Source organism: Notothenia coriiceps, unplaced genomic scaffold (assembly GCF_000735185.1).
Source record: "Notothenia coriiceps isolate Sejong01 unplaced genomic scaffold, NC01 NC01_scaffold00003331, whole genome shotgun sequence".
Classification (NCBI taxonomy): domain Eukaryota; kingdom Metazoa; phylum Chordata; class Actinopteri; order Perciformes; family Nototheniidae; genus Notothenia; species Notothenia coriiceps.
The window spans coordinates 51,035-116,979 of record NW_011336032.1 but is presented as its reverse complement, the minus strand read 5'-3'; the positions used below and the strand labels follow the sequence as shown (position 1 = coordinate 116,979).

Sequence of the window (65,945 nt, the reverse complement as noted above, 5' to 3'; positions counted from 1 at the left end):
CACATGGGAGAGAGAGTGTGTATGTGTGTGTGTGTGTGTGTGTGTGTGTGTGCGTGTGTGAGAGTGTGCACATGGGAGAGAGAGTGTGTATGTGTGTGTGTGTGTGTGTGTGTGTGTGTGTGTGTGTGTGTGTGTGTGTGTGTGTGTGTGTGTGTGTGTGTGTGTGTGTGAGTGTGCACATGTGAGAGTGTGCACATGTGTGTGTGTGTGTGTGTGTGTGTGTGTGTGTGTGTGTGTGTGTGTGTGTGTGTGTGTGTGTGTGTGTGTGTGTGTGTGTGCACTGATTTGTGCAAAGGAAAAATACTGAATGTAAACACAAAGAAGCAACTACATGTTTGCTGTAAGGAGACCAAAGAAAAGCATGACAAATTGGCAACGTTTGTGGGTGGGTGTGTGTGTGTGTGTGTGTGTGTGTGTGTGTGTGTGTGTGTGTGTGTGTGTGTGTGTGTGTGTGTGTGTGTGTGTGTGTGTGTGTGTACTGTTGTCCAACTGATTGTGGTACATTTACGGTTGGTATAATCTTGCATTTTGCGACTGATGAAAGTAGATTTGCATGATCAGATGTGCTGTGACTTCCTTTTGCTCCGTTTTATAAACTGCCGGTAAAACCCATTTATCGCTGAGCTTTTGCTGCTGTCATGTGACGCATGCTTTTTCCAAATGTAAAGTCATTCAGGGTTTTGTGAGTCCGAAAATGTAAAACAGGAAGAGAATGGAACTCCAATAGAACTAAATAAAAAAACAATAATAGAAATGTAGGACTTTAACATTTATTATAAAAAGGTATACAAAAGAGAAGCTGTTGAAGCTAAGAGTCTTTTTGACAATGAAAAGAGACAATCTATTCTAAATGGTTATGAAAACCATGATGGAAATGAATCATGGGCTTTCGCAGCACAAGGAAACAAATGCAAAAAATAATGTAATTTAAAAACTATCCTTTATTATACAGCTTTAACGTACTTTTATTATTTTTTTGTCTCCAACACAACAATAATTAATTTCCCCCAATAAAGAAACTCCCAATATTTAAATTGCAATCCACTAATGAGCTCCTCAGACTCAAACCTGATCTCTGTTTTGTTGTCTCTATAAACCAAAATAAATTCAATGTATCCATACTGTTGTGCACCGTGACCCGTCACCGTTTTGCTGCCACACTAATCTTTTTTCTGATGAAACACAGAATCCAGGAGACATAGGGGGAGGAACAGACAGAGAGGAGGGAGGGAGGGAGGCAGACAGAAGATAGAGAAGCAAGGAGCCGAACGTCCCGTACCTGACAGACTGTCTGTCTACCTGCAGCATGGTAAACACTTGACCTCTGCAAGAGTTGTACTAATAATGGGAGGAGGATTGCACAGTTTGAACAACAACAGAAGTATTCTCTTTGTGTGTGCTGCCTGTGTGTATTGTATTTGTTGCTGGTTTGCATATTGCATATATGAATGCTTGTATATAAACAGGTAACGGGGGAGGGACAGCAGAGTGACTCCAGCACCTCTGCACCTTCCCTTCCTCCTCCTTATTTATTTGTCTGTATTAGTTAGCTCCTTCTCAGCACTTAAAATTAATGTCATCCAGCAGAAAATAGAGGCTGAAAGCTCAAATTCAGCACTTTCCCAACAGCCTGGTTATTTATCAAGCTAACAAGGAGAAGATGCATCCCGTTTCAGCCGGGCCCAGGAAATATGTGCCATTAAAGCCCAGAGCTGGTGTTTGAGAGCCAGGGAATACAAGTGAGGGTGTCAGGGAGAGGGGATGGACGGCGCCGCCAGCAATATGGATGCAGAGAGACCAGCAGACACATTTATATAAGGGACAATAGACACTCCAGTAGGAACATGAGAAGTGAGAGGAAACACACAATCTGTAGACCAACACACAAGCAACACAATACATATTCTGCGTGTGCTGCATGTGTGTGTATGAAGTGCTGATTCGCTCATGGCTATAAAAGACGATCCTTCGGGGGATACAGAAGACATAGTTTGGAGCTTTGAATAAATCATGTGCTGCCGGAGTGAGCTTAGCACTAATTTTCTCTTTAGGAGCCGGGTGTTGAAACACTTCCCGGGGACTGTTAGTATTGTGCCGTGTTAACATCTCTGTAGCATCAGGAGCTAACGCCGGAGTGTTGGGATTCAATTAGACACAGGGTGCAACGCTAAGCAGCTAGCATTGGGCAGTCACCACAGGGAAGAGAGAAGAGGGGATGCAAGGAAGGAGTGTGTGTTTGTGAGTGTGTTAAGGGGAAGGGGGCTGCGGGCGGGAGGAAGGCCCTGGGCTGCTGGCTGCGGTGATTCAGGGGAATACATTATATCACACTAACCTCCGGCTGATACCAAGTTCCTCTCTCAATCATGCTGTGAACACAGAGTCACAACCCGAGGACAGCAGTGGCTCTGAGGCTCTCACACAGTGTGGTTACAGCTTTACAACTAATTATGTTTGAATAAAACAACACAATCCAGGCTTAAACAACTGAAATCTCGTAGAGAAAATTGCATATTAACATAAGTTGAAAAGAGGAGCGCGTTGATGTTTAGAGGTTGGGCTCGAGGGTGTCTCTTTCACCTCAAGTATCATCAACTCTGTGGTTTAGAAGAAAGTAAAAACACATACCACATTTTTAAAAACAAGCCAAATCTAAACACAGTTGTTCTGTGTTCAGTGTGTTTGTCTTTACAACAGCAGTGAGGGAAATCTTTTTCCATTTTGTAATTTTTACCCAATTCTACTCCTCTCTTTTTAGACCATGCAGGCCTTATAATGAGCGTACATCCTGTTCATATCCTCCCTGTCATTTGGATTTTCTGGATCGAGGGAAAACGTCTGTGTCACTATCAAGAATGTATCAGCGTAACGAGTCTCACACTGAGCTGCTAGTAGTTATATATATCCCAGGCAGCAAATGGATAGTGAAGTGTGTCAAACTGTGGAAGGAGCCAATTCATGTCCATGCAGAATGCAAGAGAACCCAACCCAACACAGCTGCGCGTAATGCGTTACAATTCAATGTGCAAAGGTTGGGCGATACATTTATATTAATTGTTTATCATCTGAAATCATATTGAGGAATTTTGCTTCAATAACAGATATTATGACACAACGTTCTGTTACCTACATTGGTCGACTGATTTTTTTCCACAAGTTATTTTGTGAGAAATTGAATAATAATTCAGTTTGATTGCCGTTAGTTACCATGTGGTCTAATGGCTGCAGCCCACCATATTTGAGGCTTCGATATTTACTAGGCTACATTTAACAGCAAACATATGTTATGTGTTTTCATAATCAGCACACGTTTCCATACAAGCACTTGAAACGATGTTCTCTTTCTTCCTTCCTCTTCACACCTCGCTGTGCGCATGTGTCCTTCCTCCTCTGTCGTGTCTACAAAAACCTGACCTGCCTGCTGTCAGCCACAGAGGCACCTTGCGTCCCTGCGCCCCTCCCCCCGAGTGGCCGACTCACCCCGTCACCACGGGGGGAAGACGATCAGGAGGAGGGATGACGGGGGATAACGGGAGCGAGAGGAAAAAGTGGGGGTTGGGGTGGGATGAGGTGCAGGGGGAAGGATCTTGGAGGCGTGGTGGGTGGGTGGGGGCTCTGAAGCTGCCTCTAATGTGCCCTCTCCACTCCCTGCCTGTGACCTCAGAGCTCCTGACAGCCAGAAAGTGCTGAAGCATGCAGGTGTCCTAACGCTGCCACACAAACACACACACAAACACACACACACACACACACACACACACACACACACACACACACACACACACACACACACACACACACACACACACACACACACCAGCACGTGCTCCACGCTCACACGCGTAGAAGCAGGTGTCCTACCTTAGCAGCCTGCCGTTGTTATTAACTCTTACATTACCTTCATCCTCACTGTATCAGTACGTCGAGTATAAAATCGTGCATGATGTTCTCTATATATAATTGGCCAACAGCATAAATAAATTGGACAGTGATGGAGCGTACAGGAAAGGCAAAACAAGCATGTGCCTCACAATGCTGAGCACATGAGGAAAGTAGAGTACACTGTCTGCTGTACAGTAAAATTAGCCGATGCTGATGCTGTACTTTCCTCTGTCCAGCCTCTTCACTGTACAGTGTAAAACCTGAGGTGTCCAGAGAGTGTCCCGTGTCTGCGTGTGCGTGTGCGTCTGCGTGTGCGTGCGTGCGTGCGTGCGTGTGTGCGTGTGTGTGTGTGTGTGTGTGAGGGGGGGGGGGTTAGGGTTAGAGAGTTGTATTACAGTGGTGATGAGTTGCCTGGCTGCGAGGCTGATACCTCAGCAGCACCCTGCATTGACCAGGCCTTTAAATAAAGCCTTCGATCCTCCAGCAGCAGAGAAGGTCACTGCCTGCCTCTGGTTACCCTGCCTGTCTGTCTGCATCCACGGCCAGGAGCCCTCCTGCCATCCCTTCTTCCCTTCTTCCTTCTTCCCTTCCCCTTGCCTCCTGTTCTCTCAACCTGGCGTGCATGTCTGCATTGAAATCCAGGTGCCCTGCCCTCAATCCCTAACTCCTTCCTTACTTCGCCTCAATTCCTTAGATCCATCCTTCTATAAAAACTAACCCTCCTTCACTCACTTCATCATCCTCCTCTGTCCCACCATCTGTCCATCTACGTGTCAGCCAGAAATAAAATATATTGCACAGCGTTTGTCTCCGCAGAGAGAGCTGAGAGAGTGAAGGAGTTCAAGGGGTCAAGACAAAAGTTTTGGCCTCATCCCATGAGCACTGCGAATGTCACCCTCCTGTCAATCACACAGCACTGTCACAGCCCCAAAACAGAGGACTGCATAACAACGCACACAGAGAAGGATGAGAGCGCGTTTGATCATCTAAATATGAGGTGAGAAGAATATTTTAAAATGAAACCCTCCCTGGGGTATGCCATACCAAATAAGAAATGTCTTGTTAAATGAAATCAATATACTGGTTTTGATTTCACTAAGAGGAGAGATACCAAATCATATTCCATTTTGGATGGTACATACATGTTTGAATTGTTTTACCGTGTAAAGATTGACTGTAACCAAAAGCAGATTACAGAAAATTACATTGGTGAGACACCCTTAACTTTTGTAATTGTGAATACAATTAATAAAAGGCCTGAATTAATAGTATTATTTTAACTGATCAGTTTGTAGAAACAGTACTGTTAAAGGCGTAATGTAAACATTATGCGCAGCATTTTGATACACATGCAGCAGACATTTAGATGATCAGACTTCTGAAAACGTTTTGATGCGGTTTATATTCTTATATATCATAATATATATTTTATAAAAGAATGTAAGTATATAATTAATTTGAGTTTTACAGTAAAGGAGTACAAAGGCGTTAAAAACTGAGCATGACCAATTACCTCAAAATCCAGGGTGGTGGGACGGACACAGCTCTCTATCACAGATGGAGGAACTTTCTGGATGTCCTGCGAAGACAGAAAACAGAAATATATTATAAAACCTTCGCTGTGATCCAACAACACAGGACACTCTGCTGCACACAAAACACACTGAACATAAGGTTATGGTTGTTTGGTTTTTAAACCGACTACGAATTTAAAAAGAAAAGTGACACGATGGAGAGAGCACAAATGAAGTCACAAATTACCGGGACAGAGAACATGTTATATAAATATATAATTCTGAATTGCCATTAATGTACAAATGTGTACAAAAATAAAAAACACAAAAACAAAAGTTGTTTAAAATTCTGAGTCAGATTAATTAATATAGTTCTGTGATAATGTTGTCATGGTTGACTAAAACCATGACCATTTAAAAAAAATCCATTGCTTTATTAAAACACTTCGAAATGTAAGTGCATTGCTAAAAATATTTTCATTTAGATTCAATGTATTTGTTCATAAATTACTGAAACTAAGCAGGCAGGTCAGTCTGATTATGAGGACCATATGTGCACATACATTTGCATTCATTTCATCACACGTTTGTGTGAGAATATAACATACGCATACACGTGAGCTATACATGAAAATATATCAGGTACAACTGTGGATAAATAAACCTGCTTTAAAAACCTAATGACAAATTATACTGAAAGATTATCCTGAAAATTATCCTGGACTTCAGTAAAATGAAATGAGGCAACGCAACGACAAAGTATATTAATGCCCCCCAATCCATCTTTGAGCTACAATGAGAGCCATTCATTTCCCTGTAATCCGATTCACACTGGGGCCAAATGGACTCTGACCCATTCAGCTACATAGGAGCTCCCAGTAGCAGACCCACAGCAGACACAACAATGCTCTTAAACATCAACCTGGACGGACCAGCCTCTCAGATGTACCTATACTGTAGAAAATGTACAGTTTCAACCCCATAGAAATCAATGTGCACATAATTACAAACACCTATAGGTGAAGACCAACAAAGGGCCTGATCAACACAAAGAGCCAGACACAGAGGAACATTTCACATACACACAAACACACAAACACACACACAGACACACAGACACACACACACACACACACACACACACACACACAGGGTTTGAAACAGGGAAAGTGGAGGCCATGTGCAGAGAGCTGCTACATGGCAGCAGTGTGTGGGGTCAAGGCCTTTCCCAGGTACAAATGAAAGAGGGAGCAGAAACTTTGGAAGAGCTGAACAACGCTGTGGGTCACCTTGCCTCGCAAAGAGATCAATGTCTGTTTGACTGGCTGAGAGACGGAGAGAGAGAGAGAGAGGGACAGAGAGAAAGAAAGAGACGGAGAGAAGAAGAAAGAGAGAGAGAGAGAGAGAGTGGCTGACTGCAGTAGAAGGGTAAATCACCTCTCGCTTCATTGAGATGCAGGTAAAACACACAGGGGTCGGGCTTGGCTCCAGCTCCGCCCTGCATAACACAAACTTATGCACACGCAGACTTAAACACACACACATAGACAAACACACACACACACACACACACACACACACACACCCCACACACACACACACACACACACACATACACACAATGCACTCGGTTTCACCACGTTTGCTGCGGTCCAAAACACACCACTCCACTGACTCTGTGCCCTGCAACTCAACTCACTGTTGAAAACATCAACACAGCCTCGGCTATGTTTATCTGTGAGTCAGAATATTGTGATCACATATAATTAAATCATAATTAGCTTTCATCTATTGCCCTTTAGTAATGCATTCTGGTGTGAGCTTTTTATACAAGCAAATGCAAATCCAGTGTCTGAATTCCACTGCAACATACACAAGACACATTGCATCTGCCCATACGCGCGTTCTTTTACAGCTGAGCATTTACAGTAATCTCAATTCAACACAAGACTTTAGGATTGGATTCAGACAATCACATTACCGCCTCTCTACCCATGCTTCTATGTGCTGGAAAAAATCACTGTGTAAAGCCAATAAGATACACACAGAGGCAGCAGCACAAAGCTTCTTTACAGCTGCTGCATTCCCACCACATGCACAGGCGAGACAGGAGGGGAGGTTAAATTATTAGGGTTTCAAATAAATGACACATAACTCAGGACACTGCAAGACAGAGAGAGAGGGAGGGAGGCTCGGCATCACAGGTCTACGTGATGGACGGACCATAGAGGAACATAAACGCAGCTGATTTAAATCAATTTAAATGTAAATGTTTATCGCGTGGAGTGATGCAGATGCGTATTGAGTGTAAGAGATTGAAATTGTTTCCTCTTTTGAATGTGAATATGTTTTAACCCTTTAGGGGTTGGCTTTTCATGGGGAAGAAAAGAAAATGAAGGTACACAAAAACTGTTGTGTTACAAAATGAGACATGTCTCCAGTTGTTACAAAAATAATTAAATGAGTAATCGAAAAGCAAATTGTTTTTTATGTTGTGATAGCCTTTCTTTAAATGATAACATGGATTGGATAGAATATTATTACTGACACCTTACGGTAATAAATACTTTTTCAGGTAGTGTTTTAAGAACTCTTTATTTACTGCTCGGATGATTATTAACACTTATTAGTTAACCGTAATAAATCAAGTAAGTATTCAAGCTGTTCTTCTTTTGCGACTATGGCATTCTGACTTTTTCTCTGCTAAAGGAGACATCATTTATTTTCCTTACAATCATTTTGATAAAAATAAAACGCTACATGCCTCACAGTGTCCTGATAAAGCGACTTACTCATGCCTATAGATTTAATGCACTCAGTTGCAGCACATATACACCCTTCCTCCACAAGGTCAAATAAAAGACAATGTTGGCTGGTTATTGAGCACTCACACAAATAGACACTAAAAAGTGCTCACATCCTTTGTCCTATTAATTCTGAGGCATTAAAGCGAAGTACATGATGATGATTCAAATGTCAATACTGATAAATTTCAAAGTGATTTCCCATAGTTGACCTGAAAGAGAGAGTCCAATATTGTGACAGCAGACAACTACATTATCTTTAATAACCTAATCATTGGACAGACTGCAAATGATCACAGTGCAGAAGTCAATAGAGGGCCGGAGAATAGAATTACAGTTCATACTGATAAGATTAATAATGTGGTGTGTCTGTATTCTATATGTACACGCTTTTACATGATGTGCAAATGAAAGAGAGGAAGCAAAAGGCGGAGAAAGAAGCAGTGAATTTGGTTGAGCGCTGAGAAATGAGTAGGATGCGCTGAAATATTATTTCCTGTGCCTTCTGTCCTCCTTTAACACAGGAAGTGCTACTGAATCTTCCTGCCACTTGGTGTGTCTTCAAGTCAAAACACACAAACAAGATGAAAACGTCCCACACCATTTCCTCGCCTACAATGATCAGCACTTTCCTACTTTTCATTCTTACATATTGAGAAGTGGAGCACTGGAAACCTATGAACCTCCACACAAATCACAGCGCCTGTCTGTCACGTTACATTTAAGACCGTCCAGAGCTAAATCCTGAGCCTCCACAGAAAGCTAGCCCTATCTGCCTCACAGAAGAAAGGGGTGCCGTGAAAGAAGTATAGCATCTCTAGTTCCAGGTTATAACACAAATGTAATTAAATAGCACACTATATTGACCTAATCAGATAGGAAGGCCATAAATTAGGGGACACATGCTCACTAAAAGGCCCTCTCCTCTCAGCTAGGATGCATCTCTGATCGTTTATCATCTGAAAGGAGCAGGAAGGCAGCCAGCATCTCCCTCTCTCCCTCACTCTCTGTAATACTCTCTCTGTCCCGCTTGCTCTATCTCTGTCTCTCACTCACTTTTAATCACAGAGAGAATCATTCCTCCAGGCAGGAGAGGATCATACTCTGCCTTGTCCCTCACTCTGGGCTTTCATTGGAGCCAATGCCAGTGTGTGACACAGAGTTGTACAGGTGAGGCACAGCAAATACACAGTCTGTAAAGTCTTAAGCTCGATTCAGACTTGCTTGGAATGTGTTCAAGTTTCTATGATACAATTTGAAAAAACGTCTCCTTACATTCAAAACAGAAACACAAAACGTAAGCAAACGCACAGACACAGCGGTGGCAGTGATCTTGTATGCAGCCCAACCCAGACCATATATGCATCGTTTGTCTCGGCCATGCTGCTGCTCAGGATGCCCTGAGTTCAGCGGGCTGATTCAGGATCAGCAGTCCTCCGCAGGCCGGGAGCTGCTGAGCCGCTTGTCCCTCCCACAGGAAACAAACTCCGGGTGCCTGCTGTGGCTTTTCTCCTCCTCCTTTGATCAGCGTGACTAGGTCGGAGCCAAATTAACGATCTTTACATTGAAGCAAAATGGTGTGTTTTCTAAAAACCCTCGCATGTCATAACTATAGCGAAAAATGTTGTCAGGATACAAACTAAAGTAAGAAGCGTTTATTGTTATGGGAATTATTATTCCTGGTGATTATAAAGTGTTAGACTGCAGAAAGTGTATTTCTATTCGCACTTAGCCTATTTGGAGGATGTCAAAATTCATATTTTCAAAATTAGACATAATTGTATAATCGCATATTTAATCATTTTGTCATCTAGAGGTTTATCTACGATCGATTTTCTAAATGAAACACACCACGGACAATATTCAACAAGTGGACAGCTACCGAGTAAAAAGTGCAAGTTTACTCTAAAATCAATCATTAACTCTTAACGCTTTTTCCAGGACAGCTGCAGCACGATTAATAGGCCCTGAGGCAAAAGTAAAATTATATCATGAATATCCGAGCGTTTTTGTCTGATTAGCTTCACGTTTTTTGAGATACATTTTCCTGCCTTTAACTACGCAACAAGTGAAGATCGTCCTTTACATTTCTTGAGAAGCCAAAAGATAAAAAGAAAATACTTTGAAATATTTCGCCATGTGTTTTTCAAGGGAAAATAAATAATGAACACATTTGAGTCGACGTATTAAATAACGTATACACACATAAGAGCTGGAGTTGATCTTTGAGCTGTTATAATTACAAATCCTGTTCGCAACATCTGCATCGCGCTTCAAAAATAAACAGATGTGAACAGATGTTTACATTTTCTCAATGATATTTGCAATTGACTGTTTATATTTCAGTTAAGATCGAGAGGAGATTACAGGACTACCAGTGTGTGGGGTCGCCTCAGAGACACAGTGAGAAACAACATGCAAAACTAAAGAGAACAATAATAACAAACATTTTCAAGAGAATATATTTGTTCTCATTCATGAAGATTTATTGATGAATGGTATATTTATAAAATTTCTTTTTTTTAAATTGAACACGATGTCTGCCAGTTAACTTTACTGTCTAGACCCTTTAAAAAACATTACAAAAGATGTATGGCTTAATACTTTGCTGAATTCTTCTACAGCATCGCGAGAATATATAACTTTTTATAACAATTTCCAAACAGTTCACAGTTTATTTACCGAACAACACCCATAGGGTTCTGTGTAAACGTAATTAAGCTCCTTGAATGAAAGGAAAGCACATTAACAACGAATTGCAGGAAGAACAGATCATTTGTTGCAACAATTTGGCGTCACAAAGTGGCCTATTTCTCATTTATTTCAGGACATGCATCATTATCTGCTTCAGTTCTGTTCAAAGCATCTTGTCCCTTTTTATTTTCAGTCCCACTTGTTGATCGCAATAATCTATTCTTTGCATTTGTCAATAAATGATATAATTGTTTAGATATCTCAATGATGCTCACCTTGGCAGTGTTGTTTTTGAATATAAATCAATATTAAGAAAAAAGTAGCTTTTTTCCACAGTGTCTTTTTTCTTCTTCAGAGGGCTCCAAAATCAGCCTATAAAAAGGTGATGGGTCCATATTCGGGGGAACTTTTATAAAACCAAAACGACGGATGAATGCACCTGTTTACACTTTGAAACAAATAAATGGCAACATGTGATGAGGCTTAACAATGCAGTCATGGTTTCATACAATCATCAAACAAAAATTCACAAAACAAGTAAAAAGGAAAGAAAGTCAAAACACAATACGTACATGACCAGCATGCATGGCTTCACAAAACTGTTACAGTCTCACATCAATTCTCCAAACTTCTACCGAGTTTGGATGCTTTTTTCACAAGACAATGATGATATGAAAATGAGATCATTCATATAAAAAAATACATGTACTTTAAACAAAAATGCATTATAAATCCAAATAAAATAATACTGTTGTGTTTGGAGATTGTTGATTTTCATACAACCGATTTTGGGTAAAGGGAACAGGGTGGACTATAGGCGGACCTATGCTGAGGAAAGTGTCTTTCATGCAGTGTGTCCAAAGAAAAACGTCGCGAATTGTACAGAACTCTTTTCAAATATTTGTAGAAACCAAATTGTTATTCATTCATTTAAACAGGTCTTTTTTTATATCCTCTAAAATAAATAAAACATAAATAAAAACTAAAATCCTCAAACTGAAAGAAAATTATTTTGAAACACAGAAAAGTGTAAAACTATTTTTTCTTAACTATGCAGCTTTAACAAACGTTAACTTCACAAGCAGGAACACCCTATTTTTTTAAGTGCGTGCCAATTTAAAGTTTTTATTTTATGTTTTTTTATGCGGGGACGGTTATTAAAACTTTTGAGCGCCGAGACTCACATGAAAAACTCCGGGGACGAGGGGTTGTTGTCGCTTCCGGACCCTCCGTTTTCTCTGAAGCCGGTGCTGATCAGCTTCTCGTATTTCTCCTTGTAGGCATCCCTCTCCCTGGCCAGCCGGGAGATCTCCTGCTTGAGGTGGTCCACCTGCTGAATGAGTTGCGTCTTCTCGCCCTCCAAGACGTGCCGCTGCTGGACCCGCTTGTACCGGCAGGACTGGGCATAGCCTCTGTTCTTTAGCGTCCTCCTCTTCTGTTTCAGACGGATCACCTCTTCCTTGCTGACCCCCCGGAGCTGCCGGTTCAATTCCCGCACCGACATGGTCACCAGCTGCTCGTCCGAGAACCGGTCATCCAAGCGCAGGTGCTGGTGGTTTCCCCCCATGCCGCCGCTGGATTGCGACCCGGAGGAGGAATGATGTCCCCCTGGATGGTGGTGGTGATGATGGTGGTGGTGGTGGTGGGGATTCCCATTCTGAGCTGCGGCTGCAGCGATAACTGCCGATACCACGGCGGCCGCTGATCCCATCTCCTCCCCGGCCATGGAGCCCCCTGCCCCGGCTGCGCCGCCGAACTGCTGCCCCCTGGCATAGCCATCGAAGGTCTGGAGCTGGTGACTGCTGCTGATGAGCGCCTCTACGGCGTCCTCCGGGCTAAAACCCAGAGCCTCGGGGTTCAACTGCTGTTGGTACCCGTTCATCCAGTAGAAATCCTCCAAGTGTGCCTTCTGTTCGCTCCCTGATCCCGGACTGGGCGCCGAGAAGCTTGGCGAGGGGGGAACCGAGCTGCAAGGCGTGCTCATCGGGGTGGAAGACAGGGATCCCCCGGCGACCAGGCGGCTGCACTGGCTGATGCTGCGATCGGGCTCCACCGGCTCCTTTTTCACTTCAAACTTCATCAGATCGAAGTCATTAACATATTCCATGGCCAGGGGACTGGTGGGCAGGTCGGAGTTGCTCATTGCCAGCTCTGATGCCATCCTCTTGCTGTTGACAGTCCTCCAAAGGGGGTGAGGAGCACCTGTCAAAGTGGGCTGCTGAGACACGCACTGAGCCAGCTTGATTTATTTATTTATTTTCTTCAAAACCGGAGAAAAAGTGGATTTTCACGCACTAATTGCGCAGCGCAGGTTTTGAGTTTGTGTGTCGATAAGTTTTTTTTTTCTTCAGTCTGTGTTGCACAGACGCATTGGAGCAGCGCTGTTTCCTCCCTCTCTCCCAGCGTGCGGGTGTCTGAGCGCCGTTGTCTCTGTTTCTACCATTTAACACTTCATGGCTCCTTTTAGGATTAGTGCGCCAAATTGAGGAGGTTCACGCACGTGTCCCGGGCAAATAGTTGCTTTGTGGAAAGAAAAAAAAACTCCACCCTAGGATTGATAGATTTTTTTTCTAAGGCATCAGTCAGCCGACGAGTTAAAAAGCATTGCTTAGTTTTATAGGAGGGCTGACGTCAGAACTGAAATATGAAATTGACTGAGACCCAGCCAATGAGGAGCCCATCTGGGGACGTAATTAGCATAATAGTATAGAAAGCAAAGTTTTCTGAACTGTCCAAGACCATCAGCAGATTGACACATGGGATTTAATTGGCTATTCATTATTATTCACTTTGCATGGAGAAGAAGGAAACAAGTAAAACAGAACAGATTCCGATTATTGACAGAGGATGTCAAATGGTAAATATGTGTATGCTTTTCAAATACATAAATCGTTATAATTTCAACATACATTAAAGGTAACAAACAAAAGCAATCATATTAAATATAATTACATTAACTCATATTTATCAAATATATTTTATTTTTTAGAACAGGTTTTTTTTAAATTATTTTGTAGTTCCTTATCCAGATCTCATTAAGTGTTGATAAAACGAGCCTTTGTACAGGTGTATTTCATAGGCAGTTTATAATTAGAGAGTCAAATTGATTTCAAAACTCGTTTAAAACAACACTCGTTTTAGTCACTCCAACCGAACGTCTTAAATTGAAATCCATCAAAAATGCCTTTCAGTGTTTCTTACTGAACGTTAGATTAACGGTCTATGTTTAACATAAAATTGCAAAAAAAGGCTAAACAGACTACAGACAAAGCGGATCGCTGTGTGGGGAGGTGAAAGTGTTTAGAAAGAGCATGGCAGGGTCCGATTCTTTGACATTGTTTTGAAACCCAATGTCGCCACCTTTCGGTATAAAATAGAACTGCATGTGGATTCAATTGCTGAGTGCAAATTATTTGCTGCTTTGAATGTTGTCTTTTGTGCGAATTACTTTTCTTTTGTAAGGCAAGACAGCTCTGTTTGTCTTACTGCTGGATGTGAAGATATGTGAAGGTTATTTGACAGGAAAAACTTCCATGACTCCTAAGGACAAAAAATACATTTTTGGATTCAAAACAAAGGACAGAACCACATGGAAAATACAAATTAAGTCTATAAATGTCTTTTTTGTCAGCAAATTGAAAGGCATTTTAAAGGAGAAAATGCAATTTTTACATGTGTCTTATGGTAATTCACAAAAGGCGAGTCCTTTAAAATAAAATCCCCTTTCTAATGGAATACTCAGAAGTAAAAAGCCCTCCATCTAAATCCTTCTATAGTCTACAGTCTCAATCCCATGTAATGATCACAGCATCAGTGTTCTCCTCTCTTCTCTATGAGTCTCTCTTTCCTGGAGCATATTCCTCAGGAGTGGCACATAAGAACAAACAATAAGGAGGGCTATACACAGAGGACCAGAGAGTAAATAAGAGAACTCTCCCTGGAACATGTCACACGGGGAAGCTTCAGAAAACTACAAAGCCGCCAGCAGATAATCCAACTCCCCGGTGTCCCGACGCAAGTAAATATTCTCTTGGTCCCTGTGACTGTTCATGGGGACTTAACGTTAAACAGGAAGGATAAACATCGTGTTTTATTCATTAGAACACACAACAGAGGCCCCTCTGATGCTTTTGAATAAATATGAAACAGATGAAGTGTCCCATCTGATGCGACTATATGTTCTTGCCGTTGTAGTGTAAATGCAGACTGGCACAGCAGGGAAATTACATCAGATTAACAGTGATCATTTTCATACAAAATGTGTCTTAACACGTATGATGTGACAGAAGATCATGTCATGACATAGGGAGATGAAAAAAACTGGAAAGTGAAGAAAAAGGCTGATGGCGTATGCAAAATGTTTTAAAATCTTGTTAGCAGAAAAATCCTCAAAATTAGAATGATTTTTATTTTATATGTAAAGTTGCTTGGCACACAAGTGAACAAGAGAAACAGAGAGAAGTTAAAGTTGCGCATGTGTTCACTCCACACAGGTCCATATTTAAAGCAGGAGGGGACACTAGCTGCTTTGTGAGCTCTGGGTTTGCCAGATCTCTTAAAACAGGATTTATCGGGCCGGGAGTCTCAAGGGTTAACAAGCAGAGTCCAGAGCCAATGCATCAGCTGTGTTACTCAGGGCTAATAGTCCTGTATGCACCCCATCCAGTCTCCCTCTGGAGTTTCCCATAGGCAGCCCGCTACCATGAAGTTTACAACTGTCTTTATTTTATCGGGGGGATTTTTTTCCTACATTATACAGGGGTTGCACTCAGGCATATATCATAAACAAGCTTATAGAGCATGAGGAGGACCACTTATACAGCATCAGTACAGAGGAAAGTTAAGAGCATTTGAACATCAGTGTTATATCATAATAACATATTTTAATATATTAAAATAAAGGCCAGGAAAACAACCAGAATAGCTCTCATCCTTTTTCCAAAAAAACCTTAATGTGGATAGAAGTTATGCTCCAGGTGGAAAAAATAGCCTTCTTTTACTCAAAATTGAGGGCTGTGATACTTTCTGTAGAAACCGATGTGCCTAAACCATTATGTTATAGCATTAGATACTTTTACAAACTAATGTAATGTGGAACCTGTCAGCAGGTCTCCCTTGAAAAAGAGATCGATGATCTCAATGGGATTCACCTGGTTAAATAAAGGTTTGAAATGAAATATTTGAACCAGTTTGTGAACCAAGAGCTTTGCAGTGATTTGTGAATGAAACATCAAATCCTCGAACATGTACAAACCAGCTTTGTGTTAATAGCCCGGCCCCTGCATGTGGAGCCCAGCCACAGTGTGTGTTAATGAGACACTGCCTGACCTTTCAGAGTTCACCCCAGGAGAACACTGATGCATCCTGTGTAAAGGATAACCAGTGCTCCCAGAGTTCCCCGTGATTTACTGGTACAGTGACTTTACTAATTGTTACATCTATTAGAAAACATCCTCATTACAGTATGACTTATGTGCCACATTGCAATAGACTCCCTTTTATTTTCAGCATGCTAACCTTTTGTTTGCCTCTGGGGTTCCCTGAAGTCGTGCACTTTACAGAGGATGTGCACAACTTGTTGTTTGCTTTGTTACCCACCTTTGTAGTGGAAATGTTTTGCTTACAGGTGAAGAAGCAGAAGCTCCTTGCGAGGTCTGTACAATTATTAACATGCAGAAATAGACTTTATTTAGGACAAATATGGCAGCTTACACACCACGATAAGATCTTAATTCTGTATAAAATATGATCACAATGTTTTGATAAAGAAAGGAAATGGAGGATCGAGTGTTGATTAAAATAAAAACTCATTACAGCTCACTTTATGCATCTGAAAGATATGCATTTTATAACCCCACTCAGACTATTCAAAATCTTAAGTGTGCCAAAAATAGCCAATACATTACCATATTTAACAGACTGTAACTTAAATAAAACGACAGAAACTAAACTAAAGGATTTCTGCATGACCAAGATTATGCCTTATAATCATTCATTACATTCCCACTGGGAGGTAGGCTTCATTTTCATTCTCATTCCCTGTTTAATGCCATATATTAAACTCTGGTGGCACCACAAATGGGGGACAACCAGACAAGTGGGCTCAGCGGGCTCATTGGAGACACATTTAATTAGCAAGACAGAAAATGAAATGTTTCGTGGGGTCTTAACTAACTGTTGTATCTTTTGTAATAGAATGAGGAGCTGTGAGAAGCTATTACAAGGAAGAGCAGGAAGAACAGCACCGAGCTTTCCTCTGCCAGTGTTTTATAGGGGGAATAAAATAATGCATATTAAGATAATAAGCTTCCACATCACGGAAACAAAGTGCCATATTTGCAAAGTGCTACGTTTGAGAGAACAGGCTCTCTCTCTCGCTCTCTCTCCCACTATCTCACTGTCCTGTTCTCCAATCCCGCATTAATCAGACTTTTACAACCTTTTTTCAATTCATTTACTTGCTCAGAAGGTGGGTAAGGGTGAACTGTCTGTTTATGTGTGGACTTGAAAAATGTCTGCATGGTTAATGGAAGATAAACAGGCCCTCAACAAGTGATTAACTTGCAGTGTAGCTGTGCGCATACATATGGGCTTACCAGTTGTATGTTTTTATGAAGGGCCAAGGGTTCTCTGTTGTTTTTTTACGTCAGATCTAGGTCTGCTTTCATTCAAGAAAGGCAGAAAGGGCTGAGTCACTACAGTCAATCAAACCCTTAATGTCTCAAAATGGAAACATTGTGCAGAGTAAAACAACGGAGCAGTGTGAGTTCTGATTCAAATGACTGGATGCTCTTGATGAGAAATGCAGGCTGTGATTCTCTCTCTGGCTCTGTGCCTGCCAGAAGGATGCTTCAACCTGGTAATTGGCCACAATGAGCAGACTTGCATGTGTCAAACTCTCCTCTTCACATCTGGTTATTGTCTCTCACAGCAGGAGGACATCACAGGCATCGTCTGAGAAGTCTCATCTGCTCTCTGTCGCTGTGTAACACAGGATGCTTCTGCTATTATACTTTAAAAACCAGCAAAATGTATGTGTAGTTTGAATATGATATCTCTAGCGTGAACGAGTAACATGATGAAGAGATGCTGGTCATTCACATGTCAGAGCAGTCTACGAGTTAATGATTTTCCAGGGTATTATGAGTACACAAATATGTTAAATTGGACAGCACCGAGGGAGGACATATCTCATTGTGGATGTATCAGTCCAGGTTCATAAATGTAATCATGTTCACACACAGACACACTGAAGTTAAGTGTGAATAGTGTGGAACCGGAGCTGCTCTTCTCTCATTAGACACACACTGCTACATTATTGGCTTCATTAGCTATCCCCACCGTGCATCACCCAGCATGTGGAGGAGCAGGTAGAAGAAACAACAAAATAACAAAAACAATGCAAGGTACACTAGCTGTTTGCTTTTCCTCAATGGTTTCTGAATACATTTAGTATTGTTAGGGTTAATAATTGTATTTTAGAGTGTATACATGAACACAACGTTTGCATGCGTGACTTCCTGTGTACACATGGCAAGATGATTCATGTACAGTTGGAGGTTATGAGATGTTATTGATGTGGCCAGTATATGTACGGTGCTATATGCTCTCTGCAACTGTACACTGTTATTAATGTCCACAGTGTCCACTCTGTGCGGTTATTAATGTGACTCACATGCATAAAGAGATTCCCCATTAGTCAGAGTCAAACTGTGCCGTCATACAGTGGGGGTGCAAGGATTCTTCTTTCTCTTTATGCTGCTCACCTACTCCACGTTGACATCACCCTCATTCAAACCATAATATACTTTGACATACAAACATATACATACAGCAGGCCTCTCTTAATAAACTATCTTTTAGTCCATATATGTATTCAGCAGGAACAAAACAGCTTCTGTACTCCTGTATTGGAGTTCTCTGATTTATTAAATTCTCTCATGATATCATAAAAAAAGTTATTGTAAACGAATACACAGTTTAAGAGCAGGGTTGACTTTAGCCAAAATAATTAGTACAAATAGACAACTAATACACTTTTTTTTCATTGGTTAAAAGTGTACGTCTTTTTTTCGAGACAAAGTATTTCCTAATTGTATCTCCTCAAACGTATGGATTTTCTGATTTGTTATGTTTTACATCATTGTACATTTAATAGCTGTATTTATTGTTAAAAAAAGAAAAAAATTAAAATTCTGAAATATGGGGAAGTTGCATGTTAAGGATTTATTTCCGATTGGATGGAATATTAAAGGAATGCTTTTAGACAATGAGTGTAACTTTTATTACAGGCTATAAAAACCAAGAAAATAAAATCTTAACAACTTAACTTGCAATAAAAATAATAAAATTAACTATTTGTATGAGTCTTTGTGTGTTTTTCAACGCAACTAAGGATACTGCTGGCTCTGTAGAGATCATTGGAGACCTTACCGGACAATAGTGAGGTGGGGCCACATTACAGATCAAACACACATTGTTTCCCGCAGCCCAGACCTCCTCTGAAGTCTCCTCATGCTTAGATTCATCCCTTCGGGGAAACTAAGAGATTCAACCAAAAGAAAGATGAGAATGTAAACAACTATGCAAACAGTCTGATTTAAGATTATTGCAGATGAATGTAAATATTAATTTCTGTCTCCCTGTGATAATCCTCTCATCTGTTCTTCTGGAATGGAAGAATCATTTTCCTATAGGTCTTAGTAAGCAGAGGAGTGTGTGTGGCAGCAAGCGAACTAAATTCACATATCTCTGTGCATTATTCTGCACTCTGTCAGAAGGGGAGATGCAGAGACAATACAGCCCACAGGACACCACAGCCTCATACAACAATCCTTTATATTAATGCCAGGAGACAAATGCACTTCCACTGGGATATTCACTTCTCTGGGGGAGGGCGAGGGTGGAGGATGGGGGGAAAAGGTTGATCGTTGCTGGCCCGAGGGATAAGTGAAACAGGATGATGAACAGGCTTCATGTAATGGGTGGACTTTTGATGATGGCAATATTGAGTGTTGAAATGAGATGTTTATCAGATGTGGTTTTGGGGGAGAGACGGGAGGAGCGAGGGAGCAGGGGGAGGGCTGGGAGAAGCATTAATCTGGCTGCTAAATGGAGAGTTTGACATGTTTGTCTGTCTGGAAAACCCAGCGGGACTCATCTCCTCTGCACACTTTGATCAAGCTCACAAACGCTCACAATTAGCACCTCATGATGTTGAGTGGAAAATGCGGGTGCATTTGAAGATTGATATATTTCAGATTCTTACCAAATGAAAGAGTCCTATGAGAGACACATTTTTGTGGGTGAAAAACGAGGTGATGACAGCAAGAGGAAGTGAGATGAAGAAGAGAGGAAAGTATCTTTAAGCTTTTTTCTAAAAACGCACAAACAGACTTAGTAAGAGTTAGTCATGGTTCTTTGCGCACTCACAGTAGATTTGGATGCTTACACAGGAGCAGAGACACCCTTCCTGTTGCTCATCCGCTTCCTGAGCCTCAATTTGTATTGAAATCCCTCACAGGCAATTATCCATATGCGAATGGTGTACTTACTCTGAGCTTATATAAGTTTATTTCTCGGTAAGCCGCACCATTTTCATTTTCAAACTCTGATTACAATTTCAGAGTTTATTGCTATGAGAAAATGGCAAAAATGGGTGCTCATAGTTAACACAGAGCATTAAATCCTGCAGGACCTCTCGCTAGCTCTCTAATTTAAAAGATTGAATAATCTTTCTATGGCATGATGTTGAAAATCCCTTTGCAGGGAGAGAGATGTGGGCAGCAGTTGGCATGGCCAGGAAGACATTTTGTTGAGTAAAGTGTTGGCAGGCAGGAGAAACCCCCGCCCCCTCATCCACCTCTCAGGCTGTCAAGAGTGTCATATATCTGGGGGATATCTGAGGCCGAGGGAGATCGCAGCCCAATTACGGGCTGATAACTAATCAATAGGCCACTTATTCCTACAGCAAGAAGTAAAGGAATGGGCCCCTGGGACACGTAGTTCAGATTACTCTCCCCCCAACATGGGACAGCCACTAATGATGAGACAGAAAAAGAAGATTAGATACCGAAATAGGGGGGAAACTAAAGAAAGGAAACTGGGCGTGGAGAAGCTACAGTTAACGGAAAGAAGGAAAGAATAAGGAGAGAAAGAGATGGAGACAGAGAGAAAATGGAGCCCTCGTTCGAAAAGTCCATATTCAGCTAAGTAGCTGATGTACAATAAACCAAACGACAATATTTAAAACTAGTGGCAAGTATTTTAAAGAGGTAGTTCACCCAAATGACCACCACTAGCTCAAAAAAGGTAGCAAGCCATGCACATGTTTGGGGTTTTCAGTGGAACTATCAAAAGTCCCCAGGAAAAATGTTGAATTGTCTTAGCTATAACCAAACTTTTGCTGAGGTCAACGTTGGAAGGAGAACAATCTGAAAATGACATAAGGTCACGAAAAAAATAATCAAGACTCAAAAAGATCGATATGTAACTCCTGACTGCCGAACAGGTGCAACAAAACATATAGTATGGTCACACCCGCACCATCCTGAAGCTGCAGGAAGACCGTGGCTAAAATGTATACGATGATGTGGCCAAAAGAGACCGGGACAAAAGCTCTGCTCTTTATGCTTTTCTTCTACTTTCCTTATAAGTGGTGATCCTCAACATATGCAGTTGGCCTCAACAGAGACCCAGGGTTGTTAGCAGTCATGGTAGCTGCAGACTTGGTCCTGGTATCTGCCTCCAAACGAAACACCCCTTGATGCTTGAAGAAACCTCTTTCGAAGGAACAGGAACTATTCGTTCTCATTTCTTTTGACAGGCCATTCGTTTTGTGGCGCTTCTGTCACTGTCGCCCTCATGAAGAAATATGGCAGCAGTCTCTGCCCTGTTCCCCACCCCTTGTGCCCTTAGCTGACAACCTGCCCAGACCCCGGGCAGCCCCCCTACATCCTCCAGCTCCACACCCAAGGCCGGTGTCACTCCTCCCACTCTTCCATTAGATAAAGTAAATGATAAACAGTTTCAGATACAGTCACCACCATTTCAGCACAATTAACTTGGGGGTAGAATCTTCATTGTAGCAATGTTAATGAGTTATACAGTTAAGGTTTTATCCGTTAGCACAAAGATTTTTTATCTTAAGGCTACAGAAGAGGAATGGAAATTATGGGCAGGCCTAAGATATAGCTCCTGTCTTTCTTTTTTAGTCACACTCTCTTGTCAATACAATGGTGTTTTTGTGCTGTCAGGCAGAAGGCATCAGTGAAAGACGAAATCCTAAACCATCACCATTGACACTGATCAGGTTTCTCTCCAATCTGCTTGTTTATCCTGCTTTCTCCCGAGATCAGTACAAAGCTACTTTACAGCCTCTTAAACCCGACATGCTTCTCCTAGACAATACAGACTAACCACAAAACGGTCCTCAATGACTTTAGTGATTAAACGCAAGCTGTAGTTTTGGATGAAACGAGACAGGAGAGAGCAATAGAGACAGAGAGCGAGAGTCTTTCTTTTGCACAACTTCATCTCACAATCAGCTGCATTTGGCATTGGCCAGATCCAAAGTTTTCCACTCAGAAGAACAATGCCACGCTCCCTCCAAATCGATTGGTAATACGTCTCATCCCATTGATGCCATCTCTAATCCATTCTGGGCTCCTTTGCAAGAAGGAGGTGGGGAGGCAGGGGGAGAGGTATGGTACGGCGCGTGGAGAGAGAGGGAGAAAGCGTAAATACTGGCTGAGTTTCCATGTATTCTGAGGAATTTGTGTTGTGTCTTTTTTTTCTCTCCCTCTCTCTCTCTACTGCGATGGGGCTGTGTCGTTAAGCTCTTTAGTCCGCGTGGCTAATGAAATAGGGTTGGCAGGATTACACAGGGCTAAAGCACAGTGCCTGGTGAGCCTCGGAGAAACCGCTGTAGCTCCGCCAAGTGAAAGAGAGGGAAAGAAGGAAGGGGTTTGTAGAGCGGAAAAGGGAGAGGAAAGGGTTTTTGGGGGAAGGGAAATAGAAGGTTAATTGTAGAAAGAAAACCACCTAGCAATACAAGACTATTATCACAACTGTCAGGTCTCATTCTGCATTGTTTTCTGGAGCTTTTCTGGTGCAATGATCTAGAGGTAGTTGGCCTCTAAGTCGGTTGAACCCTATGCTCCACAGAGGCTCTTAATTTTTAGGACAGCTAACTGCTGGTGGAGGGAGAAAATGGAGTGAAGTAGAAGATAGCTCACACTTGGCCTCTAATAGCCATAAAAGCAGCAGAAGGTTTTTAACTAGTCATAAAATCAGTGGCAGGAACAGGAGGATATTAATTAGATTAGTGCATTCATGGTCCTGTGATCACCTCTTCTGCTTCCATGGTCATTTCTGAGGGGTTGGAATTAATTAATTCATCATGTGATGATGTATATATATTGTGAATCATATGAACACATTGACCTAGTTATTCTGATTTGAAACAAACAGGCTAGTTTCAAATATTTTGGAGAAACGTCCAGAAAGTTTAAAAGTATTTTGAAGTTAACACAATCATGGAAAACACTTCTGAATACAGTTTACACTTCTCTATATGAATGTTTAAATTGACAAAATAACCCTAATAGTGTCATTACGGCAACCCTGTTTCCCTCCATCTGAAGTACATTTTTCTGTGGTACCCCTTTAAAGCATCACTCAGTTTAACCCTTTGTTTATCCCAAGGATTCATCTCCCTCTGCCCTGTCCCATCTTCTTCCTCTCCCCTCTCATCTCCCCACCTCTTGTCACACTGCAGGAATAAATCTGTTCCCAAACATAATGGAGCCCTCCAGGGGGGAGGGGCCTCAGTTTAGTATACCACTCTCTGATTGGTTGCTTGGCTTGTTGTCGTATATGATGATAAATCTGGCCCAGGTGTCACCTCCTCGGCAGCAGGTGAGGATTGATGGGATACAGGAGGACTATCCATCATCCTGGGCAGGTGGCACGCTATCGGAATTTGGGAAATCTGTTCCCAATCAGGGTCCCGCAGTGCTCGGCGGGGTTCGCAACGCTGTTTGGGAGGCGTTACTGGAAATCAATGGCAAGCACTCAAGGTCAATGTACTGTTAGAAAACTCCTTAAGCTCTGACGGATAGATCCCTCCCCTTACTTTCTCTGCCTCTTTCGCCCTCTTACTTTCTCCATAGGTGAATGTGAGGAGACACTGACATCTTCTATCCTCCACCACCCCACCCCCCTGTTATAGGAAAGGTGGTTTTTAGGTGGATGTCATAGGGGCTGTCTGGAGTAATTTGCGACGTAGCCCTTCTCTAGGTGGAGCCAGCGAGTGCCAATCTGGGGCCGAGGCTGGGACTGGGGCCGGGGAGTATCGGAGATCTAATAAAAGCCCAGGGCGCCTGCCTGGCTCCTTATTCTTATGGATTACCTGTAAGTCACCTTGTCCCTGCTACTGTAAGGGTTGGGAGTTAAGCTGCATAAAGACAGACATTCACCCTCACCTCCTTGGCTGGCTGAAAGTCAATTCAAACTGCAGATCAGAGGAAGGAGAAACTTTGTTACAAGTCTGCTGCAAGTCAGTGATTCAGCATCCAGTCAAACTTGGGTTTCAGAGGTGAGCCCAAATATTTTGTTTTAGCTGCCCTTCCCTTTGTCTTAAAAAAGTGATTCTCACACAATGATAGAGTGTAACCTGCTTGTGAAATCTAACTGATATAGCAAAGAGTAACACAATTTATTCCAAACTTCAAAAAAATAGGTTGTCATCTTTGTTTTAGAGCAGTTGTGATGATTATTTTCATTTAAACACTATGGATGAACTTATTGTTTGTGAAAAGTCAACTTTATCACTTAACTACAGGAACAGCTGCACACTGATAGCGAACATTGCTTACTGTACATACACTACCTGTTACACTCTTTCTCCCCATATAGTATACTCTCTTTATAATATCCATTCTTAGCCCTATTCTCAGAGACCGTCCACAGTATCAGAGTCCAAATCATGTGCATATGTGCCAGTAAAGAAATCACCATACTGTTCCAACATGATTAACTTAGCATTTTAGTGCCTTTCAGCTAATTTTTAAGGGTTTCTTGCGTTCAACTTTACTGAACCAATGCAAACTTACCACTTTTTCTGCATAGTTTTAAGAGTACAAGAAATATTCAATAAGTTTCCCTAGGTCTCACTTTTCAGGTGTAAGGTGATGGGAGAAGAATGTAGGTTTTGTAATCATTGTTGGTCAGTTAATCACCTCTTATCTTATTAATAATTGTTTAGAAAAAAATCAGGTTACAGACTTACAGATGTACTATATTTTGAAAATATATGTGTTGCAGGTGCTTGAAAAGACATAAAACTCTTCCTGTAAGTGTATATGATGTATTAAGTTGACCAGGTGTACATTTACACACGTGCACCCCCACCACTGTACACAGTAGCTATCTGTCTCTCTACGGTGACCTCATTACCTGTCTGGAGGTCAGCTGCAGAGAAGGTCACAGACCTAACCGAATCTTTTTCTGTTCCTGCATACTATAAGCTCATATATTCTTCTCTCACCTTTTTACCTTTCATTCTTCTTTTATCAACATTCAACTGTACAACACTGTATTTCATATGTCTCTTCCGTATGTCTAAGTCCATCTAACTGTTACCTCTGCTAGTCTTCACATTTGCCTCTCTGCCCCTCTATCCCAAGGTGACCCTGTCTCCCAATCCCCACTATCGGTCAGGCTCGGGCCCCTATTAATCCTACTTCATTTGTCCTGCCTCTTCCCTCCACTTTCGGAGGAATTTATGACAGTACCTTAAATGCTAATGGAGTCTAATCTGTGGAGAGCTTCGCTCTTTTCTAAAGACTCCTATCACTCTTTGTGCCACATGCATACAATGAGTCCACACATACAGGGACAGAGCCAGACTTGTATTAAGAGAAAGTTCGCTCAATGAATAGACAGCACATGTTCATTCAAATGTATTTCCACCCAGGAAATCATGTCCTCTTTGTGCAATAGTGAAAATAATATTTTTTTTGTCAAAATGCCTTTAGTCTAGTTTCAAAAGATGAATCCTCTATCAAAGTTCAATGGCTCGGGGTAAGAGTCACTGCAGTGAACTGGAGAGATTAATTTAGGCGTGGGTTCCTTCACTGTGACTGAGTGTGTGTCTGTCCCGCTGTCTGCTTGGCCTCCTCTGTCCGTCTCTCACTGGGACAATTAACATGGAAACTCCTCGAGAATGTTTAGCCTCACTCAAGGATAAAACCTGTCAAAAATATAAGTGCTTCCTTTCGAGAATGTGTGTTTATAACGGAGAGGATAAAACTGGACAATTTTCTGCCTCACTAGTTTATTCAATGCAGTGGTAAAATAATGCACATTTTAAATGGATGTAATTACTAGTTATCATTGGCAGTTACTCCAAGTCACTTTGTGCTGGGATAGAGTGAAGGGACCAGTGATTTCTCTTCAGCACTGGAAGCTATATACCAAACACACAATGGTCCTGTCAGGGGAACAATTGTGAAACTTGAGTTCAGCACACAGATCCTCTCCATTTGACCATAGGGAGAGACACAGTGAAGGATGATATTTTTCAACAACAGACATGGACAGACTTACACATACGAGGTAATACATTTAAGCTAACATGCAGCACACACACATATGCACACACGCACCATCATAGACCACAAGCTGTGATCTCCATATAATGATGTGTTAATTAGTGCATAATTAGTCTCTTCTTCATATCTATATAATACCCTAATCTGTTCTAATCCAAATGGCCTCATAATGAAGTGCTGTCTGCCTGCAAAGACCCCACTTCTGTCAGGTGATATGTCAGCCTTGGCATACACACCCACCCACACGCACATCTCATTATTACAGCAGAACTATACGGCATAAAAATGTTTAATGTAAATGTTATAACATTAATTTTATGGTAATTATATTATAGCAATATAAAGTACAAATAAATAGACTAAATAAAAGCTTTCACTAAAAACAACCTAAAGTTCTTACATTCCAAAAATATTTATAAATAGGTTTACAACTTATTCTAAAATAAATATCAGTTAGAAACGTGACTTGCATTAAATGGCACATATTAAACCATTTTGTATATTTAGACATTTAGGAGGGATTCCACAGACGAATCGGCCTAAATAATCAACCCAGTATAATTACATCCATAATATCAATGGAGAAACATCATATTGGAATGCACTGAGGCGTGTGTGTGGGATTGTGTATGTGCAGGTGTGAATGTGTGTGTGTGTGTGTGTGTGTGTGTGTGTGTGTGTGTGTGTGTGTGTGTGTGTGTGTGTGTGTGTGTGTATGTGTGTGTATGTGTGTGTGCGTGTGTGTGCGTGTGTGAGTGCACGTCCATGCACATGTTAATTCTATGCTGGTCACTGGAGTAAGCTACGCAAGAGAAGGCAAAGCTGTGATTGCGTTGAGCGCTGTGCTGCGACCGACAGACTTAATACCAGCCCCACTGGGCTGAGATCAGCTATTAAGATAAACCAGGCCAACTTAGTTTAATTCCTGGGCAGAATTACGCTCAGACCTGGCCTGCATTTGCATTCAAGGAAATGTCATTAAAAGACTAATTTTGGCAAAGATTTAGGTTCCCTTGTTATTTTTGAATGCAGAACATTGTCATTTGCATGAATGCATTATGTATGAGAAGCAGTGTGTCATAAAGCAGTTTAGGAATAGACACACCTTTTATTTCAAGTCCTTTTTTATTTATATCAGAGGGGCAGGAGTGATCCAGTATCATGTGCAGGCCACATATATTACAAACCGTGTCAGCTGTGCTCTCTTTGTGGTCATGACCTCTTTGAAAATGCCTGTGTGTGGTTGTAATTGTTGGTTCATTTATCTGAATATAAATTGAAACAGTTCATTGAATGATCCAGTGGAGCAGCCAGAATAACGACGACTGGTGAGACTTCAGTGAGGCTTCAATAATCAGATCGTAATAAAGCTGGTCATCCTACGGTTAAAACACAGGCTGACAGTGAGCTATTGTTTCCTGGTACTGTGGCTACCCATAAGGCAGTTCTATTCTCATAATCACCACACATAATGGATGATATGGGTCAACGTGGAGGTGGGGTATTTTTCATGCTCACTTTTAGCCAGCCAGCCTATTCTTTTATAGAACCTCTTCCTGAGCGAGTTGGAACATCGCTGAATCTCACAGTGCATTTCTTCCTGTTTTAACCTTGGTTTGACTTGTTTACCTCAAAACGTCAGGGGGAGGTCACGCTCCAGGCTCTTTGGAGCAAAGAAACAACAGGGGTGGCAAGTTAGGGGTAACACGTTTTAGAAGGCTGTTTCTCACTGCCCTACAGTATGATGTACTGAATGTATTCTCCACATTGAATTTAAGGGTTAAATAAAAGGAATGCTTTTACTGAAAACAACCAAAAATGTTTATAGATAGATACATTTTTGCTGAGTATGATTAAAGAATGTTGGGGCACACTCGAGGCAAATGCCTTGTTATGTTTTTTCATATATGTTTCCATATTAAGCCGTGCATTTATAAGTGTGTATTGAATATAAAAAACAATAAACCATATGGCATTTTTATTTATTTTCTAGTGCAGGTTTACAGCAACAAATAAAAAGTAAATATATAGGAGTTTTATGACAAAGGAAATTACACAAGACTTTTCACTGCACCCTGATGACTGAGGACAGTAAATGTGACAATCAACAGCCAAGAAATGCAGCCTCTCAACGTGGCCTTTGCACACTGTACTGTATCTATCCATTTGTATTATAAGACATGTGCAAATTAATCGCGTTGTTCGCAACAATTCCTCTAAATTATTTTATTGTCATGCTTAGAGAAGAACCTGAATCATTCAGAAATAAATGCATTTATCTGATCCAGTGTCTATACTTTAAGTTTACACACAGAACAACTGTAGCCTCTTGCTCCCTAAATCCACACAGTAACACTGTCAGGGGCTTTAGTGAACATGTTTACAGTGCTGTACGGCCAGTGATCATGAAGTAGCCTCTTTTCCCCCCAGCTCCATCTCAACCGCCTTAAACTTTAATAGTGGACAGTTAAATATTAATAACTTATATCAGTGGGGGCTGCTTTACTGTTTTGGCAGCAGTACAACATTAGACCGCCTGAGCTCCATGACTACAGTGCTGGTCCTGCTCCAAGAAACACACACACACACACACACACACACACACACACACACACACACACACACACACACACACACACACACACACACACACACACACACACACACACACACAAAATATTTATGGAAGCATTATATTACCACTACTACTACGTGCACACCTGCTTTTAATAATATAATTAATATTACTGGCAGAACATACTAAAAACACACTCACAAGTATGAAGGGGAAATAAAATGGGCTAGGATCATTTAAACTAGGGCAGACAATATACAGTAGACGTGCACACACTGCAGTGCACTTTACATTAGAAGGAGTTTTACGGTTCAATATTGAAAAAAGTGGAGTTCTTTTACTCTTTCCTGAGGCTGAAATAAAATATAAAAAGGGCCTGAGTTTTTTTTCTATGGGGGGTATTCCTGTTGCTGCCAACACAAACAAGGGGGCATCCTAGTCAAAATACATCATCATATTGATTTAATTTATGGCAATCGTGGCTGTCTTTAAACAGTCAGGAGCTCCCTTTGTGTAGAATAGAAAATAATACTTGGTTCAGGATGCAAAATGTTTGGCCTCACCCTAACAAAGCCCACAGTCCTTCATGTCAGTATCTATTTTTTTACATGTTAGACTATACTCTGCTTTCAGGCCCTCTGTCATGTCCGATCTTCACCTCTAACATTCAGGTGCGCTGGTTTGTCAACAGAAATGTCTCAGTGTGTGTCTGTACATCTTTACCTAAACATGCAGGGTCTCCACAGGTCAGCACACATCACACACACATTGTCTCCTGGTGCCTGCAGGGTCTCAGGTCTGAGTACAGCCCAACTAGCGCTGCAAAAAAAACAACCTTTTCTGCCTCCAGGCGACACTAAAACAGGCCACTCTTCAATCACAATTACCTTAATTAGCAGAGAAACTAAAGCTCAGCATTCCCACGAGCTACAGACAATGCAAGAGATAGTCAACAGAGGTTTAAATCAACATTTCAGCTATATGCTCAAACTTGTGTTGCAGGACTCCATCAGCAAAACAAACTTGTTAACAAGACAATGACCTGCTGCCTCTGTTGGTTCATTCCCTCATGAACATTTTAATGTGGTCCACTTTTATGAAGCCATATCACAGGATCTAAATAATGACATTTAAAAGTCTAAATGTTTTGGATCAAATTGTTCTGCAGTAACATATTTCAAAGAAAAAGTAGAGACATGAATAAATGTGTCTCAGTTAAACATGTATTCCCAACGAGCAGTTGCCTATTTATGTTTTATCTAAAGAAAGGACTCAGAAGAGCTGGTGTCAGCAGTTTTGGCCCGTTCTCTGTGTTCTTGTTTTCTCTGTTTCTCCCCGTCTCTCAAACCCTCTCGCCTTATGTTGTGCTTTGCATTTCCCAGATGAATCAGACGCTTTCCAGAGTGAAGTGAGCATATACACGGTAATCCTTTATTTGCTTGATGCAGATATTTGTTTACTCCAGGGTACTCACTCTTAGAGGTAATTACATCCCCCTATCTCAACCTCTAATTACAGGTTTTGTAGAACAATCAAGGTCTTCAAAGTCAAGTGCACTGAAACACCTTTCTTTGAGCTTTCTTTAATTCCCTGATAATCACAGTGTATTTGTATAACGGTACATTTTCAAATACCTCAGAGAAAATTTGTTTTGCGAGTGGAATGTAGCAAAAATGTCAGGTCAACCCAGAACTCCAAATTGTCCTCTCCTCATGTCCTGTGAATGTGTCATATATCTGTTGAAACTTTTTGGACTAGCGGGTGCTGTGATGGCGTCCATGCTTGCAGCGTGTAAGCCCGTTCTCATCCAGAGGTCATTGTGGAGGAGAGCTCAATGGGCCGGCGCCGGCCCCTGCTGCGCTGCCAAGACGAGAGCACAGGCGCTGCTAATCTGAGAATTGGGGAGGATTAAGCTGCACTGTTATTGTCTGTTTGATGAGGGATTAAATTTGGTTAATCCAGACCTTCATATGGGATTCCTCATTTAAGATAGCAGCGGAGTTCCATCACACAGCTTAACCAAGCCTCTCTCCCTCACTCTCTCTGTCTCTCACCCTTCTTTCTCATAGCAATCAATATTTATTTTGCCTGCTCTCTCTCTCCTTCCCCATGTGTCAACATCCTTACTCCCCATGCACCAGCGATTGTGATCACCTGTGATAAGGTCTGAAAATAATTGCTGGTTATATTAATAAGGTTCTATTTAGATATAACATTAAGCACATTCTATAACTTAAAATAGTCTGTTTAGAAATGGCTTCTGTAATATGTGTGAAACTGAAAATTAGTGTGATGTTTGAAATTAATACATCATCATTTTGAACACACATATGTCTACAACAAATCATTACCAAGCCCTTACATTGCCCTTACATTGATCCAGCATCCTTCAGCCAACAAGTTATTTATTTACTATTATTTCTTATTTAGAAAAGGCCAGAGGGTCCAGTAACAAGTACGTCACTTCAAACATGCTTAATAAGAGGTAAACATTAAATCCTCTCCAAGAACTGCAACTCCTGTGTTTTTTCCTGCGAAGATAAGTCATGAGATAATGCAGCTGACTTTGTTTTTGTTTTTATCATTTTAAGAACAATATCCAGATTGCAAACATGCAGATTCAGCTTCTATTCAAGAGTCTGTGCCTTAGCATACTTTCTCAGAGATGAAATATTGACATTGTTTCTCGTGTTCATAACACAGATTAATGCATGTGAATAAATTATTTCTCAATTTCAAATATTCATGATTTGAATGTGATTTTCTATATATCTCTGCAGGTAGCTGTTCCCAGGGGAACACATAAAAGGACAATAACAATATTCTAAGTGCCATTTTGCTGTATCATCACTGCTCTTGCTGATGTATTCGGTTTTATTGTACTTTTCATTCAGTCAATACAAAAATAAAGTGTTTTTTAGATAGCTCGCTACTTGCCAATACAAAGGCATGATCATAAAAGTATATGATCTAATTGATTCGTTGTGAAAATATATTCCAGTTTTATGCATCCGAGAAGATCCTGCACAGGAAACAGATGTAGATATATTTCTTAATCTCCCAAAATATGCTTACTGGTGACAGGCAAATAAAGTCACATATGTACATTTAAACAGTTAATAAAACAAAGCCTGTTTAACAATCAGAGCATGTGGGAGGGCAGGAGAGGGAGAGGAGTAAAAGTCAGTATATCATCCATTTATATCTGCACAGCAGCTTGTAAAATCCAGAGCATTGTCTTTGCACCCCTTCCCTCTCGCTGACACCCCCCTCCTCCCTCGTTCTCACAGCCACACCATTTAGAACAGTTGGCATCATTAATGGGAGGGATTGCCTCTAAATTGGCAACAATGAAAAAGACAAATTATGAGTGGCAGAGTGGTGAAAGTGAGAGAGGGCTGGTGGTGGGAGGAAGAAGGGAAGAATTAGAGTATTTGAATAATTTAGCCCCCTGTGGATGGGATGACAGGAGTGTTATTCTGAAGGAAGGCCCCGCTGCTAGAGAAATGAGAGGTTGTAATGAAACGTTCGCTTGTCTGTGTGTGTGTTGCTCTTCCTTAGCGGCTCATTTGATATGGCAAGTATTTTTCTCGCGTAGCAATCAGGCTGGTTACACAGAGGGCTGGTGTGACATGAGCCCTGTGTGGTTCTCTTTTTGTCAGAAACAGAGAGGCAGTTTGGCATGTGAGCAGTAAGGTTTTTGTTTTGTTAGCTTTGTACACACTTTCTCCAAACCATTACTCTATTTACCCATGCAACTATACACACAGCAGACCAGAGCTTTCATAACTTTAGTTCAACTTTCCTAAAAACTCCACCAACTGTTACCCCCAAAATGTGGTGCAATCCATGGAGCATTTGTACTGGACCAGTCAAACAGTCTCTGTCTTCTAAATGTGTGTGAATGTGGGCCCAGTGACAGCTCCGTCCTTCACCTGTCCCCCACAGCGCTATCTAGGGACCCCCTCCCAGGCCTTCTCTTTAGGGAAGAGGGGAGACACCCCCAGACACCTCCCCACACTCAACTCCACTACCACCTTTGAAGACTTCCTCCACTTCAATGGCAACTTGTCTGAAAAAGCTCCATGCACTCCCTTCCTCACACAGCCACTTATAAGAAAGAATTCTCTCTTTCCCTCCTCTCTCACTAGCTCTCCTTCTCCCTGCCGCCTCTCTCCTTCTCTGCTGGCACTTGTAATTATCTTATGCCTGGGAGACAGGTTTTAAGCAGAGGTGTCAGGCCAGGTGCTTCCTGACAGCTGGGGATGATTAGGAGAATTCTGGAGTTCTGTCACTGGTCTCCATGGTGCTCCCCACGGCGACCGGGATGCCTTGTTGTCACAGCAACAATAGCAGTTCTTAATTTGTTGACGGGCAGAAATTCATCAAGGCCTATGTGGCTCTGCAACCCTAAACAACAGGGCCTCTGGGGAGTAAAGCGCACCGAGGGAGCAGGGCTACTGATGGAGAGACAAACTTCTGCAGCCCCTGCTCACATATTATATACTACTCACTTTTTTATTCACTGCCTTCTCTCTCTCACTTAACAGTAGCTCTGATGCTCTCTCACTGCTTTCTGTAAAACTATCCGACCCACAAATTGACCTCCACCCATGTATTTCTCTGTCTGTACACACGCAGACAAACAAGCATACACACAGGCCGAGAGACTTCACTTTCATAGTTCATTAGGGCTAAGCTCACCGTCCTTGGCATTTTGTCTGTATCTGTTTGGCGGTGTGAATGTTGTACCACATGCCTGGTAATGTGCTTTCAAGAGAACAAACAGCAGTGTGTGTGTGAGTGTGAGTGTGTGTCCTCCTGTGTTATACCCTGTGCTTTGAGACTACAAGAGGCCAGAGACTTACACACACAGACCTCATAAATGTTGGATTGAGTTCCTCTGCGGTGGGACACGCACACATGCAAGTTCGCTCGCACGCACACTCACACTCTCTCACACACACACACACACACACACACACACACACACACACACACACACACACACACACACACACACACACACACACACACACACACACACACACACATTGAAGCCCTCAGCCTTACGGATGAAGGCTGGGATACATTACGGCCCCAAACCACACACACACATGCACAGTGTGCACAGGTGGAGAATGTGGCTCGACAATGGGTTTCGAATTCCGTCAGAATTTAAGCACGATAATAAAAACTGAAGAGTAAAATAATTTAACATTTGATATTGCATTACGATGCAGGTTTTGGTTTGTGGAATCACATTAATGTGCTGGCAGTCTTAATCTGTAAGGACAGCAACAGGAAAAATAAATTGGTGCTTGGTCCAGAAAATAAGAAGATGTTGAGAAGTCACAGGTAAGAGTGTGAGAGAGAAAACACAGCGATAGAGAGTTGACCGTTTAACATGTTTGTGTGTGTCCTCGACAAGGTTGAATTATCCCTTATTGTTTATCGGTTTGTGGCACTATTGTGGCATGTGCACATCTAAAAAAAAAAAAAAAACTACAAAAGAAATAATTAATGTAGGCTTTGTACATAACAGTGCCTGTCTGTGGGTAACATAAAAAAAATTGTTTGTAATGTTTTATTAGGGTGTTTTATAGAGCTCTGTGTATTGGTTGAACAAACTCTTTAAATAGCTGCACATCACTATTCATTGAACGAACACACACACAGGAACAAAGAGAAAAGAGAAAGACGGCCTGTCCAATTCTGTCTAAGCGATCAGTGAGAGAGATTTTCAGCAGAAACACTCCTTAGTTGCCTGTATGATAAACTCAGCAGGGTGAAGGCGAAAGAAACACACACAGAAACACACACACACACACACACACACACACACACACACACACACACACACACACACACACACACACACACACACACACACACACACACACACACACACACACACATGCTTTGTGGAGTCTCAGGGTGGCGAAGCGAGAGGGTCTAATTGAAGGGAGATAATGAGTGAGTTTGGGCCTCCCTGCTGGCACCACCATGGATGCTCCCTCACCTCTCATCACGTCTCCATTCACTGGCAGAGACAAGGTGCTCAACATGCAAAGGAGCCTCTTAATGTTGCTGCTATTGATTTGCCATCATGAAAGAACTGAAATTAATATTGATTCAAAAACATACACATGATGCATTTATCATGGGCTTGACATGTTGGATACATCTTGAAGGCATAAAGAGAATAACCAAGATGGACATGAAGGAAATCAGCTACGAGCTTCTCTTTGCTGTTCTCCTACGTGGTGACATTTTAAGGGAAGAGAGGGTACACTTTGAGAAGTAAAGAAGAAAAAAAAACAAGTTAAGAGGGAAAGTTAAGTAAAATGCTGATATCGGCAGAAGAGGCTACATTGTGAGCATTGTTCATACGCTTTCTTGCAAATACAGAAAAGAGGAATACTAGAGGGGAATAGGAGCTAATTAAAACTAAGATCAAAGCCTCCCTCTAAGTGTTTTTCCTCGACACATCCGGGAAAACTCAAAACACTGCTTTTATTTTTCTGCCACCTCAGATATTTCATTTGGGGGAAAAAAAGACAAATAGAGTGAACTTTCTTTGAGTACATATTGTTAACTAATTATCCCATTCAGTTTGCCAACATGACCTGCTAACAAAAGCAGAGGGTGTCAGTCGTTGTTTGTTCGTTGTGACAATCTGCGCTCATTTATGACCTTCCAGCACACGCCTGAAACCTTTTTACAACCAAGATCGCCCCGGATCCTGATTTAATTTCTCTTCATAAACGATCTTGTCTTAATCCAGCACCAAGCAATTAAGAATGGAGTCTTCGCCTCCATTAACATTTCAATTAATTTCCAGCACAATGTGTGTCTGTGTTCGTCAGTGTGTGTGTGTGTGTGTGTGTGTGTGTGTGTGTGTGTGTGTGTGTGTGTGTGTGTGTGTGTGTGTGTGTGTGTGTGTGTGTGTGTGTGTGTCTGGAGCCCAGGGTACTGATAGATCCCCTGTAGCTCTGCAAGGATTACACCCCTAATCTACACTGTCACTCTGAATGAGCCCATAGACACACACTGCACTGAAGGGTGTGGGAGCTGTCAGCTCCAGTTATTGCAGATGGTATAGCTTCACACACACACGCACACACGCATGTACACACACACACACTCACCCCTCGCCCACAATGGATTATGACATAGGTCCGTGTCCTCAGAGAGATTGTACCTCATCAGTAACTCCTGGTTACTGTCCCAGATTTGGGCTCTTGGTTATTTGTCTTGAGAATCAGGCTAAACGTAGAGCCTATAAAATTATATACAGTGCCTCTGGAAAGTATTCACACATCTTCACTTTTTCCACATTTTGTTATGTTACAGCCATATTTCAAAATGGATTAAATTCATTTGTTTTCTCAATATTCTAGACACAATACCCCATAATGAGAAAGTGAAAACGTTTTTAAAGAATTGTTTGCAGACGTGTTAAAAATAATCATGTACATAAGTATTCACTCCCTTTGCTATGACACTGAACATTGAGCTCAAGTGCATCCCGTTTCCACTAATCATCCTTGAAATGTTTCTATAACTTGATTGGAGTTCACCTGTGGTAAATTAAATAGATTTGACATGACTTGGAAAGGAACACACCTGTCTATAGGAGGTCCCACAGTTGACAGTGCATATCAGAGCACAAACCAAGTCATGAGGTCCAAGGAATTGTCTGTAGACCTCAGAGACAGGATTTTATCAAGGCACAGATCTGGGAAGGGTAAACAGAAAAATGTTCTGCAGCATTGAACGTCCCAACAAGCACAGTGGTCTCCATCATTTGCAAATGGAAGATGTTTGAAACAACCACGGCTCTTCCTAAAGCTGGCCGCCCAAACCAAACTGAACATCGGGGGAGAAGGACCTTAGTCAGAGAGGTGACCAAGAACCCGATGGTCACTCTGACAGAGCTCCAGTGTTCCTCTGTGGAGATGGGAGAACCTTCCAGAAGGACAACAATCTCTGCAGCACTCCACCAATCAGGCCTTTATGGCCCCTACACACGGCGGCGTGCGTTGCCGCTTCAACACTTCTGCCCATTCACTTTGAATGGGGTGACGTCACGATTCGCCGAACCTCATAGCTTCTCTCGCGGTGCTCGCTGCAAAAGTAGAGCAATGTTCTCCTTTTGACGCCTCGATGGAGGCGTCAGCCAATCGAATGATATGGCAGTACAAGCTCTAGCCAATCAAACCGCGTGCTTGTATGTCTGGGGCGGGAGATTCATGTGATTGGTTGTTGGTCGAGTTTCAGCCCCCCCCGCCGGCAAGCGACAACGCACGCCGCCGTGTGTAGGGGCCGTTAGAGTGGCCAGAAGGAAGCCACTCCTCAGTAAAAGGCACATGAAAGCCCACATGGAGCACCTAGAGGACTCTCAGACCATGAGAAACAAAATTGTCTGGTCTGATGAAACCAAATTGATCTCTTTGGCCTGAATGCCAAGCATCATGTCTGGAGGAAACCAAACCAGACCCTAGTGAAGCATGGTGGTGGCAGCATCCTGGTGTGAGGATGTTTTTCAGCGGCAGGAACTGGGAGACTAGTCAGGATCAAGGGAATGATGAATGCAGCAATGTACAGAGAGATCCTTAATGAAAACCTGCTCCAGAGTGCTCTGGACCTCAGACTGGGGCGAAGGTTCAACTTTCAACAGGACAACGACCCTAAGCACACAGCCACGATAACAAAGGAGTGGCTTCAGGACAAGTCTGTGAATGTCCTTGAGTGGCCCAGCCAGAGCCCAGACTTGAACCAGATTGAATATCTCTCTCTGGAGAGGTCTGAACATGGCTGTGCACCGACGCTCCCCATCCAAGCCGATGGAGCTTGAGACAATCTGCAAAGAAGAACAGGAGAAACTGCCCAAAGATAGGTGTGCCAAGCTTGTAGCATCATACTCAAGAAGACTTGAGGCTGTACTTGCTGCCAAAGGTGCTTCAACAATGTATTGAGTAAAGGGTGTGAATACTTACTGTATGTTTATGTGATATTTGAGTTTTTTTATTTTTTATTCATTTGCGAAAATTTTAAAACTGTGTTCACTTTCTCATGATGGGGTATTGTGTGTAGAATGTTGAGAAAACAAATTAATTTAATCAATTTTGAATATGGCTGTAACATAACAAAATGTGAAAAAGTGAAGGGGTATGAGTACTTTCCGGAGGCACTGTGTATCAGAGGGAATAAATAAAGTGCAATTTCTTCTCCCACCATCATGAGGATTTTATGTCGGCTTATTCTGGGTTGGTACAACGTTTTTTTTGTCAGATTCAACACAACCCTAACCTTGCAATAGAAAAAGTGTCTAGTGGGAAGCAGGTTTATCCTACAGATACCCAGTGGCTGCAACTTACCAACATTATTGTTTTGTCCGTTTCATATTTGGTCAGTTCATTGATAATTGCTTGGTCTAATATATTATCAGACATAAATAAATAACTAATATGTATATAACTAATCATTTTAATGAAAGGGTCTATCCGGTTTCTCACTTCTATAAAGTTGAAGAACATGCATTGGACAGAAAATGTTCCTCACTCTTATTCTGTAGTAGGAGTCCGGTTACAAAACATAATGCAACCCAAGCAGGAATCTTCAAACTAAGCTTCACAGGCCACAAAAGACATAACTATTTTCATAGCATTCCTAATAACACCAACTCATTTCTTTGTGATAAAGGTAGAGCTGTTCTGTCATTGCTCATCCGCATGGTTGTTTATTCATTTACAGTATTGTCAAAGGACTAATAGATGTATTGTTACAGAATAAGCACTTACATTAACATTGGCTATATTTAAATATAAACATATTTAAATCTAAATTCAATCTAGCAATTAACATGGATCATTTGTTGACTATTTGTTTCATTATGAAATTATTAACCCCACAATCTACTGTGTCCTTGGTTAAAATTGATTCTGCACAATACCCACAATTGAACACATTTTTTCGCTTCTCTGATTTATGTGCATTTTTCAAAGGAACAATATCGCTGAGCCCTGTCACTGCTGCTATAATATTGTATATTGATTCAGATTAACAAATTCTGGTCTCACAGAAGACTGTACAGAATAAAGGGCACCCAAAGGTTCCTCACATCCTTAGGCTCCTTTATGAGTGAAATCATTGGACCACATACTGTATAGTATCGGGTTGGGACAGTAACATCACTTTCACTCTATAGGTTTGTAGAGGTCACATTCATCTTGGGATGCTCTCTGGTCCAATAGGAGGCGACATTATTACCTGGTCGACTCAGGATTGTAAGTGATTGAGCTGTGCTGTAATGTGACACTGTATTGAGTAAGATCCAGACAGGTCACACTAACCCTTCCCTCCTGATCAGCATCACGAGGCCTTCAAAACGGCCTGCTCACCCCAATCAATGACCCTTATATACATACATTTGCATACTAACCTAATGGATCTTTACCGTGATCAGACCTGACCAGCACATGGACTTTTGGCTGTGTATCAAGCACTTACTTTGTTAAAGCCAGCAGCAGCAGGCGATTCGGTTTGGCCTCACCCCAGTCCCAATATGTACATTATAAAGTGTAATAAAAGCTGGTGTTTTCCTTCAATTAAATCAAAATGAAACCAATAGACAACCTTTTTGCTGTTATTTCCGATGCACATTTAGTTTTTGCCACAGAGAGGATACAAGTTGTAAGGTTTCAATATGAAAACAAAATAGGAGTCCATCAATCCATTTAATCAAATATTTAGCACCTAAGGTTACGTGCAGGTTGGCTAACTCAGTCATCCAACTCAATATAGGTGCCCAGGGTCACCTTAACACCAACATCATATCTTGGATTCCACACAAATATGATCAACAGGTATCAACATGTGGCATTTATGGGCAGAGAGTAGTAAAACTCCTCTTGACAAGAATATGATTTGTAAAAACCCATACAGCATAAAATGGTTGCTTGTGCTGTATAGTTGTATTTTCTTTATAAAGAATCTCTAAAAACACTGTTATGCTCTAGATTGTACACATGACAATTGACAGAAACAGTTCTGTTAATGAAAATAAAAAGATCTAAAGGAAGATGTTAAAGGAATGGGTTTGAGTCTGGATTCAGATGTCCAAATATCAATCCATTATCTGTACTCGCTGAATTGTACACTGCCTCTGCTTTCTGGTCCTTATATTCAAATGGGATTTCTGCTCTTGCAAAAATGTAATCATGTCTGGGATTGTTTTCTCATATGTCCAGGATGTCATTAATATGATATCACTCAATATCCTTTCGTCTTTCTCTGATTTCTCACAAAATCACTATCACAACAAAGAGAAAGAGTGAGAAAGAAGGCCAGCAGAATAAACTCCTGCCAAGTATCCTCCTCAGGGCAGGCTTAAACGGGTCTGTGGCAGTCCATTTATTTATCAGTGGCTAAATTCAATAAAAAGCCCCATATATGAAAGAGGGGAAATAGTCAGCGCTGTCTAACTGGAGGATTTATCACGGCTGAGAAACATGTTGTGGCTCTTATCTGTCCAACACTGCGCCATTCTCTAACGGCTGATGACGTACAGCTCTCCCCACGTCCAGCCACAGTAACAGGCTGGAAGAAAGAGCATTGACTGTATATACTGTTTACAGATAATGATATCTGTAGAATAAATCCTAGATTGGAGGTTTGCAACAACTTGTGTTTATTTATTTACCCAACCTTTTTTTAACCGTGAAAGCACCCTGAACATGTGTTCTTTCTAAATGAAGTTATATTCATTTAAGTTTATAGTATAAAACCTTTAAGATGTATTTTTGCTCAAGTACAGCAAAATATCAAAATTGTAGTATTAAAAAGTGTAATGTTCAAAATTCAACTACATGCAGAAATGTATTATGAGGCTTTTGTCCTTTTATCTCCAATCAGGCTGAGTCTTTTATGAATAGTTTGATATTGATCATATATAAATTATTCTTTCTCAGTAAGAAAGTAAAAACCGCAAAATGTCACAGTATTAATTTTCAAATAACAGCTGGAGCTTACTTTTTTTTTTTCAAGGTGTGAATACGATGTACCTCAACTCAGGCCCATTATAACACTATTTATTTGAGCAACACACACACACACACACACACACACACACACACACACACACACACACACACACACACACACACACACACACACACACACACACACACAGTTGGTCCTCGCTGAGTATAAAACCGGAGATGTTTACAGCTAACAATGTGAGAAGGCTCATTGGACACTTGGTGATTAAGTGAGCAGGTCAGGGCAGCAGCACATTCCCCTGTCACTCAGCTGATGGCAGATTAGTCGTCTGAGTGGCAGCCATCAAATGCCATTTTTGCAGGTCTGTGCACGTACATACACACACACACACTTGCAAATGTCAGCAGGCCTATGTCTGTTTGACAGGTCTGGCAACAGGTCTGCCTTTTCCATTGCCTGTCCAGTCCAGTCCCGTCCCGTCCCTCCATCCATCCATCTGTCTGCCCTACATCAACCACCTCACACACCAAACCCTGGCTCCTGGCTGCCCTGTATTGCCATCAGTGCCACACACACTGTACACACAGCATTTCTCGTCTTGCCTCAGACAGACAGATGGACAGTCTGAATGACACTTGGACAGATACATGCAAGTCCCCAAGCGCAGTAGCAGTCAGTCTGATTAGGCCCACTCATAGCCGCATGTAGCCACTTACACACAGTTACACCTACACATACAATACAACAAACACACGCGCCTCAGTGCATTTATATATGATGTTTCTCCACTGATATTATGGATGTTATAATACCGAGTTGATTATTAAGGCAGATTTGTCTGAGGAATTCCGACTAAATGTCTTAATACACAAAATAGTTCACTATGTGATCTTTAGGGCAAGCCACACTTCTAACCAATATTTATTAAAGAATAAGTCACAAACATTTAATAATGTTTATAGAGTGCCTATTGGATTGTAGATACTTCAAAAAGATAACTTTATATTGTGTATATTTTTCTTATTTCATATTGTTCATTACATTATAGATATGACAAAATGCTTCACAAATAAATGCATTATTATAGAAAATATAACAGTTATGTCTGTTCACATATGTCTATTACGTTTTACATTTTAAGTTAATCTCCAGTACACCTTTAACAGTTCTCCTGCCTTTGTCTTATTCATCCTTCAGAGTATATTTTCCGACATATGGTAACCTTAAATTGACCTGGCATAATTTGGCGAATAGACCATGTCAATTAGTATGGGAAAGCAAAAAAAAGGTGAAAAAGGTCCACACTTTAGACACGTCATGACCTCACACACGTAAGAACATTTCAGCAGAAGGACATCCGGAAGAAATGGTCTAAGCTAGGACCAGCCTTGTGCCAGCCGTCACGCTACCTGTGTCAAATCACCAGATATCAGTTCGATTGGAGCTGTTACAGCCGTCAAACAGTTTTTTTTTTGTCCTTCAGTGTCCCTGTCTGCAGTTGATCTATGGTGAACAATATGAGGTAAAGGAATGGAGCAGTCCTTATGTCTGGACATGAGTCTGGTGAATGTTTATTGATTGACAATTAGCCAAGGTTAAGGTTACTTCCTGTTGAAATAATTCATCTGATTGGCTTAAATAGAAGACTGCAGAATATGTCGGGGGGTTCAAACATCTCCCACTGGATATTTTTAACAAGTTTCAAAGTTAAATAAAAATGTAAAATAAACGTGTAACCTTGTTATAGGGGTAATTCACTTCAGAAACACTTTTTGTTATATTCCATGGAATGCTCTTAACATGCCGATAGCAATGAATAAATTAAATGCTTTGACAATAAATATATTTCATCTGTGGAAGCCGTGGCGCTGTAAAAACCACGATCAATTATCTACTGGATGGCCTACCTGCCTGTCAGCCTTCCATCTGTGCACAAACTTATCTCGTGCCCTCATTGGTCATGTGTGCGTTGTGTGTTGGAGGAGGGGCTCTGTAAGGAAGTCTGAAGGAAGGGGCAGATTTGTTTCCGTTGTGTACTTTCAAATTCTAGCTCACTCGAGCTGGTTTCTCCATTCTTACCTACCCTACCTTCAAATGTATATTGTTATAGTTACTGAGTAGTAGCAGTTCAATTAGGAATTCATACACAGAGATTAACTAATAGTGACAACTTAATTATGATATTTATTAATCAAGTCTGAGTCTACTGGAAATAAAAAAGTGCACGGAAGTGCTGCCTTCCTTTTTCCGAAAGATGCAATAAGAAAGCATAAAAATGAAGAGATAAATGTTTTCTGTGCAATCCAAAAACAAGGCAAGGAAATTCATTAATTTGTTTGCTTACATTTTAACGCTTAATTTGCTAACAGATTTGAACACATTACTAAAAAAAAGAAAATATACTATACCCCCTTCATTCCACAAGGGTGAAATACGGAAATGATGGGTATGTGGTTCAAGGATCAAGGCCTTTTATACAATATGGTTGTTACTTATATAGCTAAAAAGAAAATACTGTAAGTGAGAAAGGGCAAAAAACACACATTGCAACCACCGAGGAAGGAGAACTTTGGTTGCATTCCCATGGTAGTTTGCACAAACCCCTCAGGCGTAGCTTTATCCCCGAGCTAACATGGTGGAAAGCCTCTGAGTACCCCAATGATCAAAGTCGTCCATTTGTTTGAACACACTGAGACAGAGTCATTAGAAATGCATATTACACGACAGCTATTGCATATTAACACAGTCAGGCAGCCAATTAATCATTAGCTCATCAATATCTCATTTGCATGAAATTATTCTCTTTTAAGAGCCTGTGTCTGAGGTGACGGGGTGAGCTCATCGATAATGCTAATGTCCCTGTGGGCCTGGGAGAGGAAGGGGAAGGGGGGAGACATGGGGGAGAAATGGAGAGGGGGAGACCTTGTTCAAGTGTTCGACTCCCACTTTAAATACCATATGAAGAGAATTAGCATGAACATCAGCTAGAAGAGTTTTATATCAATGAGTGTGGGAGAGTTTCTGTGAATAAGCTTAAGTGAAATGAACGTTTGCAGACGAGACGTGCTTGATGCTCACACAGATTCAAGTGTGAGCACGGACCCACACACTTATGCTATTGGCAAGGCCAAAGTGAGTGGAGTGTCTCAAGGTCGCCTAAAGGCTCAGGGCTTTTATAGATTGCAGCTATGGCGCGTATGTGCCCTGGCCACACCTTTGTGTGTGTCAGCGTGTGTGTTGCAGGGCTGGTAGATGGAAATGGCAGCACTGGGAGTGATTCCGTCACCCTTCCCTAAAGAGGAAGGTGAGATGTGCCATGCTTGTTATCCATCAAGACATTGATTCCTCGGAAGGAATATAGGAAAAGGGAGAGAGGTGAAAATGCAACAAGAAAAGACATCAGAATTAATTGTTAGCCAATTTGTATAACGATGAAGTAGACATTAATTCTAATGCACATACTTCGTTAAAGTTAGCCCTTTTTTGTGCTTTTTAATTAAAAAAACGTGAGTAAAAGTGATAAGAATATTCTTACAGGTAAGCATGTGCCTTTAACATAGTGGTTATAAGTAAATACATCCTAAATCTAATCATTTGTTAATATCACTTAGTATCCATGTGACAGTTTACAAATCTAGTAAGTTGTACTTGAGTTAGGTCTGTTTTTTGTAAAACTACATTTATCAAGGTCAAGAAGGAACTGCTGCTTAGCGTTTGAAATAAACAGAGTGCTCCTGATAAGATCATAACAGCTCCTTGTTGGAAGCAAAAATAAAAGTGAGTGGCCCTTGAGCATTCACAGTTTCAAAACAAAACTTTACAAAAAAAACACTGAACAGAGTGAGAGAATATTTTGGGGCACAAAATGTAAACTTTGTTAAACCAAACTTAAATGATTTGCTTAATTGTTATTAAATGATCATACAAAGTAACTATTTTGTATTGTTTTGCCATCTTATCTCTTAACAGTCTTTATTTCTTTCTCCTTGATTCTCCTTTCCGTCCTCATAGCTCGAGGAGGTGATAGCTGATTACCAAACATGGAAAGGTTTTCCTGAGTTCAGGACTTTTCATCGATTACCGTGCCCCTGCTTCTTATGCTCACTCTCTGCCTCTCCTCTTTTCCTCATTGTCAATTCTCCCTTCTCTCCCCACCCTTAGCTCCCTCTTAAACCCCTTCCCCTTTTCATCAGCACCAGAACCTGCCCGTGTTACCGTTGTTAAGTGCGGTCAACATAACACATCGCTGCCAATTGCTATAATTGTGCATGTGGGTGTCTGTGAGAACACGATCTGTGTCTGTCTATTCAAGTGTTTGTGTTTGAGGATACACTTGAGGCCTAATTAGAACCGTTATAGCTGCAAAGGGAGTGGTATAATGGCACATAATGAAAAATGACAAATTTCCTCTCCAATAAAAGCGAAATTGATTAATGAAAAGCACTTTGAGATAGAAGAGGTAAAGCGTTGTTGGATATAAAAGATGATGTATTAATCCTCTGCCGTTACAGATGGTTCAACCCTCCTGACAACTGCTATTCTGTCGAGACACTGTTAGCATGCATAATTATGCTAATTAAGACCTAATTAAGTGCTAATTCTTTAGAGAGTCTCTTTCTTTGGTTGTAATTTAACACGACTCAGCATTTAACACTTCTTAAAGAATTTCACATCCCCTGTGATTCATTTGTAGTCCTCGTTTCGTTTGTTATGTAGACACATGTAGGCCTCCGCACTGGTCAAACAATGATGTAAAAAAAGGCCACGGTTGAGAGAGAAACGGGCCCCGAGCAAGAAAGAAAGAGAGAATTCAGTGCACTGGCATGGACATACAGATAATGGAAATGTAACTGAGAGCTTGTGTTAGGCAGAGGTGGGAAGTAGTGGAGTACAAATACTTTTTACATTTTTATGGTACAGTAGGCTACCACTACTTATTTTTCTGCCGACTTTTAACTTCTTACATTTTTAACACAAATACCTGTTCTTTCTACTTCTTACCTTTTCAAAACAGGCTCGTTACTTTAGTTTTAATCTGTGTTTGGTGGCATGATCATTATTATTTAGAGTCATTGCGTGCCTATTGATTTGAACACGATCCGTGTATCCATCATTTCCTGGTCTTCTCTAAACAAGAGGGACCAATGAAAACGTTGTCATTTTGCCGTTGTTCAGCATCGAAACATTCATTAGCTAACAATGACATTATTGTTCTATTAATATAAAGGGAGGTCAGGTACTCTTTAAAACAGATGGTAGTTATGGGTACTTTTCAAAGCTTTACTTTTACTTGAGTAAAGAAGTTTAGTCAGTACTTCTACTTTTAAACACGAGTATCTGTACTTCTACTTGAGAAACGGATGTGTGTATTTGCCATCTCTGGTGTTAGGTTGCAGAATTTTGACATAGTTCATTAGTAAAAAGTTGCATCACTAAATATTTTTATATTTAAAAAATGTGGTATGACAGGGGATCACTATTAAATGAGGTGTCTTTACTCTCCATTAATGGTCACAATGTGCAGAGGTTACACACTAAGTATTTCTACTGTGTTTCTGTTTTCACTAGTTCATGAGAGGATTAGTTCTCCAGCAGGCCGACAGGACATAGTTATGTTGAGTGACAGACAGATCACAAGTTGTTACATTATATTGCGTCAGAGGAGAATGAAAATTGTGTGACAGTGATCCAGTATGTGTTCAACAGTGACCCTGCGTACACACAAGCGGTGACTCACTGTCATTAAAACAAACCCATTACAAAGTTGACATGACATCTGTCAACCCAGCCATCATCACAGGTCAGGACTCTTGACCTTTCCCTGTCATGGTGCATGTAGAGATCAGACGTAACGCAACCCACTGATTGGCTGTGGAGCTCAGGAGCAAAAACTGTTTCATAACGATGTCTATTGTATCAGACAATAAGGACTTTTTCAGTTGTTGCAAATTGGGTATTGTGTTTTTCTTCAACAAGAAACCTAATGTCATGTTTTTAGAGCCCCGGTCTGCAATTTCAGCATGCCTCCTCTTGTTGAAAGTCACAAAAGAAGACTTCATGTTTTATTTTTATGTGATGTAGCTTTCAATGTTTTTTGAGAAACATATGAGACTATATCCTCAAGTCAAGATGGTCGAATGAATCCCAGATGTTATCTTTAAATTCAAAACCCACTGAAACCGAACGCTTTATTAATCTCAGTCGGAAAATGTTTTAGGAGGAAAAAACAGACGCAATGTAGGGTGGAGATTTTCCGCGTTACCTTAAATCAACGATGGGCAGATACATTGGAGCAGGAGTATATGTGCTGATAATGATGTGTGGCACTAAGTAACTGTGGAGTTCCTGCCAAAGCTTAATTAGAGATTCATCCACTGGTATATATCACTGTTAGTGTGTGTCAACAGGGTGCCGTGCATCCACTGGTAGAAGGGGGTTTATGGTGTAAACTGTTGGTGTGTGTGTGAGAGAGTGTGTAACAGCCACATAGGTCTGTGAAATTAAAGAGCAATAATTAATGAGAGGAGGGAAGTTTTGCACCTGTCTCAGTGTATTGTTAAGGGAGATCTTGCAGAAAATCTACTTTGCAGGGCCTGAGGGTGACTTTAAATAAACAAGGGGTCTGAGCGTTAGACTCTGTTGTCTTACATCGATAATGTGGTACTGTTTATCTGTTGGTTTTAAAGAAAGAAAAATAATGAACTGCGTGCGCTGAAATATATCTGATTAATTCCATTAAAACAATTCAAATACTGACTGAGTGTAATAGGTAAATACATCCCCCAATCCAGTCTGTGTGCATACAAAAAAATATTAATGATCTGCTTTTGTATCCGTGTGCTATTTTCTTATACAAATGTAAACACAATATGTCCTTGTACATCCTAAATGTTCCCATAGTGTATACTTCTACATGGTATACATATGGTCTCATTTAAGTTCAAACAGAATAATATCTAGAGTGATGTAACTGTGTGGACCAAAGAGGGAATAAATGAGGCATAATTTTTAGTTCAAATGCAGCCGGTGGAACCTTATAGCTGAATCTTTAATACACATAAGTTACATGGCACATTCCTTATTGCATGTTTCGTGTGTGTGCGTGCGTGCGTGCGTGCGTGCGTGTGTGCATGCGTGCGTGCGTGCGTGCGTGTGTGTGTGTGTGTGTGTGTGTGTGTGTGTGTGGATATAGTGTACATGGGGACATGGGGAGGTTTGATTATGAGCCGGTGACCAGAGTGCCCAGAATATTTGGTGGAGAAGGAAGCACACAGACAGCGGTCCAGTGACACAGTAACACAGCCCCTGGGACTCAAGCTTATTCAGGCTCTATGAAGTTGCTGGCTGAGGCTGGAGCAAGACACACACACACACACACCTCACACACACAGTGGATAATGACGAGGTCCCACTGCAGACAGCACATTGCTCAGACAACGCTGATTACTTGTAAGGTGGACAATTCAGGGCCTGCGCACTTTTATTTCAACTGTGACCAAAGAAAATATTTCAATTGTGTGTGATGTAGCATTAAAGATGGAACTGAATACTGTAGTGGGTCTATCAGTCAATATGCCGCTGTTGTGCTCTCTATTACTTTTTGTTATTTCACACACATACAGGAGAAAAACTTCAAATCCATTTACAAAACAGGGGGATTATTGAGGAAAAAGGAGAGAAATAGAAAGCAGGATGGAGGAAGTGAGGCAGAGAGAGAGACAGAGAGACAGCCAGTGCAGCTTTGACTCTGTATTAGCAACATGTTTCTGGGCTGTGTCATTTAATCTTGCTAATTGAATGCTCTAATAATTCTAAAGAGATTATTGTCCGACAAAGCTTCACACTGGGGTCAGAGGTAAAACAGGCAATGATCTATTTGTCAAATACATCGAGCTTTCCTCTAATTTCCCTTGATTGAAATTGATCATTTTGTAAATGCATGGTCCAGATGGCTGATAAGATTTATTCCCTCTGTGTTGGGGGAGGTTGAGCTAATATTATGTAAAGAAAGTGCGGATAACTCTGGATTAACTAAAGATCCATGTGAAGAAAGCTGGGTTTAAAGCTCTATCTGCCACAAGCTGGTGATTCCACGTAAAGCTATCATGGTTTTAGTTAAGCCTGAGCTTTACTTGAAAAGGACTTGCAGGGTGTAACCTCGAAAGCATCTTTAATTTGTATTATCCGATTAGGGATCTTTATTTGTACTCATTCATTTATGGCCTCACAGTTGATTAAAAACTGTTGGATAAAACGGCCATCAAGGCCGATGTTAAACAGCAGTATTTAAAGGACAGTGAAATCTATTTATTATTTTATTTAATTTCTCAATCAGTAGTGCAGCACAAATGCAAAATAGATTGTGTAGATATTTGTGTTCTGTAAACTTTGGCAAAATGTAAACCTCAAATGTGCATCATGGCCTTGTAGCAAGCCATCCTAGCATTTCCCATCTGGTTAGAATTGTACAGTATTTGACCAAATAGCCCTTCAAATAAAATCACCAATTGTAGAACCATATAAAAAAAAACCTGATGAATTTGGTTTACCCAATCTCTGATCGGTGCCCAGGCCTTCAGCCAAAGCCTTTTCAAAATCTTTTATGCTATCAAGCACAATGCATGTGAAGATTGACATTGATTGTTGCATGTATACTTAATATACAAAACATTATCTCATCAATGAAACAAAAAGAAACACATCCTATGTTTTTGTTTGCATTACCCCCCTCATTTTATAATGCCTTAAGAATTTTAAGAAGAAATGTCTATTATGACCAGGTTTTTTATCTTCGAGAGCATTTTATGTTGTTAAATAACTATTGAACCAAGTACATAAACCAAGTTAATGTTGCACAAAAAAAAAAATCACAATGGAAACTGATCTAGTGAGACAGAGATAGAAGAACGAGTTAGAGAGATGCCATTTTGGAGATTGGCCTGTCATTTCAGATGGTCTGTTCATGGCTCTATAGTGCAGCTGTATATGAACTGCTGAAGTGCATTTCTCTTCTGACATTCCACAATATGAAGGTCCAGATTATTCCAAAGTCATTCCAAGTTTACCAAAGCATGTTGTTTCCCCCTTAAAAAGTCACAGTCTATGTTACTCAATCTGATCCCAACTCAGCGTTTCGGAGAGTTTTCTGTCAGCCTTGCAAGATAAACAGCTCTCTCTCTCATGCCCCCTTTTTTCGCCCCCTCCCCTCCTTCCTTTCTGTCTCTCTCTCTCTCCCTGTCACAGTTGCTCATTCGCAGGTTGATGGGAGGCATCAGAAGGGATGAGCAGGAGGCATTTGAGACAAGTGTGTGAGAGACACAGCGGCCTATCGGTGGAGAGGGACGTCTCTCTCAGAGCCTGTCTCTGGTCATATCCACAACCGGGAGACAACAGATGACGCAGAAGAGAGGGTAACCCGGGCAATCACCCAGGGGCAGGGTGGCAACGCTGAGCGGTTACCGTAGAGAGAGAGTACACCGAGAGAGGAGGGGTCACCAGGCCAACTGAGCTGGCTCTCCCGCCCATGTCCCATCATTTAAACTGGGTTTTAGACTGCCTGCTGCTGCTGCCCCTCCCCTCCCTTTGCCATTCTCTTCCTCCCCAATCCATCTCCAGATGTAGAGCCTCATCAAATAGATCTGCGCTGACAGGCCCTAGCTGCGTGTGTACACTGACCGACTGCTCTTTTTGACTTTGTGTTTGTGTGAGCAAAGAGAGGCGGGGGAGTAAGTCTCTCTTCCTGGCATCTGAAGGGTCTGATTTTTGTGGCAGGGCTGTCAGATCTACGTTCCCTCCACGCCAGATCAATGCCACCACCAGGCAAGTGGCAGCGCCTGATGAGAGCCACCCGCCCCTCTGACGGGTGCCCACTACGACAGGGAATATGTTCTTCCAAATAGCAAGCTGGTAGCAACTGACTGACGCACACACAGAGTGGCACTACAGAGGGGAATTGGTTCCTTTACCGCACAGGAACAAATTCTGGGATAGTGGAAAAATAAAGACGACAAGTACAGAGGGCCTTCAAGTCTGTATGTTTTCTATAGTTAACCCAAATACTAGGGCTGTAAGTTATTAATAAATGCAGTGATATGATATTGTATTTTGAGATAGTGACCTATTACTTATAGTCTTTGGATTAACTCAATCAGTACTTTTATTTGCAAAGATATGTGGGCTCTCAAAGTAATGCAATGATGTTTGATGTTACAAGAACAGTGATAAATGCAAATGTAGATCCCTCTCTTCTGAAAGCATTAACCGGGGAAACTTTATTTTAGACCTAGTAGGCATAGGGCAGTATGTTCTTTACACTATGACAGTTTTGCTACGGTTTCATTGTTAAATGCACAATACACAGCCCTAACAAATACACCATGTGGACTACTCATTCTGCATGGTGTGGATTGGGGTAGATTATTATAAAACGATACATTACAGACTACATTCTTATATCTTTATTCAGTACACCAATTATTTGACCATTTATAATTGCTGCGTCTTTAGTAGCTGAATCATTGAACAATATATAAAGTGATAATTTCTATAAAACAATTCCTTCTTTTTTTTAAACAAGAAAATACCAATTAAATGTAACTTTTAAAGAAAAATTTATTTTCACTTTAGCAAAGGAAGCAATGAGGATTATTAATGTACTTCATTTGAAATTAATAAAGTTTCCTGATATGTTAATGGGGAGTAAAATATAAATATGCAGTGTATTATTTTGTAAACAATTCAGAATGTAGCGGTTTGACTCTTCATCAGTAAGTGACGTACTGTAATGGGGATAAATATCAGGCGCAGATTTTAAAAAGGATGATTTTGTCAAATTAATGCCAATAAATAAAAACTCTCAGCAAACATGCCCATAGAATAGCAACAGCCTATTTCCGTTTTTCTATCCCATCTTCTTGGCTGATATTAGAAAATATCTGAACTCCATCAAAATGCTAACACAGCGGAGTAACACTTAACTTCTAAGAAGTAGTTCAGCCTGATGGAAAAACTCTCTCATTCTCGGAACACATTCTTCACCAAAAGTCAGATACCGAAGACCGAGTAAAGGACAGCAACAGAGTGAGGCTTTGAATGCACGGCATCAAAGCCTCACTCTGTAGAAGCTTCCCATTTAAATCTTTACATTCTTCATTCACTTTAGCTCACCAAACACGACAGTCCCCATAGGCGAGTAATGAATAATCATTAGCAAAAGGTCCACAAATTATTGATGTAAAATAAGCAATGATTCTTTTTTTTGTTTCGCAATTTATTGCCATTAACAAGTAACTTGCAATCCAATAAATGTCAGCATGGCTTTCAGTTAATTAAAGGGAAAGATATTATACAGTAATGCAGGGTGGCGTTTATATCTCGATTTCCACAGACTGCAATTTACTGCTGAGCCTTTATTTGAAGGCACCCACAAATAATGGCTATTAAGCCGTCAGAGGATGGACAGGGGATCACATTAATGAAATTAGATAAGGTGGAATGGTGATCTACATCTACACAGCCTGGACTCTGGAGACACACACAGACACACTAATCCACAAAGACATGCATGCACCCTGCACAGTATGACATATTAGGACTGGGTGCTGTTTTGTTTCCTCTTTCCACCTCCTTTTGTTCCCCTGACCAGCTACCTTGTGTTTTTTACTTTCTTGCCATCACCTCTTCTGCACTTTGTCCGAGCGCCAACTGGAGACAGTCAGGTGTGCAACATGAGGGCCTGTCGGCTCATCAGGGAAACTTTCCCTGTTTGTCCTGAGCACTGTAGGCAGCCAGTCAGTCCATCAACCACGCCATCAACCCTGCCACCACACACACATATACATACACACACACACATACACTGGCACACGTGTCCACATCTCCTCCACTAACAGGGAGGTGTCACTCGGGGAGGCAGCTGCAGTCGCCGGTGTGACTGCTCTCCTCAAATCAGAGACCCTCGTCCCTGTCAACAGCAACCTGGCCCTGAGGCTACCACTGTCACACAGCGTGCAGCCTACCGAACACACACACACACTGACTCGGGGGGAGGCAGAAGAGGAGTTGGAGGAGAAGGTGGCTGTGTTGTATCTTGAGAGCTGATTTCTACTGTATTAGGGAAACAGGATGATGGAGACGGGAAGAAGAGAGAAAGGGAAGAGGGGGAGAAAAAAGGATAAAGGGAGGGTTGAAGGATGTGTGTTTTAGTGAGAACAGTGGGCCTGATTTCCCCCCTGACAGAGAGGCCCAATTATTAGCTGTGACAGTTTAGGGAAATTGGACTTGAGTGTGATGGGACAGATAGGAGCCGGACAGGCAGGGGGACTGATAATTGTTCAAGAGACGCTCAAGTCAGGAAGAAATTCGGCTGCAGAATTCACTTCTGCTCCGTATCATGTATACAAATCCAAAACAAAGAAGAAATATGATAACTCACAAATAAGATGCTGGCCAAAAAGTCTTAATATTTCCTTTTTTCTCAGATGGTGCTCATCCTCTCACCCACCTTTTCTTTCTTTGTGTGTGTGTGTGTGTGTGTGTGTGTGTGTGTGTGTGTGTGTGTGTGTGTGTGTGTGTGTGTGTGTGTGTGTGTGTGACTTGGGAGGCTTCTCAATTCTCTAATTTCCGCTCCTCCGGTAGTGACCCGGAAATGAATTTCAGCGCGCCATGTTGAAGTACATCTAATTTCTCTAAATGCACATCGAGGACCGAGCATCGAGCATTGAGGAGGCTCTCTGGAGGAGACAACAGTGATGTTTCATAGAGTGGTGACGCACGGCCGGACTTATCTCAGCCAATGACAGCTCTGCATGCATCCCCTGGATATTATTTTATTAACTGCTTTCATTGCGACGCAATGTTTACAGTGAGAACAGCTGTGAGGTCCGTGCAGAAAGCAGAGCAGTGTGTATAATATATATCACTCAGTATAACAGGCCTACATTACTCTTTATTTGTATGTTTTAGTTTAGTAGATATCTACAAACAAAGAGTCGATATTTTTCTAAAATCATTTAGTACTTCACATAATAAAATACACAACGGCTGTATATATATATATATATATATATTATATGCTTTAGGAGCTGTAGGTGCGTGTTGTACAGTGTGTAGGTGTGTGTTGTACAGTGTGTAGGTGTGTGTTGTACAGTGTGTAGGTGCGTGTTGTACAGTGTGTAGGTGTGTGTTGTGTAGGTGCGTGTGGTACAGTGTGTAGGTGTGTGTGTGGGACAGTTTGTAGGTGTGTGTTGTACAGTGCGTAGATGCGGTGGACAGACATGTCTCAGTTGATTTGGTTTCCTATGCTTACTTTTAATACTTGTAAATACAACTTTTGGCCTGTAATTTTAATTCCCCATTTCAGCGACCAGAGAGAGGGGGGGATATATCCAGTCTCTGATTGTGTTATTCTGAGCGTGCTCTCATACTTGTTTGATTCTGAAATTGTATATATTTATATAAATATATGTGTGTGTGTGTGTGTGTATATATCCACATCTGTAGCCTGTTATTGTCTCATTATACCGCACTTTCAATTAATTAAAAGTAAATATATAAGTCATCATGAACACAGTTCTGTCCATCAGACGGAGGGTGTTTCTCAATCTCGAGTAAAGCTGCTCCAGAGCCACTATTTCAAGCATACTACGTCATCGAGTGCCGCCGAAGGACTGTTCCAATGTCCGCATACTTGGAATTCTACCAAGCCCGGCGTACTTCGTAGCGAGAAATGTTGAGGCTCCACATGTATAGACTCCGCGGTCTTAAAATCCCCACAATGCTTTGCGCACGGACCAATTTCCCCAAATCTGTGGTGGAAAACGTAAGGCGGGGCATATGACGCACACCTTCACACTTGCTCGCCTGTTACACTCTTTGTTTTCCGAATGCCAGGAAGTATTCTTGCCTCGCTTCTGAAGCAAGTGACTCGGAAGACATGTGCTATCAAGCAAGCGTACTCGACATTGAGAAACACCCAGAGTGCTGTGCTTCCTGTCATCATTAATAGACGTTTCTTGAGGAAAGGATTTCTCATTTCTCTAAACGCCTGCTGCTGTGGAAGCAGCAGGCTCTCTCCTCGGTTCCCCTCCTCGACTCCTCCGCTCGCATCTCTTGTGGGTGGGGCTAAGACATATATAGGAGTCGAGGAAGGGAGATGAGGAGAAGAAATTAGAGGATTGAGAAGCCTTCTTGGTCTGTATTTGTGCTGGCAGCATACATAAGAGGCCCTCTGTGCAATCGGACAAGGTGCCGATATCTCAGTCATGTGACAGTGACTTCCTGTCTGTATGTCAGACAGCAACTGAAGGCTTGTCAATACAAGCGCGTGCTCACATCCTCTCCCATCTACTCAAACACAAACGTACATGGCCTGTAAAGAACCCTAAAAAAAACTACCTTCTTATTGTCAATATACATGCTGTATTTCAAGCGTCTCTTATGGGAAGCAATGCAAAGCTTCAGACTATGACAGTTTCTTTCTTTAAAAAAAAGTTTAAATATACTGAACATTTGACTTAATCACACCCCAAAATACTGTTATAAATAAGCTTTTGGCAAAATTAAATAATGAATTATATTGATATTTAACAGGTCACAGTAGCCTCCATCCATGGGCGTAATTTCCACTGGGGACAGGGGGGACATGACACTTTTCAAAATCCCATTTTTTGTCTCCCCCCCACTTTTTAAATGTGTTTATTATAATTTTTTTACGCAAGCGGTCATCGTCACGGAGGAGCGTCTGTGTGTGTGTGGCACAAGCGCTCTCGTGATGAGGAAGATTGAGAGAAGAGAGGATGAGGAGACAGCAGAGGAGAGATTTGAGAAACAGATTTATAACGGGGGTTTGTTGTTAGATTTGGTGCTAACTCGATCTAACGGAGATTAGAGCTGTTTCAACAATAAGGAGAGGGTGAGAGCTCTTCCTGTCGGACTGAGAGACGATAACCGTCGGCTCAGGGAGGTAAAGGACCTGAGTGATTGATTGTAAACTCAGTCTTAAGTTATCTCATTGGGTCTCAAATGGTTTGGTCATCCTATGTAAACAAGATATTTCCATCTATGCTATTAGTAGTATATAAAATTAAGTTAAGAAAATCCTTCCAATGTGTACTATAGGTCAGTACCAAAAATAAAAACACATTTTGAAAGGAGTGATTAGTCAATATGCATTAAATAAAAGAAAGGTAATGCAGACTAGTAAGATAAAAGATAGGAGAGAGGAGTTTAGTTTATCAAATATTTTGTTATTCGGTTGTGAGGGCATATTCTAATGGTTTTTTGATTATTGAAGATATATACAGGTTCTGTGTTTCATATGAGTGTATAAGAGCTTTATCCATAAATCTCTGTTAATGTTGCCCTCAAAGTGCACCAGGATTGATGCATTTCAACTCAATTTAAAGAAAAAAATTTCCCGGGGTGTGCATGCCCCCAGACCCCCTAGATTTGATGTGAGGTCATCACAAATAAAACAGGTTCACATGGAGTAGATACTTAGGGTAAGTTTGCCACACTCATATATTACACTACACATTTTTCTTGGATTTGTTATAGTCCCTAATATATTTGTAGAAAACAGGTAAATGGAACTTAAATTGAGAACATTTTTCATTTCGGAGGACCCCCTGTTTTGTGTCCCCCCCACTCTGACACACAACCAAACCAAAGTTACACCCTTGCCTCCATCTATACCATGTTAGTCTTTTCCCAGTGTTGCATGTCAGGCTCGCCACCTGCTTCCACTAAAGAGAGAACCTGGAGACTTTTTCAAAGGACAACACTGCCCTCGTATGGCGAGATGGATCCTATTTTACAAAGTCATTCATGATGGCGTTACTCTGAAGTTACATGTGTTGCAATTTGGAACAAAGAAGTTATCAAAAAAGTGTCAAAGGCACCTCATGATCAGTGGTCTACATGCAAACATGTAGCTGATTAATTTGCCCGTTATTTAATGCAACAAACCACACTCACACACTAACAGGAGGTTGGTCAGTTATCGCGATGAAGCTAAGTTTATGCCTAGACAGCATAATTAAAACATTTTGTTTGGACTCATTTGATGCCCATTGTTTGCTACAACCATTCCACTCTCTGCTTAACATTTGCCATTGATCACAGTCAAGCCCCCATTGGCAGGTCTAATTCATTTACGAACTTTGTCTAATTCCACACATTGATTAAGTTGTCCTTCTCCCAGGTTTATTATATGCAAAGATAAAAGATTTTCTCATTATTGTCTTTTAATCTAATGAAAAGCCTTGTGCCTACAGCAGGGGCTGGTCAGAGGTCCAGACTATTGACCTTGGAGGGCACAGCTGCGGATGAATGTTTTAATTAGACAGAGCTGACGGCTTTGGGAGGAGAGAGCGTTAAGTTGGCCGTAAGGACAGAGGGTGGGGACAGATATGCACAGAGCAGTTTTAATAGATCTCAGCAGGTCCACTGGCCGTTTCTCAATCTCGAGGAACTGGCTTCCAAGCCAATATTTCAAGGATGCTACGTCAATCGAGTGCCGCCGAAGGACCGTGTTCCAATCTCCAGCATACTTGGGAATTCCACCGAGAGCCCACGTCCTTGGTTTGGGAGTAATTGTCGAGGCGCACAAATGTTTAGGTAGACTTCGGTCCTTAAAATCCCCAACAATGCTTTGCGTACGGACCAATTTTCCCAAATCTGTGGTGGAAAATGTAAGGCGGGGCCTCTCATGATGACGCACACCTGCACCACATTGCCTGACCTGTTCCACTCTTCGTTTGTCCGATGCGAGGAAGGATTCTTGCCTAGCTTCTGGAAAAAGGAAGTGACTCGGATGACATGTGCTACCAAGAAGCATGCCTCGCGATTGAGAAACGTTTTCCTTTGTCTTTACTATATGAAATACTAATTAAGTGGAAAATAAATCTGAAAATGGATTCAACTACAGTATCTACTTGAAATTAGCCTTTTAATTTAGCACTTTTTAGATTTGGCGTAACAATTGGAACACTTGTGGAGTTAACTGCTTAAGTCAACTGGCGTGACATGACCTCTTTAAATCTGTCTAAAATAGACATTAAGTCTACGAGAATCTTATTTGCATTTCAAAGGGTGCATATTGTAAACGTATAATCACATCATGTTATATGATTGATCTCTTTGTGGAGCCAATGAACACTTTAAGCACATAAATAAATGCATAATTTGCTCAACGGTATAAATAAAACATCATGTCGATCCAGTGTAGCCACCAGTGTTATCTATTGCAAACTTTGCGCCTATGAAAAGTGTGACATATGCCTAAAGACATATAATAGATCGCTACTAAAACCCAGTAAACAAATCTGACTTTGCCAGTACCAGTAACATGAGCATGTATTTGGGGTCATGAGGTCGATGACTATTGACAGATATGAAAAAATCCTAAATATTTCAACAACAAAAAAACAACATTTTCATAGAAATAATAATAGAAAACACACAAAAATCAATTAAAGTGTTACGTCTTATTTTCCAGTTTCAGTGCATATCTATCACATTGTATTAAATGGGCAAACAATGGGTCTCATGAAAGATAACTTACGTCAACAAATATTATGTATAATTATGTTCTATTAAAATAATCATGCTAAAATCATGACTAATCATAATCAAGTATATTTGGCTACTTTTATATTTGTGGTTCCGCTTAGTGAAATGTCTGTAGAAGTCAGACCTAAAACTAACCTCACTGAGGGACGACCAAACCTTTAAGTTTTTCCAGATCAATTAATGATAAGTATCGGACAGGGCGTCGCACTGGCCTGGTGCCATCCGGGGCTTTTTAGCCTGGTACCTTTTAAAGGGTGACCTATCATGCAAAATGCACTTTTGTACGTCTTTTTATACATGAATATGTGTCCTTCTCTCATGGTGTTCCAGGGAACCACCAAGTGTCAGAAAATACCATCCCTTATTCTTCTTCTTCTCTCCTATAATCCACAAGATCTCTTTATACAAAGGGGCTGCAACGACTGATCCAGATTTGAACACTTCTATGACGTCCACAGAAGTGGCCGCTACGGCTATGGGGCCAGACTCCACAATCACGGACATATAGCCGTTCGAAAGCGCCTGGAGGACGCTGTAACATATGCCAGGCCTGTAGATGGCTCTGTTCTCAACAGAATCAAACACCATGCAAAGACAGTGTTTAAATTGAGCGCGAAATGAGAATGGCTAAAATGCATATCGTTTGGTATTATTGAAAAATAAAAAGATATAAATATGCCTTATAATGGGTATGGTAACCACACTATATTATTCAAATATAGCATGGGTATGGTCCTACACTATATTATTCAAATATAGCATGATAGGTCCACTTTAATGAACTGTGGGCTAAGCCCCTAATGTTTCCAGGTCCACGAAACGCCCCTGTTGACGATGATTAAAAACAGCTGTGAACACAGCAGCCGGCGAGTTTTGTTTTACTTACTTGTCTGTATGGCTTCATCATGTGAGCATTGAGGCCCGCGAAGTCCTGCAGGCTGCTATAGTTTAAACTTTGCTCGTTTATTCTCAAAGCATTATAACCAGCCCACTCAGCCTTCACATGAAACGGCCTGTGCCCGACATTCGTGTCCAAACGGCTGTACTGCAACTTCCGTATCAGTCCGTGCCGTCACCCGGCCCAAAACGACTTTTTCCCATTGACAAACATGGGGAAAGAGACGTCTGAAAATCAGCGGAGAATATTTTAACTAAATAAACTACCAATTATGAACTATGTTATAGCCCTTATTATAATCATTAGGTCCTTGAAGTTGTAAAATGCACTTAAAGCCAAATCTAGATTTATTTTCTCTCTCCATTCATTCTAGTGACCCGAGAGTGGGAGCTTGGGGGGCGGGGCTTAAGGGGCGCATGCTCTGTGAGCGCACATCCATGGTTCTTCTGCGCTGACAGCCAGGCATGCCGGGTAATCTGTGACGTTTTGCTCTCTCAAAAGTTGTTCCATTTTGCCATAGGAAAGAACGAGACCCCGCATCCCACGCTGTATCCTGTTCTTATTATACATCCATGGTTGCCCAACCAGGTGTGTTTGATTTGGGTCACTGAACGTGCACGCTGGGCGGTACCGTAGATGGTAGATGCAACTTCTGATGATGCTAATTAAAATGTAGATGAGTAGGCTATAAAATGACTTCTATTAATAAAATAAGGTTATTATAGTGCAATTACTGACTAGCAGTATCAACTTGTCGTAATAAACCCCTTTGTATGTTGCATTACTTACAATAATACCCAACACTAAATAAAACCATAGGCCTATGATATTTCCCTTTAGGCCTAGATATATCTGCTGCCAAAAAAAAAATGCTTAGATCTGAATAATATGACGCAACTAAAATAAACATTTTAATAAATGACAGATTGTCAGTGATTCATATAGGGGGAATGGAACAACTTTCTGCATGTGATATTGCAGTGACATTTTCAATTACGACAAGATACGAGAGATACGACATGGACGATGGATCACATAAAATTACAATATATAACTCTTAAACAAGTTCAAAGATATGTAGGCATCGCCTATGGGCGTTGTCTAAATATCTGCACAGGGGGCCTCATGACAAAATGTCGCTTAGGCCCCCATTTTTGCAGCACTGTCTATACCTTAAATAATTATACAAACAGGAGTGAGAGGTCTTGTAATTTCGGGCTGAGCAGATGCAACTGAAGGAATACACCACTAGAGGACAATACTGCCTCATATCAGCCTACCTGACTACTGTATCATCTTAATAGGTTGCAGTTCACAAAAATGTTTCCAAGTTTTTCAACAGAATGCTAAAAAACTTGATAATGGACAGAATAGAACAGTTAAGTCTGTTGTATAAGCCTTCATTTTATTATCTTTATTTACAGAATAAAAATATATATCAGCCCTGACGAGCAACTAACTTGAAGTTGCTTTTAAATTGAGGACCCTCCATATCACTCCTGCCAAATCATTATCTTTATTGGCACTTTAACTCTTTTAGATCACCTGGATCAAAATATAAAAAGAGTAACATGTTACACCAGATAAAAATACATGTGTGATATCACAATTGGCTTGTAGTATGATCTCAGCACTATTTTCAAATAAGGCAAACATCTACATTTACAAGGCTGCATACAAACATAGGCCACTCTAGCAAATACTTTAGGACTTCATCGCCACAGTTATCACATATCCAACAAACACGAGGACGAACGTACGTATGTATAGTAACACTTTGGACTTCTGATCCGATTCCTCTGGACAATAACCGTTGAACATTATTCAGTGCTAGCTGATGATGTTATGGCTCATACTTATTTCTACTAGTACAATTGGTGTCCAGAAAGCACAATGAGCTTAATATTTTAAATCATGTCAGTTCCTTCTCTTTTGAAAGAGAAGATGACAGTGATGAAAAGTAGTTTTCATTTACTCCAACTACTCCTAATATCTTAGGACTAGATTTCTTTCTCTTAAAATCTCAAACTTTACAGGGATATTTTCATTACAACACCAAAATGTTCTTTTCTTTTCTTTTCTGACATAGTTTGATGCACAGTATTAACAAGCTTTACAACCTTAACACTGATCCAAATGTGGCCTTGGCTATTCTCGCTCCATCAATAGACAAACATCCACCTACAAAAACATATGGTTGCATGTTTACATCCATCATCCATCTGTTGACAGCTCATGCTGGTTCAGCTCCATCAGTATGTAGCTATTAGTGGTCCATTTCAGCATCAGACTCATGATACATGGTGAACAGAAGTAATCCACCACTAGGTGGCAATGCATTCACTTCCTGGTGTTTCATTCATACATTGATTGAGCCAGGCCAGTCTGCTTGAAGGTCTCAGCCACCTGTCTGGAGTGCTGCATCTTAGCCGACAGAGCCTCGAGAACATCATTCTGGTCTACAGCAGTGGCTGTCCGGTAAATAAACGTCCCCATTGACTCCAGACCCCGCATACCTAGATTCACCCCACAACCTGAAGGATAAAACCGAAAGGAAAGGAAAAGCAGAAATCACAAACATCATACAAATAAAATCTATCTTAGTAACTCACAATGCAGATTTATATTTATACTGTTCTTCTTTTTGCATCCTTAAGGTCAAAGTTGTGGCTTAAATGAACAAAGGCACATACATAAACATAAAGCAGCATGAAGACAAAACCATACGCGTTGGCTGAAAGGTTATTGAATGCAGTAATGAGTCACACACAGGCATAACTCATAAAAAATTGATCCTCTCCTTTATTTCCATATTGCTCTTTCTCACTCTGTTTCATGTATTCAGAGGGCTCTCTGTTCTGCTTTATATTATGTCTCACCTTCATCAATACTTTGAGGACAGAGACAATGCCACATTACATATTAGAATCGTACAGTGTTTAAGGGCAAATATCCCTTTTTATTCTCAGCAAAGCAATAAATAAGGTTTTATAGACATGTGTACCTGTGTCGAAGTTAAGGACGCGTGCTGCCTCCCCCTCCACAGTGACCGCCACATTGTTCCCCTCTATGTAGGCAGCGCTGATTCGTCTGTGGGATAGCTGAATCTCAAATAGACGGCGGCTGCACTGCATGTGGTGGAGAGTCACGTCATTGAGACGGGGCTCTATGTCTGTCTTATACACATTGAAGGACTGGTGGAAAATGTTCTTCATGATCTAGGCCGAGAAAACAGAGCATGTCATTTACAGCATCATCTAAAGTCTACCTTACCATGTTTTAACCATATTGTGAACATCAAATTGATTATTTCAGTGATTTTACAAGCAACGTCTGCGTTTCTTTGTCATAATATGATATGAAAAAGCATATTTGACAGGATATATATATTGATTGTAATATTTTTTTTTATTCCATATGAAAAGCAAAGCAATTTACCAAATGATCAAAACAATGATTTGCAGATTGATCCATGATGAAAACAACCACAGCAGCCCATTTAAACTATCTGTTTTAATGGTGCTCTGTAGGTCAAAATAAATGCCACTTCCAAAGGTTTTGTAGCAGCTTTTCTTCTGTTTGCAAGACAACTGTGACTCACAAAAAAACCTTTTGTGAGCCTTTTCATTGATTTTTAAGCAATTGTGGGTATTGAGTGACAAGCCTCGTGCATTCTCTCTGCTAAACTCTGCACGTCAACAACCCATACGTGCACAGTCATCTGTAACTAAGTAACAGTGCATCTGATTGGCCACCCACATAGCAACAAGCCCTCCAAGGATGGTCTACCTGTCTCTACTACACACTTACACACATTCGACCAGAGCAGTACTTGTCATGAAACATAGAGTGTGTAAATAAATACAGACTGCCCAGCGGTTGTAAATGCACGAACAGCCTGTAGTTGAGCACATGAAGAAAGGATCCTGCGATCCACTTGTTCACTGAGGTGTAACGGCAGGGTACAGATGGCCTCCATACACAAAAACACCAGTGATGTCTATTTTCTCTTCCTCCTCTTTCCCCATTTCTTCATGTCATGCTCTCTTTGCCGAGATACACTCAACCACCTCCACAGACTTAAACACTTACACACTCACTCACGCAAACATACACCCACATAAAGACACTAATGGATTCCCAAAATAGTGCAGTCGAAGGCCATTTGCTGAATGCAAGGTGAGCAATAAGTAGCTATTTCAGCACGGCGCTGTCTCCAGAGATGTTTTTATCTGTGTTTTTCTTGCATTAACATGGAACTAGTCTTTAACATCAACAATAAGTAAGCATATCTCAGATTTGATCAAAAGGAGAAAGAGAGTCTCACAGAGGAGTTGGCCGTGTGCCTGAGGAAGCGGACCATCTTGGTGTCGGAGGCGGGGCACACGAGGGCCATGTACCGGTTTCTGAAGGTGCCGTAGATCTTCAGATGGAAGCCGGGTTTGGCTGTTGGATTTCGGTGCTCTCGGAGGGCCTCCATCCCGTAAGCCGACAGGTCGAAGTAGAGGCTGTGGGCACGGATCTCAGGTGTTGGTACCTGAAGAAAGGAGAGGCAAGAACAGATCAAAGATCAAATCATTTCAGATATCACAAAATATACAAGGAGGTTAATGTCATATTTGTCGACATGAAAAACACATCTCATTATTGTCTTAGCATTCACGCACCCTGTTATGTTAATGTGGTGAAAACATTACAACATTACTCATATCTTCCTGTGGGGATATATTCATTTGAGTGGAGAGTAAGAATAGCTTTTTATTTAGTGCTTCATTCTGGCAAGGACGCCACATTTTCCCTCAAGCCAGAATGGATCCATTTTATTTTCAATGACATAAGCCAACCAAGTGGGATAAAACAGCATTTATCGCAACCAAGGGAGATAGTGAGGGAACAGGAGGCAACTGGGAGGGGATGGGAGCAATGGTGGGGACGGGCAGGTCACATCATGAGAGCTAAATTCAATCAGTACAGGAAACAGCCAGGGAGAAAAGGGGCCACTAAAAGGCAGCCACACACAGAGAACGTACTATGAATGGTTATGGTGGCAAAGAATAGCAACGCGGGATATGCTTGTGTTCAGATTCATACAATGTCTTTGTTCCTTCAAACAAATCCTCTCTTTTTTATATAGATTGTCACTGTTGATAATAATCATTAGCACAATTCAATCTTTATGAACAATACAGTCAACAATGGCTAATGTCTGGGTTGATGTAGGAGACCACTCCTGTAAATATTCTTTGTCTGCTGTTTCAATGTCTCCTCCTCAGTGGACCAGTAAGAATGCAGCCTTTGTTTTTCAGTCTGAACAATATTTCTTCCCCCAAAGGCAGATCAGATGTCTTTGCCTTACCAATTTATTTCCAATTTCCTTTATCTGCAGCTTATGTTACACAACTCAAAATCAATTTCCCTCTGAGGGAGGGTTCCATATTCGTCTTCTCTGTGTTTTTTGGGGCTTTTCTGATTTATCAGTCAAGGTATCTGAATGATCTGTTTATATAATGTCAAGTGACCTTTGGCACACTAAGTGAAAAACATTGTGGTGGATGTTTTTGATATATATTTGATCATATTCACATGCAGGTCCACATGACTGTTGGCTTTACTCAGTTTTATGAGGACAAATAAAAGACTCTCACTGCAACATCCTGCAATATCCTGTTTCTACTCCCTGACAACCTTTACACAAACAGCAGCCTGTTGGTTAATGACTCAGTGTGTGCACATGAGCTAATGCATCCGTATGTTCATTTATGTGTTTACAGATTGTTTGGGCGCGTTCATGTGTGGGTGTGAGTGTGAGTGAGTGTGCATGTGTGTGTCCTGACCTGCCTCTGGTCTAGTCTCTCTATGGTTGCATTAGCTCCATAGGCATGGCAGGTCTCCACAGTGTAGTCAGAGCTGATGCCCAGCACTGAGCAGGAGTCGCCACACGACCCATCAGCCACCACAATCACACGCGGCCACTCGTTCCGCGGGATTCGCCGCAGGTATTCCTCTGTAAACTGAAGCAATAGGGTTGTTATTATTATGGTTATTGGATATAATAGTTGTATTAACAGTGAGTTAGGATTTACTTTTTCATAGCTTAATGACTCCTTTATTGGAGGGGGAAGTAATACAGTGCATTTACTGATACGAAGTATAAACATTTTAGTTTTCATTTGTAGCTGTAGATATTAAGTATTTTTGAAAAATAAAGTTTGCTTTCCAAATAATATGCCTTATTATGCATAGTATCTTGTAATGCTTACATATGTGGGATAGTTGGACCAAGAGCATATTAAAAGAGTTTTACACTTGAGGGTTGAAGGTAATGATTATTTCCTTTATTCAATGTTACCAGTTGGCTAGTTAGTTAGTTAGTTAGTTAGTTAGTTAATT

General features: G+C 41.1%; 2 protein-coding genes across 2 annotated transcripts in view; both read right to left on the bottom strand.

Moving 5' to 3' along the window:
* Positions 1-5,430: 5,430 nt before the first annotated feature.
* LOC104941368 (transcription factor Maf-like) lies at positions 5,431-13,052 on the bottom strand. The gene is made up of 2 exons (XM_010766459.1): positions 12,076-13,052; positions 5,431-5,458 (listed from the first exon to the last, which is right to left on the bottom strand). Exons 1-2 carry the CDS (start codon positions 13,050-13,052, stop codon positions 5,431-5,433), a joined length of 1,005 nt encoding a protein of 334 aa, XP_010764761.1.
* Positions 13,053-60,490: 47,438 nt separating this feature from the next.
* LOC104941367 (uncharacterized) overlaps positions 60,491-65,945 on the bottom strand; it is an 8,063-nt gene continuing 2,608 nt past the window's right edge. Inside the window, exons 2-5 of the mRNA XM_010766458.1 lie at positions 65,390-65,566; positions 63,883-64,092; positions 62,560-62,773; positions 60,491-62,089 (exon numbers count right to left, since the gene is read on the bottom strand). Of these exons, the coding sequence (XP_010764760.1) occupies positions 61,911-62,089; positions 62,560-62,773; positions 63,883-64,092; positions 65,390-65,566 (780 nt within the window). The 3' untranslated portion in view covers positions 60,491-61,910. The remainder of the gene's footprint in view (positions 62,090-62,559; positions 62,774-63,882; positions 64,093-65,389; positions 65,567-65,945) is intronic.

Coding starts and splice junctions, on each gene's coding strand:
- LOC104941368 (XM_010766459.1), bottom strand. CDS start 13,052: ATGGCATCAGAGCTGGCAATGAGCAACTCCGACCTGCCCACCAGTCCC. Junction 5,459..12,075: donor TCGTCCCCGGAGTTTTTCAT/GTGAGTCTCGGC, acceptor CTGTCTTCGCAG/GACATCCAGAAAGTTCCTCC.